A 72,089-nucleotide genomic window follows, 5' to 3' on the forward strand; every position below is an offset into this window, starting at 1 on the left:
AGGAAATCTGAGCAACAGACAAAACAAGAACAACCCTACGTCAAACCCTGAACCCCAGAGTCTGAGTCGACAAACACCCGCAGTATAGCAGCTGGGTTTGGACTCTTCCCTCCCACTTGTGCATAGATCATGATCCTTTAAAAACCAGCTTTATTCCTCCACTTCAACCTACCTCTGAAAACCTACTGTTACATGTTAAGAAATCTCTCAATTATTGAAAAACCTGTCACAGGAACATGTTAACAGACAGGAGAGATGATTAAAAACAAACAAATGAAAACTTCTTGCACAATGCTCCTGGACTACAGGATGGAAACTTTAAAGTCATAACATACAAATTGCATGTCTTTTTGACAATCAAACCATTGATCAGTTTAAATGTAAAGCAATTCTACTTAGATTTCACATGTAAAGCACTCCACTTTTTTCAAAGTTGATTCTCAGTCTTATTTGGTAAATACACAACTTGCTACAAACTTTTTGTTGCTTTAAAGAAATAATGGAACTCTCTATATTCTGTTAAACTCATGACCTTCAGTGCTTGCCTGGAGTTTAATTGTTTTCAGTTGCTTTTTTTTCCACACAAACACTAAACCTAGAAATTATGGAGTTGGTATCTGGAACCCTGGCCTTCCTGAGACAAAATCCACATCTTTTGAGTGTGCAAGTTAGTGAGCAAACTATGTCGCTTACAGGTAACATAAAATCACAACTCAATACATACAGAGATAGTCTTTCGACACTGAAAGAGAACTTAAAAATTGAAATATGACATAACACTGATCAATCCCAGAGTTCTTAAAGTAGCATAAATCTTCATTTTGCAAGATTTGCATGTCCATATTTGATGGAAGATGAAATTTGTCTCTTTTTTTGTTTTTATTTTACAACATTCCTGTTTCCTTGAACTTTAGACAAATGAAATGCTTGTAAACGACAGGTGGCTTTTGCAACAAAAAAAGAAAAGATAGGCACCTCTGAAATGAGTCTTGTAACAAACTCACCTCCCACACTTTATCCCTTTCTCCATGAAGTTAACATAGGGATTACTAGTCCTTCTACAGCTATCTATGGCCACAGTTCTTTGTTTTTTTACCCCTTTTTTTGTTTTGTAATTTTTTTGTATTTTTAATGTTTTGTTTGTTTTTTTGCATTTTTTTTTTTTGAATAATTGGAACAAAATGGTGCAATACTCAATGATAATCCTTGTACTGGATTATTCCACAATAAAAGCCACTATAAGGTAGATAAACCTTTTACAGATAGAATGAAAAAAATCCATTAAGTCCTTGAGTAAACATGTACACATGAATTGTCACCATCTCCCCTCCGTACTTTGACTCGTTTATCTACCATTAGCTGAGTGAGGGGTAGAAGACACTCAGTGCAACGTTAGAAGATAATAACAATGTCTATCAGAATATGTTTTGACAGAACAAAAAAGAAGAAGATAAAAACAGACAAAAAAACATAACATACTGAGTGGAACATAACAGGCCATGTGCCTGGTACACACAGTTTCTTGCACACACATTCATACAAACATCTGACTTTCAAGCACACGTCTAAGATGACTTTTGCTTTTTTTTCTCAAAGATTTTGTATTTGTAACTTAATGCAATACATTTTTTATATTTTCTAAAAGCCCCTACGTGTACCTGTCAGATGGAGAGAACAAGAAATTAATTACTGACTTCACATTACATTATTGGCGCTTCATGATTCAAGTATTTGCGTTCAATATTTTGTCTTGTTTTGATATGTTTGGGATTTTTTAATCGACTGGATGGGTTGGGCTTTTAGACAGGCTAATTAACAAACAAATACACATATATACAGTACAAGCACTTCAAAGTACTGCAATATGTCATCAAAACCAGAACGTGCATATCCAACTCCATATAAGAAAGGCGTAGCTTTCAATCAATCAAGTATCAGATTACACCCGACCCAAATCCTTTCCTTCTATCACTTATTTGCGGGGAAATACATATTGCTCATTTTTCAGTTGTATTAAACCAAGACCTTTCAAACAAAAATGAAGTGTCAGAGGTTACGATCCAAGAAGTCTGAAGAGGTGATACCACACACCAAACTCACAGTATATATATATATATATATATATATATATATATATATATATATATATATATATATATATATATGTGTGTGTAGTGTATACATATATACTGTTATCTAGAACAGAGCTGTAGAGAGGAGAACCTCTCGATGCTGGTGCAGCATGGGAAACCCCCTTCCCTGTCAGGGTTCTCCAGTTAGTACAGGATGCTGGGAGGTCCTCGGCTATTGGGTCTGTCTGAGCTTGGATGAAGGCAGTTACAGAAACAGGCAATAGTGATTTTTGCTTGTGTGCTGCAGGACTCCAAGTCCTGAAAGGTAGCCTTTTTCCGTTTTCTTGTTTATTTTTTTTAAGTTTTTTTTTTTTTTTTTTTTTTTTTAAATGTTTTTTAAGACTTTGTACCTCTTGAAATGTGCCCCTCCCCTCCTGCTGATGCAGAGTGAGGAGAGTGAGGCTGATACAGTGGGCCCAAGCCATCTGGGTCTGTGGAAATGTACAGTTCAGTGGGCCCGCTTTGAGCAGGACACAAACATAAAAACGAGATAAATACAGCATCCACAAAAAGGCACCCCGGCCACCACTCTACTCCTTTAGATAGGGGTAGTAGAGGCTGATGACCAGAGACGTTTCAGCTAGAAGTGCAGAGCTTTATCATATTATAGATAATTTTTTTTCACTTAGATTTTTTACCATTTTTTAGATTTTTATGTCAAACTTCATAAAAATGACGTTAAAATGCGATTTCATTTTTGGTTTTAAAAAAATATGTACCCGGGATTACCCATCATCAACTGTGCACTGTAGCAAACTGAAACCCCCAACTGAGTAAAGATTTTCTCATTAGCATGGGGCATTCTCCACAAAAGCATATATATATATATATATATATATATATATATATATATATATATATATATATATATATATATATATATATATATATATATAAAAATCATCTCAGTCATTTAAGGGTGTGATGCTGCCGCCATTTGTTTGATCCCTCCTGTCCCCCGCTGCACCCTCTGCAAAGGTTATCAAAGCTCCTCCAAACAGGGAACAGAAGTGCTCTTTATACAGATACAGTATGACACAGCAAATTTATATTGGCACATTACGTTGGCAACTTTTACACGCAATAATGGGCCCCGAAACATTAACAATAGACCATCTTTTGAGAAAAGAATTCAATACAAGGCTTTTCCCTTCCAATTAGGATTAAGTTCGAGGCATGAGGTCCGTACATATTGTTGCGCAGATGGCCTTTTAATTTAAGACTTTGCTCTCACAGTAGAAAGGACAGATACGGAGAGCTGCATCTTATACTTGGTATCATCTACTCCCCTACCCTGAGATCAAGCTGGACAGAAGTGCCTTCAGCGCAGAGAAAAAGGCCGACCTTTGGTAAAGTGTTCGGTCTTGAGTATATGACAGTGTTCTGGTGGCTTAGCCTGAACTTTACAGAAACGGCGGCCATTCTGAAGTGCTGACAGAAGCGCACAGGGGACAAGGTTAGGGTGTGCCAAGCTCTGGGAGGAGTGCTTATTCCCGAGTCAGGTTTGGCTGTAAAAGGGCCCCAGCCTCTAGTCTTTTGCATAGAAATAGATAGGAGGGACTGTTGGTGCCTGGTCAGGGGAGGGCTACTGGGTCTGGTTGAGGTGGAGAAGGAGAGGAGGTCATAGCGTAGCAGCTAGGCAAAGGGCAAGGGGGGACAGCCTGTGGGCACGCGGAGCAGTTTAGAGCAACAAACACCCACACCCCTGTCTGAGACACCCTATTTTTTACACAACCTAAAGATACTACCTGGAAGTACTACAGAATACTGTCAAACACAAAAGCATGATCAGTTATAAACAAATAGACAATCAATAACTCTGTAGTATTGATCCTCGTTTTGCATTCAATACACAGGATGAACATACAGAGGCACCTCTGACCAAAGTGTTTCTGCATATGAACAGTGAAGGGCTAGTTCAGCAGCCAGTATTTTGTAGACCACTGCATGTAGACAAAAATAACAATATAACACATTGAAAAAAATAAAGTCAAAATGATCTTTTCCAAAAAAATAAAAAGTACGCTGGCAAAAATTCCAGAAATATGACTATTACATCTTCCAGCTAAAGTGATCTTTGTGTCAAAGAACTGAGAGATGGGGGAGAGGGCAGGACGACAGCAGGGTCGAGCGGTGGCGGGTCCCTGTTGGAGATGCCTTGTGTGGCGGAGAACCGTGATTGGCCGGTCTTGGAGGAGCCCATTTCTTGCCAGACTGAGAGAGGGTCAAGTGGAGCCCAGGAGGAAGTGCTGCGCTGTGGGGCTGCCGCTTGACACCCAGAGGACCACAGCAGAGAGGCACTCAGTGGACACTCCCACTCCCCACCCCACTCCGACTCACCCATCGACTGGCTGACTGGCCAACGGGTGTCAGAGACAGCTGACGTTGCAAGTCTAGTGCCTCCAAACAGAACAAGGCTTAACATTTGGAGTAACAGTGATATTCACTTTGATATTGTTCAAAGAAGGAAAAAAAAAAATAATTGACTGCAGTTTTTTTCCCCCAATGTCCAATGGTACATTTCAGTTTTGTTTCCCTTCATCCTGCTACCAGAGGAACAACGCCAGACACATTTCCAAGGAATAGATATAGTACATAAAAGAACAGTATTTTTGTTTTTGTTTTCAATGTTTATGATGCTCCTTTTTTGATTTATTGGATTGCAGTTGAAGCGATTTGCTCTTCATAAGTGCTATGATAAAACCCTTTGAATTTATAAAAGTCTTAGTCTCTTCTGTTTGTACAGTACCAAACACAAGGAACACTCGTAGGTCTACTGCATTAGGAGAAACCTTATTTGGTATTGTGCCAGATACCCAGAACCATCCAATCCCACTGTAGTAGATTCAGTCTCTGTTGGGTGTGGCTGTGGCAGAGAGGAAGTGTGCATTATTGTGTACCCAATGTCACTCTTTAGTACACTTTGCTGCATGCACAGTTCAACAGCTGCTTCTTCCTCTTTGCAGAGTTTTCCCAACAGTTTCAGGGAGATTGGCGGCCTGGAGGGAATCCAAGTTTTGAAAGGGGGTAAGGTTTTTGAAGTTCCAGTCTTTTGCTGCAATCAGCAACAATCAAAAAAAGAAACCAGATCCGGTGGACATAGAGTATGGACGGAAGAAAAGTCTATGGTGTATATTGCACAATGTAACTAAAGGTGAAATTGTGTTCTTTTTTTCCTCCGAAAACTGGCAGACCATATGGACCGCTGGGCTTCATAACAAATCCGACAATAGAAAATTCAACAAAGCACCAGTAAGCGACTGGGTTTAAGGTGACCAGAAGGATCTGGGCTTGCTGACGTCAATGATTAGGTGCCACCGGACATACATAGAGATGTATGGAAACGGAGACACGCAGCAAGGTTGACAAATAATCTTCTCTCAGCTTATATGTGATAGATATCAAAAAATGCGCTTGGGTCTAGACCTACAAAAAAGAACATTTAACAGCTGTGTCAATCCCTTTGAAAATACAAAATCTAAATAATTAAGCTGATGATTGGTAGGGCCAGTCACGTGGCCAGGCCTTTTTACTGCCCAGTGACAGAGTTGGTCACCAGCCATGTCCTGTACCACTTGCTGGCTCAGAGGTGAAACTGTGCAAGATTTCAGCTATTTCTTCAGTTACAAAACAAACTAAAAAAGGCGGCTTGGGAAGGACCTGGGCCAGAGAGCACTTAAGGCTAATATTAGTGCTAAGAAACAAACGTTAACTAGTCTAAAGGTCTTTGAACCACATCATTGGCCATGGACATGCTGGGAATGGTCGTTTTAAGTCTTATTTTGGGATGATTTTTTTTTTTTTTGGAGGGAAAAGGAAAGTCTCAGATGGCAGCTTTGATTGCTTCTCCTAAAAAAAAAAAAAAAAACTTCACACAGAATGTCATGTATACTTATGGAAAAACTTAAAACACTTGAAAGGTTTCTTTGTGTTGTGTCTCATTTCAGTTTGTTTTATACGATGGTTTTCAAAAATACCAAAAGGAAAAAAACAACAAAAAGGACAAAAGCAAAACAGAAGGACTGGAGTCTGCAGTCTATGTGGTAGGGACCCCGGCCTTCTGATTCACAATTCACAGTTCAAATTGATACTGATTATCGCCACATGATTTGCTTGGGTTTTGCTCCTGTTCATATTTTTTTGTTGTATTTTTTTTCCACCCCACCCTCCACCGATGGCTTACATGACGTGGTGGTGGGTTGGTTGGTTAGTGTATCGTGGCATCATCCTACATGGACTCCCCACTCAGCAGATCTCCAGGCAGCAGGGTGTTAATGGAAGTTGGGCTCCCGATCACGCGGGCGTCCTCTCCGTTTGGCGGCCCCCACAGGCTGGAGTACTGGGGCACACCGCCCCACAGCAGGTCGCCTCCACTGGGCTTGCCTCCACCGCCACCGCTGCTCCACTGGCCAATAGAGTGGGACTGTGCTGCCCCGCCCATCCGGTTTTGATTGGTTCCTGGGTTGGCCTGCCAGCTAGTGGTGTTAGCCCCCAGCGACTGGCCTTGTGCAAAGAAGCGGTTCACCTCCTCCTCACCGGCAAACTCTGCCAGGATGGTGGTGTTTCCAAGCACACACCTTACAGAGGACAAAAGAGGAAGTCTTACAATGATAATTCAACCAGAAATAAGGAACTAATAGTTTTTTTATGTTATGAAAATGTGTTCTTTCATGAAAAAAAAAATGGCACAGCATACAGCTGACATACTTTTTAAGCAAACCGTACTGTTTTTTTAGGGCTTTGCCATGCTTTTTTTGTGCCCTGCCATAACCACATTTCGTGCTGCTGATAATGAAAAGTGGGTCATTTTGTTTCCATGACAACCAGCTGCAGTGGCTGCCACTATTAGCAAAGCAAAATTAAGGACAAACCTAAGATTAAACACAGCTAATGTTTCTCCAGGCCGTCTCTGCACTGGTCTTTCTTTCCATTTCACTTTGATTATTACAACAACCACAGTAATATTACAATACAGCGGACAACGGCATGACTCGCCACCTCCTCTTTCATGTGACTGCCCAGATACAAAAATAACATAACTATACTCATGCAAAAAGATTAACTGTTCTCATAATGGGAAAACACCTTTAAGAAAGCAGAACCATTAGGTTTTTTCCCTAGTGCTTCCCATTTTCTTTCTCTGTAATAGCTGCTTTAGCTATGTTAATATAAAAAAGGTCAAGAAAGAAATTCCTTAGTTTCTGTTTGCTATGGGATCCCACTTTGGCTGATATAAGAGACTTTGCTGAGGCTTACATGTGCAGAGACTTCTGGGCCTTTGCAGCCTCGTCCTTGGAGCTGTAGCGCACCACAGCGTTCCCCTGGGTCAGGTTGAGGTGGAATGTGATCAGGGGACCGTGCTGCATGCACAGGGTTCGCAGAGTGGAACCATCAATCTGGAGCACAATAGAAAACACAAGTGCATTACAAACAGCTAATATCTGAGTTTATTCAGCTGTATTACACTGTATTTTTAGTCACTATTTATTTCCCTTACTCACTGTATTTTTGTATTTTTTTAATGTTGTTTTTCTATTATAATTTTTTTCTGTCTCAAGTGTTTTGTATCACACTTGCTAGAAGGCAAACTAAAAGCGCAGAATCATATTTGTTACATTTTGAGTATCCTAGCCCCTAAGCCATCAGATGCATTGTTTGAGACATTGATCCTTGACCAGATCTATCTTTGAAATGCTCATATTTATATGCTGGCTTTACTCATAATACGCTGTGGCTTCAATCTAGCAAGTCCTAGCAGCACAGAGGACATACTTGTGGGGTGAGATTCCTCAGCACCAGCCAGCTGCTGGTCCTGTTGGAGCTATCAGTACTCCAGGTGGTTCCCTCTGTAACAGAAACGTCAAATATAATGGTAAGTATTAAGTGTAAGAAGAAAAAGTAAAGTTGCAGAGCTGCAGAGTTTGCCATGATGAAATGTCAGTGCATTTGTGATTTAAAAGCAATTATTTTCCCATTACACTCATGAGAACTTGGTTCAATACTGTAGGCAAATGTGAAGACAAATTGAGTATGGGACAAATAGATTTAAAGTGAAATGACAGTATCCTTATAATAGTAATTTCCTGTGAAATCATGTGTGTGAAGATTTTTTTTTTCTGCCACTGTAATGCTTTTAATCTCTATGGGGTCCCGGGAGCTCTGGGCTCGAGGTCAGAGAGTTTAACTTTTTAAACAACAGATGAACGCGCCTTCTGCCAACTGTTATCTATTTCCACACACATGATTTCTTGTCTACACAACTACAAGTACTCTTTCCTCTTTAATCTGCATGAACTCAGACGTGTTATGTCAAAACAAGGTCACATATATGTTGTTTAATGAAGCTTCTCGCAGAGCCGGTAAACCTCAAAATGTCAGTTTACCAGGGTGTGGTTCCCCCAGCCTTTATATAGCAAGTGCTGTCAGCACACAGCTGTGAACTTCGGCACACGTACACACCTTCAGTCACGCCTGTGTTTGCTGTGTGTGAAATATATCATATTTCCATAATATAATATCTGTTGCTTTGACTTTGGAGAAAGTTGTCTTCAGTTCAAGGCTATGTTGATACTTCTTCATTTAATTTCATTGTAAATAACAGATTTTTGCAAATGACTTACAATTCTGCAATCTAAGACAAAGTCTTTGCAGCAACACGTTTGTTTCTTCAAAAGTTAATGGACTGGAGACTGTAATGATGTTAATATATTTTTAAGAGATCTAGTCCTGAAACACCTTGAAGTGAAACCTCAGACTTAGAAGTGTGAAAAGACTTAGCAATGGTTAACATGTACAGAATTTATTTGGCCAACTAACTAATAAAAAGATGCAACATTTTTATGTGTTTTTTCTTTTTCTTTTTTTTTTTTTAAATGTTATGCTTTGAAATGCAGTCGGAAAGGCAGGTTGGTTGAAAAGTCTGGAGGAACGGTGTATGACTTTGTGACGGAGGTAGAATCAAGTCATCTCCTTTAGATGCTGCTAACAGAAATTAAACAAGTGGATTGTAGTTTAGAGGAGAGTGCTCACCAGAGGAGTAGGAGGCGCTCCAGCCTTGGGCCAGGCCCAGAGAGTTGCCACCCCAGGTGGAAGAGGGCTTGTTGTTGGTGAGTCCTGGCGGGGGCCGGGAAGGGGCTGCGTTGCTGCGCGGCCCCTGAGGGACTTTCCACAGCTCATGGGAAAGAGAGGCTTGGCTCTGGGAGATGGGCCCTGGGGACCAGGTGGACTTCATGTCAGACAGTTTACCTTTACATGGAGAGAGGGTGGGGAGATTGAGGACAGAAAATCAGTAACAGACAAAGATGTGGTGTTACAACTAAGTTGGTTACAGGCTACTATGTCGAATATTCATATTTTCAAATTTATGTTTCAGTTTCATGTACCGCTTTTCTGGACTTATGTGAAATCTGACTTCCTTCAAATTTTGTGTAAATGCAAAAACAAGAACAATAGTTAAATAGACTCTACCAGTATTAACAATAGTGTCTAAAAACTGTATATTTTAAGAAACACACACACACACACACACACACACACACACACACACACACACACACACACACACACACACACACAGTGTGTGTACTGATGTCATGACCGGCAGGGTCAGGCTTGTTTTATTTTGTGGGTTGGTTCAAAGAGGAACATTTAGGTGAGGTTGCTGTCAGGTGTTGTCTAAAGGCACTGAGGGCACAAGTTCAGGTGTCACTTAGAGTAAAAGAAAGGTCATAAACTTGGGTTAGGTAAGGTTTAGGATAAGTAGGGAGCCTAAGACCAAGACTAAGTGTTGCATCAGGGCTCCCATTTGGATGAGGAGAGGTTTGGCAGGTCAGCACATGGAGGGAAGACACTCTGGATGTGTACCTGAGCCGTCTCCATCAGAGGACGACAGACTGAAAGAGCTAGAGTAGCCACTGATAGGCCAGTCACTGCTGGTTGGAGGCAGAGAGCCATTCTGAAGTGGCAGAGCTGGGGAAGTGGCTATGTGGTCGTAGAAGTAACAGTGTTGTGACCGTAGACGGAGAGAAAGAAAAAACAAGTAACTTCACGTATGCAATAGTTCAACCACGTGTATTGTGGCTTGTGGCGTAGCCGAAATAGTAACATGGGTCAGCATGTGTAAGTGAAGTAATTATCAATTTACATCTGACACTTTACACAGCATGTGTTTGGTTTAGGACTATTGGTTGTCTTAAAATGAATATGTGTGGCCTTGCTTTAGTTCGTACCTCCATTCCTGTCCCGCAGCAGATATCGATTGACGTCATGGATGTTGGTGTTGATGGTGGGACCGCTGGGGACGCTGCCAGGGGTCATGTTGGGGTCATTCTCAGGGTCGATGTTCTGAAGGCCCTTCCATGGCACACCTGGGCAGAACTCTAATGGAGCAAAATAAAATGCTTAATAAAGTGCTTAATTAAGGATTTTAAAAAACGACAAGGTCAGATCTCGAAGAACTTTTTGCTATCTCATGACTTTCCCACAGTTCAAGCAAGTCACACAAGCCTGCAACTGGTGCAGAACATATTTAGCAGTAAAAGACATTTACATGTACCAATACAAACAGCACAGGTGTAAATAATAAAATGAATGATGTCTGAATTCCATTTAGCTGATTCAGTCTCAGGGTTCTGGTGTTGTGCACGCTGGCTCACTGTCACAGGTCATGAATTACTGGGACAGTTGAATAAATCGGAACCATTGTAAATGTTATCAGTAACACCTCTGCTGCCAGTATCGCTATTGAAAATGTAAAGTATTAAAAGGCTTTGCACAACCATACAGGTGATTTCAATTACTCTGGCTGATTAGACCTTCAGGCAGGTTGAAGCTATGGTGGGAAATCCATGATTATGGTTAGGGATATTTAAATGCATCTTGTCCTCACCTGGGGGCCAGTTAATGTTGGTCCCATTGGAGATCTTTTCATTGGGGTTCTTGCCCTGTCCCCAGCTGTCCGAGGGCACCAGGGGGCTGTTGGGGGACTCAGAGCTGGACATTAGATTGTAAGGGCTGTATGAGTCCTCTAGCTGGGGGGGCTTACCAGGGGGGCACAGGGTAGAGGCAGCAGATATGGCACCTAGTATGCAGACAAAGACAAATAAGAGAATACGACTTAACCCCAATGTTACTTCCTGGCTGGATTACTGTATTTCCTTATTATCAGCTTGCTCCAATAAGTCCTTAAGACTCTCCAGTTGATCCAGAATGCTGCGGCACGTGTACTTACAAGAACTATGAACCCCCCCACTCTCTCCTTCCCCAACTGGTAAGACAGAGGGCCGAACAACTTAGAGCCAGATTCTGTTAAAGGTTTCTGCCTGTTAAAAGAAGGTTTTTCCTCGCCGCTGTTGCACCAAATGCTTGCTCTTGGGGATTATTGTTGGGTCTCTGTAAATTATAGAGTGTGGTCTAGACCTATTCTATCTGTAAAGTGTCCTGAGATAACTTCTGTTATGATTTGACACTATTAATACAATTTAATTGAAATGAAATTTAACTGATACTCAGAGTTTCTTTTAAGGACGTCAATACATCTTTGGTCATTGAAGGCTAGAATGGATGTCATTTCAAGTGTTTGTGTCTGATATATTCTTATCATTGGGGTGAATGAATATGTACTTCAGTGGTACCACATTGGCTCAAATATAAGAAGAGCTTGAGCAGCTTCTGTTTTAGCTGAGAATGGGCTTGCAGTCAGAATGTGTGAAAACAACAAACACAAAGAGAAAAGACATTTGACACTTCAAGTGTTTCAATAAAGGATGCTGTTAAATTCCCCTTCTGCAAAGTGTGATAGGCTCAAATGTGTGAGGACAGGTGGCTGACATTAATGATTATGATTGATCATCATTGTCTTAGCTATGAACCATTTGCAAATATCCCTAACAATCCCAAAAGTCCATCCATCTCAAACAACAACATATACTAAAAGGAATTACTTTTTTTTTAATCTTCAAATCCCTGTTGAATTATAGTGGTCATTATACAACATATTAGCTGCCTTGTGGTACTTTACATCACATGTGCAGGGGGACTGTACAGAATCTGTATAATGTGTGCATTTATTTAAGATGGCATTTATTTATAAGATACCTTCATAGGACATGCTAAAGGTGGTTTCATTTGTATTTTTATACGAGTACTGCATGTATATGCATGTACGTGTGCATGCCTGTCTATGTTTTTCTTTGACATACCGTGTTTATTGAGGTTGTTCTCCATGTTTGAGGAGTTGCCAGAGAGGCTGTCCATGGAGTTGGAGTGTGTCCACTGGGACAGGCGGGATTGGGGCTGAGGGGGCTCCTTTAGGGACAAACCCCCAACCTCCATGCAGTTTACATTCATGTTTGGATTCAGTCCAGCTACACAAACACACACACACACACACACACACACACACACACACACACACACACACACACACACACACAAAAAAGAATACTTTAATAATGCATAATATGCAATTCAGTGGTGGAAGATTTTTATTTAAAAATCTATTAAAACCGCTCAAACCAAAATAGGAAAAGTCCACATTTTAATTGCATGACGATGTAGGTATTAATATGTTTTCCAATGTCAAGGTGGAAGACCCTAAATGTGAATCTGCATGTATTTCTCAAAGAAGAATGGCTATGGACTGATTGTGATTTTAGTTTAGTTGTGTTTCCATTGAATGAATTGTGGGTGGCCACACCTTATGGTATCTACTGTCAACAAGCAAGCTACATTTAGTCAGATTCAAATTGTTTAAGCAAAAGTGACTTTTTTCAACTTTGTGTTGTCCCAACCCCAGACTCACAGAGAGGGTAGGTGCTGTAGGCGTTGGACGAAGACGGCGGCTCTTTGGTGTGCAGTGTGTCGGCTAGGCCCGGAGCCTGGTGTGGGCCTGTGTAGGGGTCCAGGTTTGATTTTCCGGAACCATGGACTCCAGCGGGGCCACCGGAGGGATGCAGACCAGCGGAGGAGGAAGAGGAATGGGAGGGAAGTTGCTGCTGTTTCATCAGCAGCGCTTGGTACAGCTGACGCTGGTGCTGCTGGATCTGCTGCTGCATGTTGGTGATTGTACGTGCAACCTGGGAGAGAAGAGATGCAGTGTCAAAACAATGCATCATAAAAAGCAATTTGGGCAATGGTGGGGGAGGAAAACAAGAAGATTAATAAAAGTATAGGGCTGTAAAAGTAAGATGGATGGAAAAATAAGGACAAGATAGAGTTAGAAAGAGGGAGGAGGAAACAGTGGAGGTTAGAAGGTAAAGAATGAGAAAATGAGAGGATTAAAAGGTTATGGATAAAATGAAAGATGGTATGGAAAGTGAAAATAAATGGGGGGAAAAACAGAAAATTTTTCAGAAAAGCATCCCCTAACTTGCAGCGGGCCGCTGATATCTGTCTAACAAAAGAACCAAAATATTAAAAAAGGAGAACAAACTATTTCTCCTTTTCACAAAAGCAGAAGAGTGGTTAGCTCATGTCCAACGAGAGGTAACCTGTTCCCATACCATGCTGATATCTTCAAGTTTGAGCAACTGCAGTTTTAACAATTCATGATGCTTGTTCCTTTGCATCATGTGAGAATCAAAATATTGTCTGAGAAAAAGTGAAGTTGTCTCAGCGTCAAGTGGGGAGTCACACACACAAAACGAATTACGTTTATGATCATACTTTTTGTTGGTTTAATGATGCATTTGTTGACTCACTTGCTGCTCTTGCTGTCTAATGGGGCCGGAAACATTGCGTTGCGCCTGCATCATCTGCTGCTGGATTTGTAAACGCTGGTATGCCTGAATAAAGGGAACAAAAAGTACAATACAATGATTAAAATATACAATAATGAAGGGAAAAATACAACAGAGTAGGAGAGAAGGGTCAACTGTTTCCATCTGATGAATCTTTCTTTATTTTAACTCATTTTAGCTTTACTTTTCATCTCCTTTCCATTTAGATTAAAGTCCACAACACACATTATCTGCTTCAAACCTCTAAATACACGATATACTGCTAATACAGATGGAAAGACGGACTCTGACTCACCATTTGCAGTTGCTGAAGTTGGTACAAGAGGGTCATTTGTTGAGGGTTTATTGGTGAGGTTAAAAGTGCAGGGTTCAGACCAATATTTTTTGCTGCAAACTGCAAGAGCTGTGCTTGGACCTGGGGAGGAGGCGGGGGGGGGGGGGGGGGCATAAAGGAGAGATGACAAGTTAGTCACTGCAAATCACAACAACTGTACAAAAGCAGCTTCTGGCTGGTACAACTAGCCACTACCACATGCATGTAAGGAGGAAAAGAGAGGAGAGAGGGTCTGGTTTTGCCAATTGGCAAATTGGCCAATTGGCTATAACAGGCATAGTATGGTCCCCAGAAAATACATTGTGATGTCTTCACAATATATTTCTGCTGATTTACTTCTAAAATTTTGAATTTTGATAGGCAGAAATTATACTACCAGTTTTGGCTTCTTGTCAAACATATCAGTCAGAGAGTGCATACGTCAAATCCTGTTCCCTGGTTATGGGACAACCAGTACAATCTGCCAGCCAACTTTTACTTGTTCTTGTGTGTTATGAACCAATATAGCTCCTTGTTACACATGAAATATGTGTGTGTGTATGTGTGTGTATCTACCTGAGGGGAAAGAAACTGAGGCACTTGAGCACGTAGACTAGGCTGGGAGGAGCTGAGAGGTGGCACTGGTGGCTGAGGAGGCTGCTGCTGCATGGCCCGGGTTTGTGCTGCTCCACTACTGCCAAACATTCCACTGGGTATCTATAAGCAGGAGTCATAAAGGTGAAACCTCTATGTTTAGTCAAATGAATGAAGCTGTTTCTTAACTGAAGAGCCACTGAACTGGGAAGAAATGTGTGTATTCTCGACCGCTCCAGAGCAGCTAGTTGTTATTTTATCTATTTTGCCATTTACCAAATTGCACAGATCAATTATCCTGTTAAAAGTCAGTTTCATCCACATTTCCGATTCCATACTGTGAGCGAGGTCTTTCGATTCATTGCAAAAAAAGTCCAGCTACAGTGCCTTTGTTTTGGCTTCAAGGACATACTGTAGTTTTTTCTGGGCCATGACTGCCTCTAGGGGTGATATCTGATAGAGCGTAACTATCTGATGTCAATGGGTACTTCAGGCAAGGTCATACATGCATAAGTGAGCAATAGAAAGTGGAGATTTGGGAGAGCATGTGGGTAGAGAGGGGTGTGTAAAACAAATTAAATGTACCAGTTGTTGCCATTACTGCATCATATACACTTAAATCTTAAAATGATGGTTAATGTATTTGCAGTGTGATAAACACAGCCTGTTACTGGCCTTTACCTTCTAACTGTATCAAAATGTTTTGCACTGAATAACGTTTGCTAGCACAATCTGTCAGCATATTCTGGTGTTAGTCAAGTCAATTTCAATTATCTTTATCTTGTTAATAAAGCAGCTGCAAATGCATTAAGTCCTGAAATGCTTACATTTTTTGTCTTTAATTGTATCAATGTTGCTGGTGCAAATCGGAGCAATTTGAGCCTATATGCGATCAATTTCACTTCAGTTCTGCTACAGTGCTTGGTATAACTGCGCGTGCTCAATGCGTTACCTGTCTGTTGTTCAAGTTTTGCATGGCCAGCCCCGGGTTGCCCTGTCCCAGACCCTGCCCAGAAAGGCTACTGTTGGCCAGGGGGAGCTTCAGGTTGGGGGAAGGCAGAAACGGTGATGGGGGGGCATCATCTGACAGAACACCATCCTGTACCAGAGCAAAATAAATGGTTGACCGGGGATAAACAGATAAGAAAAAAAAGCATTAATCATTACAAACATGAATGAATGAGTGAAGATTTGTACTGACAATAAGAATGATCAGATAATGAATGTCATGATGACCCTTTAACCTATGTATCAAGTCAAAACAGTTACAATGTAAAAAATAAAAAAGGCAAATGCCCCAAAAGGTAAAAAATTGCAAAAACTAAGTACAGATCAAAGTCCAAGTAAAAGCAAACTATCAATGTTTTTTTTCTTTACTACACTCATTTCCAACATAGATTTGGTAAAAGCCTGATGACTGGTCAGTTGCTTAATGTCTGACCTTATCAAGAAAGGAGGTGCGTTCAGAGGGGTCTTTGGAGAGTGCAGAGGGCCGACACACCATGGGCTTGTTCATGCCATTGCTGTAATCAGACATGCCCATGCCCCGCTTGTCCAGGTCCGTCTTCTTCTCCAACAGAGCGCCTGGGAGGGGTGGGGAAGAAGGGGAGGGAGGTAGATTTATTACATTACAAGTCTAGACAAGGAAATAAACTATACTTTTTGTTAGTATTAGTAAGCCAAATCCAACATTCACTGAGATTAAATACTACACTAACACAGAAAAGTGTGGCTTGGTATTACTCCCTATTAAATTGAAGTGGAAATGAGGCAAATGTTTTTCCGCTAGTAGGTCAGTTGCGTATTTGTTTTGAGGCATTGAGAAAATCGCATATTAGCATTTGCAATACACACACAAGGACATGTTGTAAACCTACTCATGGCCTGGTCAAGGTTCATGTTGTTGCTCTTCAAAGCCTCCTCAGCAGGGTCTCTCTGTAACACATGGATAACATAAGCCTGTCACTGACCATGGTTAAGTTGGAGAAAAAAGTTTTGTTAACACAAGTTTAGGCTGCATGGCTGTATTTATCAATGGAGGGTTTATTTCCCCCCTTAATTGATTGTCTGCCCTCATGTGCTTCTACACTGTACAGCAGAGGATCCTGTATTTAATTAAGAACGTTAAAAGGTGGCACATTTTTGGCCTAGTTGGGTAAAATCTTGACATAAAGATCTGCCTAAAAGAAAGAGTGTCAGTGCTGTGTGTCAGTGTGAGAACTTACCGGAAAGCCCATGTCAGTGAGCTGTTTGATCAGACGGTTAATGATCCAAGCATCATCTGGCTTGCCCATCTTCCCCTGACAACACACAAGCAAAGTATAAAAATATTGAATTATCATTTAAATGACAATAATTCCCACCATTAAAGCTGCGGGAGGCAGCACTATTTTTAAAAACACTACAATTTGAAGTAGAGTGAGACCTCCTCCTGCAGCTCTACCCCCCCCGTCCAGCCCCTCCCATCAGGCGAGCAGGGGCATGCGGCAGCTTCATACAGTAACAATTACGGGTACTAACCATTCACTTCATCCATCCATTTTCTTTGTCCCTTTGAGATGGCATACTGTGATTCAAGGTCTTAGCTACATAAACATGAACTTGAATTAGCCGCAGCAGTGAGCTAGGGTGAGCAGAAGGCTAAAGTACCGGATCGACTGCTGCGTTTGCGTTTCCTCTGGTGTGTCTTTTTTGTCTGCCATCTGAACGAGGAGACACGGAGGCTGTGTGACAGGAAACATGAACACCACAAACGAGCTGGCGTTTACCATGCTAGGCTAGGCTCTCCTGACTGTTTTTACAGCAAATGTCTGCTCCCTGGACAATAAACTGGAATACATGTTTACAGTTTCATTCCTCTTTGTAGTTTATATAGATGGATGACAATAAAGTCTCTTATCTAATAGTTTAGCCTTGAATAAGCTGCAGCACTGAGCCTTTAGCTACGATAAACAGAACTTTCACCAAAAGGGATGTGCATGCACATCTGCATTTTCAGAGCAGCCAATAGGAACGCTCTCTCTCTCTCTGAAATGACCTGTGATTTTTATTATGATTATTTTATTATGATTTTCTTTTGCCAAATGCAACAAAAATAAACTACCTACTGCAGCTTTAACATCTGCCAGTGTACTTATGACGACTTAGTGACTTAGTGTGTTCTCTGACCTTGCTCGGGCCCTTCTTGGGTCCATTGCCCCAGGAGTTGCAAGAAGAGCTGCTCTCCTGGGAGGTGGGGCTGTTCCACATGTCCCCATCCTCAGTGTCCCATTGGCCGGTAGACATGCCCATCTCCTCTCCTCCATTTCCCCAGCCATCTTGCATAGGTTTGGGGCCTGAGAAGGCGATAAAATAACATAATAACAACAGTTATTAGTTTTAGTATTTGTGACACATCTTACATGCACATTGAGAATATACAAGCCATTTCAGAGGATGAGAGCAGGTCATTTTTAACCTGACCACTTGGTGCCACTGTTGCCATTTGACATGCTGCATTTTTACCCTACACCTCCCTCTACCATTTCAAACATTTCAAACCAACACCACAAATAACCAAGATCTACTGAGACATGGAATTGCTTTATCACAGCAAAACTCCAGTAGCACCAACAAAAACCTTCATTTGGCACAAATGATACAGGTCTGAAGAAATTTCCTGTTTTTGTTCACTTAACTGAAGTGTGGTAGTGCACACATTCTGGGCGATACCATCAATCAGTCTTTTACAAAAAGGTGTGGCATTGCTGCACACAACCCAAATCTCAAATGCCATAACTGTCAAGGTGGCAATGTGTGGCATTATCTAGATTGTGTGGACTTGTTTTGTACACCAGCACACCTGAAACTATGTAATATATATAATCTGTTCTTTGTCAGTTTGCTATGGTAATATAGCAGCCACAAGACAGACATGTTTTACTTGCCCGATAACTAAACTTACTTGTCCGAAATGTAAAATGTAAAGGCCTATTAGAAAATAAATAAAATTAACAGGGATTTAGATATATAATTATAATAATTTATTAACGGACAAAACATACAATTAACAGGTAACAATTAAATAGCTGGAACAATTCTAACTTATTTCTTCAATTATTGGAGGAACAGGGGCTTCCTCAATTCCTCCAGCTGCCTTTGGCTTTTCAGCTATTGTGCAGTGATGCCTTTTGCTGTTATCATGAGCCTGTAGAATGTTGTAGCTGAACGACGTCGTTAATGTAGCCTACAAGGAGGATGTGCTGAAATAAGATCATCAACATGGGTGTGAATGATAGAAGGACACAAGAAATTACAATTCTATGCATGCACTAATATTATGTGGCAAATGAGGGACTGTCTTTTTTTTAAAAACCCTTTCATGACTAATAAAATTAAATGAGTATCAACTTCTGAGGTTGCTGTACCTAGTACATTTTCCAACCAGCCACCCTTAACAACCACTGATTGCTGATATAAACTCACAAAATATCAAGAAAGGAAATTCTTACACCAATTGTCCTTATCAAAGGAACACGCCGACTTATTGGGACTTAAGCTTATTCACCGTATCCCCCAGAGTTAGATAAGTCCATACATACCCTTCTCATCTCCGTGTGTGTCGTAACTCTGTCTGTCTACTACTTGGGCGGAGTGATTTGCTCGCAGCACCTGAGAAGCTCCGTGGTGAGGAGCAGAGAGTTCGCATGGAGTTCGCTCAGCTGCTGCGAGCAAATCGTAGCAGAAGTAGCAGGGCTTTGCCTTCTGAGAATATAGTTCCCAGTATGTATACAGTTAGAAGATAGCTGTGTCTCATGTGACCTTGTTATTTGTACACGCTGTGACTATACAAATCACAACATGTAAATAGGAAAATGTTGGCGTTATTTTGTCACTTATTGGGAGCAGTAGGCTAGATGGAGCCGGTTACCTCCAGGATCTGTGCTAAGCGAGGCTAGCGGTGGGTGCGTCAGACAGAGTTATGACACGCACGGAGATGAGAAGGGTATGTATGGACTTATCTAACTCTGGGGGATACGGTGAATAAGCTAAAGTCCCAATAAGTCGGCATGTTCCTTTAAAGAAAAATACAACTGTACATCTTTTGAATTCAAGTTTTCTCTTTCGGCAAACTAAAGGCCTTTACACACTGGGGGCGTGACATATAAACGTCACGAATCAAAACTATTTATACCGGCAACAATGCAAATTTGAAACAAAGATTTGAATATTGCCGCAGCTCATCTACCACGGCTGGCTAGGATGTGGGTGGGACAGTTTGAGGTCTTCTGGGGATGCTGCATTCCACTTGCCCGAACACAGAGTTTATTTGCCCAGGGCAAACCCGTGCAGAAATGGTGTGCGAGTTCAATCAATAACAGGTGGTACCATAGTCCTGCATCTTGGTACATGTTGATTTCCCATGTTTGACATAATGCATCACTGTAAATATAATTCATCTGTGGGTGTTACCTGGCTTGCAGGGTGCAGAACCGGTGGGTCCGTTGGCCCTGCCATAGGGTCCAGAGGGCTCATGGCCACTATCTCCCCATCCTCCTACTCCCCCTGAGGGCTTGCCCCAGGCAGAGGTGCCATTGTCCACACTTGATATTGGAGCTGCTGGCTCTCCCCAAGCAGGCTCTGACTTGGGTTGAACACTCGGAAGCTCTCCCCAACCTGGAAGAAAGAGGTGAACTGATAAATGAAAAAAATGTGGTCACGATGCTTTTTGGTAGCTGCAGTGTAATTGGTAAACAGCAGGGGGCAATGGTCTCATTCACAATCAAAAGGAGATGAGACTGTTGGGCATTAAGGGGCACCATGTCTACAGTATATGCATAGCCTTTGTCTTTACAAAGACTTAATTTAACTGGCTGCAGAGGTAACTTAAACTTGCTGTACAGCTGTTGATTATGTATGCATGACCATTAAGATGCCCTCCATACCTCTGAGGCTATCTGCTTAATAATCACTGTGATATAAGTCTTACAAGAAAATCTTTAAATGGAATAACCATTGTTGCCAACAATGCCTTTTTTAGTAATTTTGTGAGCTTGTGAGTTTATGAGCAAAAACTAAACTAACTTAAGCTTTGTCACTTCCCATACTTAATTGAGCTGATTATCAAGACCGACTCTAAAGCCTAATACCATTCAGGAAAACATACTTAGCATTTTTTTTAAAGAAAATCTGCCTAATACGTAAATATTGCATTTTTAAACATTTTTGTATTTTGCATTGTTTTCAAGTAATATCCAATTAGGTTATATAAAGTATAAAGTTGTTTTTGCCTTTTTGTTCCTTCTGTATCTTAAATTGCACTGATCATTGCTCCTAATTTTGTTGTATTTAATACAATGACAATACAAGCTTTTAATTCTATGAACAAATTTGAAATTTGTAACAAAACAGCACAGCCATACGGTGTTACCTGGGTTGGCGAGGGGAGGTCTACACTGGGTCCCCACACTTGGATGTGGGGGGCCATTATTGGATGACCCATTGTTGTTTCCATGGTGTTGCAGGTGAGTTGGGGGCTGGCCATGATGGGGATGGTGGTGCATGTGGTGAGTGTGATGGTGATTGTTGTTGCCAGGGCCGACAGAGTGATTGTTGTTATTGTTGGGGATAATCCCTCCACCATTCTTACTGGGAGGTGGGCCGCTGTTGCCTGTGTTATTATTGGGATTTTTGCGATCCCACATATTGACAGTCTTGTTGTAGGTGCCGGGATCGCCCCAGGTGGACGTTCCATCGTCAATCTCCATCTTCCTGCGGATGGAGGGAGGGGAGGGCTCTTCCCAGCCGGTGGGATCCATGCCCTGGTCCTGTTTGCTGCCATTGCCCCAGCTTGATGTGTTCTGCTTCACAGTACCAGGACCACCCCATGAACCCATGCTTCCACCTCCTCCGCTACCAGTGCTGCTGCTGCTGCTTTCCTGGGGCTTGGAAGAGCCCCATGATCCTTGTATTGGGCCATTGGCACGTGGGGTCTCCCCCCAGCTGGTATTACTCACAGTAGGAGCAGGCTTATCCCAGCCTCCTCCTCTATTTCCTCCCCTGGGGCTTTCCTTCCATCCACCACTTCCTCCATTTCCTCCTTCTCCTTCCCACATGCTGCTGGAGGATCCGTTCTTCTTGACTTCTGCCTCTCCCCACTCCCCTGTGCTGGAGCCATTGGAGCCCCCATTACTGTTGCCCCATCCATGGGAGCTTTTGGGGCCATCTCCCCAGCTAGTAGGCTGACTTTTCTTCTGGCCATCATCCCAACTGGGTGACTTGTCCTCAGAACCCCAGGATGGTGTGCCTCCATTTCTAGGACCACTGGAAGGCAAAGGGTCACCCCAGCCACTGGTAGTGCCATTTGGTGCTTTGCTGAGTGACTGTGGGGGGTCCCCCCATCCTGATCCAGTCTGGATAGGCTGAGGTGGAGGGGCTCTCCAGCCTGAGGATGATGATGATCCTTCACTGTCAATTTTTTCTCCAGACCCAGGCCTCTGACTGGGGCAAATTTTCGGGTTGATGATACCTCCATTGACGGATGAGGGTCCACCATTAGAGCTGGAGCCTCCGATGGTGTCTGAGCTGCTTTTGCGCTTCCCATCATCAGAATTGGCTTCTTCCATCTCCCATACAGTGTGCTGCCGGATGGGGGTCTGTCCCCAACCTGTGTTACTCAGCACCCTAGGGTCCAGGTCCTGCCGGGGGAACAGAGGGGTACAATCCGTGCTGGAGGACCTGTCTCTGTCGCCAGATTTACTTTCGCTGCTGTCCCCACTACCGTCGCTTGCTGGGGCTGTTCTGGGCTGCTGGCCCCATGAGCTAAGTTGCTGCTCTTGGCCTGAACCAGAACTACCAGCGTCTACTGAGTCCCAGCCTTTAGATGCATCTCCGCCACCAGGGGATTTCCCCCAGTCACCCCAGCCACCACTTCCACTACTCCCACCACCACTGCCTTGGCGGCCCCAGGCAGAAAGACCTGAAGAGGGAGTTGAGTCCCAGCCTGAGTCCTTGGGAGAGTCAGCTGCCTTGGTTTCTACACTACCCCATACAGAGCTGCCTGTTGTGTCCCCATTGAGCTGGGATGATTCAGTGGGTGACTGGCCTCCCCAGCCAGTTAACCCATGGATAGGGCTCATAGGCTCATGATCTTGCTGCTGCTTAGTGTGGTTTGGTCTGTCAGTGTTAAGGTTAGAAGGTTCCATTTTGAAGGACAAGCTTGTGTTGGCTGAAGGGTGCTGTTGATCATTTTCGTTAGCACTTATGCCAATCCAACCTCCCCCGCCATTATCTGCACCTCCCAGGCTTCCATTTCCCATGTTTCCATTGCCATTAATACCTGGTGGGAGGGATTGGGAGTTTGACACAGCGTTGGGGCCAATACCACAACCCCCACCACCCTCATGTCCCAGAACAGGCCAGGCTGATGGGTTGGCATTGGGATTGAGGTTCAAGTTAAAATTGGGAGAGCCCCAGTTATTGGGCGCTCCTACTCTGCCACCATTCATACCATCTTGTTTCCCATCTGAGCCCCAGCCTCTATTACCACATGTGTTGGCTGATCCTGGTCCCGTCATCATGTTATTGTTAGCTTTAAGAGAAGGGTAGTGGGCCTGCTGGCCTGCGGCACCTGTGGCCATACTCAGAAAACTACTACTGGTAGTGGTAGTGACAGCACTGGTGTCTGCGTTAGAGCTAGCTGAGCCCAAGGGGCATTCTGGTGCTGCGGGGTGGCTGGGGTCACTACTGTGGCTGATGGAGGGCCAAGCTTCTGTGTCACTTTCGTCAATAATCACTTTGTCCCAGCTATTGGCACTGGAGGAGCTGTCAACTGGCAAAGAGGCTCCCCAATGAGAGGTCTCATACTGGGGAACTGAGCCACTCTGAAGGGATATGTCTAAAGAGAAAAGAGGGAGAGAGAAAAGAGAGGTTGAGACAAAGTCGAACAGAACACAGGAAGTAGGTGAAGATGATGAGTCAGCCAGAGAGAAAAACAAAGGAATATTTGAGTGACAGAAGATACAGAAATGCAAGAAATAAAGAAGAGATGAAGCAACAGGAATAGAGACAAAGAGTAAAAAAGACAAAACAAAAGGAGGAGGAAAAAGGGGGGATGGTGTGGGGAAAGAAGAAAAATACATCAGGTTAGACTAAGGAACATCATGCAATACAGCCCCCTAAGTCCCCTGGACCAATTGTATCTGACTGGCTGGTTATTGCTAGCTATCAGACTCCTTGGCAGGAGATGGTGGTCACACTTGCGCGTTCCACAATCTAACACATACAGTATTTAGAATGCACAGCCAAGCATGCTACATATCAACTATGGCATATCCATATATCCTGGTGCAGTTGGCCAAACAGACACAGGGACATAGAACCTTCACTTTCTTGCCTTTATCCATCTTTATTTCCTTCTCTCTCTCCTCACTTTTCACTTAACTTTCTTTTCCACTTCCCTTTCCGACCCGTTTCCTCCCCCCTAGCTATCTTGTTTTGCCCCTTACATTTCTTCCTTCTTACTATCTAGCTGCCTTTATCTATTACCCCTCCTCCTCCTCCCCCCTTTTCTCTCTCTGTCCATGTCTCCTCTCTCATTTTCTGCCCCCATCTCTTTCCTCACCCTTTAATTTCTCCCTCTCTCCCCTCTGCTCTCCTCTAAACCCAGCAGTGAGAGGCCCATCCGTCTCCATCGTGGCTTCACTGGCTGGGGCTGTGAAGGGAAGCCCAAGTGGAACGCCGCTCATTTATTGGAATGAAACCAGGACAGCTTTTCATCCATCACTCCCTACACTCCACCGGGCCTACTCCTCCTCCAACTGCACTACACTAAGAAACCACAAACACTTCCTCCAAGCTTGTGTGAATATGTGTGTGTGTCTCTGTTGGCTTCTCACTACCTGTATATCCATAGTACTGAAAAGGTATGCGTGTACATCAATTTTGTTATCACAATCTGGGAACTGAGGACGGCATGTAAATCTTGTCCTACTACTTACAGGTTTTAAGCATGATTTACAAATTAAGTACCACACCACCAAAAGAGCATTTCCAACGATTCTCTAACCAACATGGTATCGCACACAAGAAATTTCATTAGGCAGAAAAGCATCCCATCAGAGGGGGAATTAATAATAGACTGATTCGATGCTGTAAAGGGGTAATCAATCAATGGGAGGCAGCTAATCAATGATCTTATTAATGCTAGTGGATGAGAGCAGGCAGGCTATTGATCCAGCATGCAAACATCCTAACCACTAGGCCAGCCTCATGCAATAAGCTTAAAACCAAGGGGAATATCACCAGCACACGGGCCAACCAATAATAATGAGAAATTCATCCAGTAACTCTTGGAGGAGAAAGGAAAATTCATGTGTATTATGAAACAGCCAAATCGTGTACAAGCTAGATATTTATCTGCGTTTGTGTTTTCCAACATATAGCAACTGGACTTTTCAGGGGTAAAAGACCAGATATATTACTGCATGTAAATACTATGTATTCTTATGCAAACATAATATTCCTTATAAACATAAACAAAGTGTGATGCCAAACCATATGCAACATAAGCAGTTCTGTTCAACAAGTATTAGAAGCCTACTAGACAATAATACATTTCTGGCTACCCTCTTGAGCAGCTGCAGTAAGCGTGGCTCACTAACCTTTAATTATAAGACCCAGACTGTGTCTGTAAAATATTTGCCTTGTTTGGTAATTAAGCTGTTTTACCTTCCATTACTCTGCCATTAGTTTCCATCAGATTGTTGCAGTGATTTCCATAATAGCTATAAGTTATCCATCATGAGATAAAGACCCAGTGGTCAAAACAATTCAGTCAGATGAGAGAAAAGTCCATTTGTTTAAGGTGTGTGGAAACACAAACGCTGGCAGATATGTGGCTTTAAGATGCTGCGCAACATGCCACAGAATGGCTGTGAATGCAATTCTCGCCTCAACACACTTATCTCCACTCCCCAGGCAGCTTTATCGCACAGGGTCGTCAGACTGATGGCGCACACACACACACACGAAAGTCTGCAATAACTATGAAATCAGCAGAACACAAACTACTGAAACATCACAGCAAATGTAATCCCTCACAACTGCTGTGACAGTGCCAATTGTTTTGGAGTAAAGTAAGAAGTTGCTCAAATTATAAAACAAGCCAGATGTGAGCCTTCAATTGGAAAGCCTTTAATAGGACTTGAGTTTTCTTTGCCATTTGACAATAAGTTGGTTTCATCGCCTGGACTAATTTCGGTTTGCATGACAAATATCCAAGGTAAAACTAATGCCTGCACACATACCTGTCCAACCAAACTTTCATTCCTAAAAAGTGGACAGTGTGCCAGGTGCCCAAAAGACAGCAAGCTAATATAGCATTAAGGAATCATTTTGGAAGATATTCAAGGGACTTGGAATTTAACACCAATATATCCATGTGTCAGATATACTAGACATATTGAAGGATGAGATACGTTAAAGGTGCAGTAGGTAAGACTTATAAAACTAACTTTCTGTCATATTTGCTGAAACTGACCCTATGTTCGAGTATAACTACATGAAGCAGGTAAATTAAAAAAACAATCCGGCTCCTCTGGCACCATCTACAGCCTCTAGTGCAATTTGCAAAAATCCACAGCTCCCTGTTCAGGGGTGTCTAACTGCGTGTCAATCACTGCTCATGCACACGCATTCATTCTCCCTTGTGGGGGGAGGGCCTTAGGAGACCGTTTTGGGCTTTAGCAGAAAGGGGGGAGGGACTGAGAAGTTGTTGATCCTACCTACAGCACCTTTAATTATATCTACAGTTATCTTAGTTACAAAAGCATTTTACATGCATCTAAATGTAGGTGTTTTTGATGTTTGAGTTCCACAGCAATTTTGCGTGTAGAGTAGCTCTGTTTAAAAAAAGGCTGGTTTGGCACTATTTCAGATCTATTGATATGGCTCATTACAGCTTGCCACATAGTCAATTTGTAAAGAAATTAAAAAATTAAAAAACCCAAACAGCTGGTCTTTTCAGTTACCACTGCAAACTCTGTTGCTTGTAGGCGTTTTGTTTTCTAAATGCTAAGAAATATGACAGCACCATTAAAAGCTACTAATGTTACTCCCTTTCTGTTTTGTCCTAGCTCTGTCAATGCTAGCTTTGAAAGAGAAGACAAGCACCATTTTATCAGACCTGAAACATAGCAAAGAAGTGCAGAGGCTGCAGCATCGAGGAATTTCTTTTCAGTTGACCCCTCACCCACCTGGTCTCTCTCTCTCTCTCTTTGTCACCCATTCTGTTTCCCAAAGAGTGTAAAAATATAGGTTACATGATAAGTTCATCAAAGCCTGGAAAGCAGTCTTTTTTAAATCACTCCTGCACAGATAGTGTAAACAAACCAAATTCTTAAAAAAAAAACCTAAAAACAAAAAAGGAAAAAACAGGAGTGTGCATTGCCTTTGTGGAAAAAAAGGGGTCAGTCAGAGAGAGAGCGAGAGTGGAAAAATACCTGAGGAGAGGTGAGCACTCTCAGAGTGCTTACACAGATCAATGCAAGGAGGGGAAACAGTAGACATCCTCTTAGTATGTCTGCGGCAAGCTACCCAGTCAAACACAAAATCCTCACACAACCAAATCACTGCTGCTACATCTTGGACCAATAGAATGTGCAGTTACTGAGTGTGCAAAGCAAATAGCAAATGTGGGTAACAAAATGGAACATTATAAGCTCTACAAAAGGAGTATTTATTGCGGGACTATTGTATTTGGATTGCATTATACTGAAAGGGTGCAAATGCTATTGTGTCTACTTCTGTAGATATGTACATGTGTGGACTAATGCAAAACAGCCTCTTTTTCCTTTCACCTCAACATGCCCCGATTGTTCCACTTTAACTCCCTCCCCAGACACTCCAATAGAAAGGTCTTGCTGATTCTTGGCAAAGCAGTGATTTGGCAGAGAAGAGACAAAAGCAAGCTTAGCATGAAAAACAAAGAAAAGGGGACAATTATTTCCATCCACCATTTGCAATCATGTGTCAGTAATGCGGTGATGCTTTCATTCTGGTTTCAGGAGGGCAGTCTCTTATTACACTTTGTGAATGAAAAAGGTTCAAAAATAGAAACTAAGGGACCCTAAGATGCTTCCAACAGGGACCAAGGCTGCTTTTTTGTCAATGTGCAAGTCCATGCGTGCAGATACAGGCTTGTTCTCTTTAGAGGAACCTATAACCTGGACTACAGCTAAATAATAACAACAAATCCCTAATGATGTGCACACCAGCAGAGCTTGTGTGCATTAAACAACAGCAACAACATAAGCAGAAATAAGCAAGAGATGAGCTTATGATGAGACTAGCTGCCATCATAAAAATGGGCAGATAGCCAAGAATTAAGTGCCTCCCCTCCACTTTGAATAAAATGAAAGGCAGGGTGACAGAAAGAGAGAGAATGGTAGGGAGAGATGGAGGAACGTCTGGGGGGAGGGGTTGGCATTTGCAGTGGCAAGGGAAAACAAGGGAGATGGTAAGAGAGAAGAGACTAAGAGAGATGGTGTGGAAATAAATGGACTCCTTAGTTTGACTGTGAGCTGAAGACTACGCATGGTTTTCTCAGAGCAAACCGTGGGGTGACATAACACCAGAACCAGGACAGGTTTAGTAGTCTTTTGCACCCAAATAGACCCCTTCTATCTCTCTTTGAGGGGTGCTTCACGCCCACTCGGATCAACGGTACGGTACAACGTTATGTACTTGTTTTTCCGGAAAGCAGGGTGAAGAAGAAAGACTGAGGGAATGGTCACATGAGGGTTTAAAAAGCTCATTATTCATGTCTGTTTACCTCTGCTGAGAGAAGAGAAAAAATAGGAGAGCGAGACCATGGTGACTTCTCTGGTTTCCCTCACATAGCCTGGATTAATGAAGCCACTAGGGGGTTCTCTCACTTGTGTGTGCATATGTGTGTCACAGCCTGAGCACATGGGGCAATCTATACCTCCCCGACTTCATTAGGGCCAAGTAGTCTTGTGATTATGATTTTAAAACATAATCTAAGTTGTAGATACTTTTACATCTTAATGGTACCATGTTTGAAGAAGCAGACCTGCATTTCCACGAGAAGGTACTTGAAGAACTGTTTTGTGAAATGTTTTAAAATTAAAGGTCCAATATGTAATATCTTTACTGTTATAAATACAAAAATGACCACAATGCGTCATCAGATATTAAGGAAATATGCTAAGTTGAAATACTATCTTTTCTGACAACAATGCTAATGCTAGTATTTTCTCCTTGAAATTTTTTCGTTCCGTGATGGAATGTCTGTGTTTTGGCCTGTTATTGTTATCAACTGCCCAGTTTGACAGCCAGGCCGGGTTGCCAGACATACCTGTAAAAACGTAAACCCAGCACGCCAGCACAGGCTTTTATGTCAATATAGCCAGCTTCTAACGTTAGCTACTCCGCTGTGCTGTGAAGTAATGTCTGACTATGTGAGACAAGCGTCTAGCAACATTGTTGTGAATGCTGCAGTCTCAGCCTGGCAACCTCCGTGAACTTTGAGTCTGGGGAGGGGGAGACAACTTTCTCCAGTATTTTGAATTTGTACTGCAGTAAACTATTTTAAACACTAGCTGTCAGTATTACATATTGCACCTTCAAGAAATTGTTAAGCGATGAAAAAAACACAACCCCATACACCATTATAGTTTATGCCTTACTCAGCCCATCAATTTATTTTTCTTTCTGTTCCACCTTCACACTAAGCATTTAACTTAAATAAGATAAGCTCAAAAACCCAACTGCTTTACCTGTGAATCAAAAGGGCCCAAATGACAGGGCCAAGTGTTTTAAAAGCACCCAGCAGAGTGCCTTCCGGCTACATGCTCTGTCTGGGTGACCAGCAAACAGCTGTTGGGCTGCAGTTCCCACAGTCTGAGACCCCCACTCCAGCACCTGCTACTGGGGAGCCTGTCTGGACGGCTGCTGGCTACTCCAGACTACTTAATGGTCCCCAGTCAGCTGGAGAGATGGGGATGGTGGGTGTTTCGAGGGAGGGAGAAGGGACAGGGGGTTTCTGTCTGGTGTTTGGGACAATTAAATGGGGTTCAGAGAGCGGAGGTCACTTGGGAGTGGTGTCAATGCCCTTGAATTTGGATGGGATTGCCTTTCAGAATTTGTGGATGTTGCAGTGTGTGTGGATAGCCCCTAGTGGATAGTGTGTGGTTAATGTTACTGTTGTGTTGCCTGGGCGTTCCTCCTTTTGTAGATTGTAACATAGTGGGCTTGCTGGATTTGTCTTGAAATATTGTGAAATGGGATTTAGGAAGGAAGACCAGCACTTCTCCCTGTCGGTAACAGGTTGTATGTTTCCATTTCATTAGCATGGAATCAGCTGCTTAGCATTTACATTTTAAGGAAAATAACATAACGTTAATATTACTAAATGTTACATTTGTGCTAAGTTAGCATAGCTAACAAAACAATGTTTGCTGGTCACAAATGATCTGTTTAGCTAACAGATCAATGCTGTTGCGAGCTAGCAATCAGCAATAACTTTGACTTACTGTACAACTCAGCTGGTCGTTGGTAGCTAATGGTAAGGTTTTGTAGTTCATTGAACCTTTTGAAGTTTGCCTCACTGGTCTCTTTGGTCCTTTGGGTCAAGCAATTAGGTAAGACGGTTATCCCATTACACATGACGCATCTATTGTTTTATGTCTATGGCTGGAATGTTATTAGTCACGCACACTTAAATTTAATATGGCTTCTAAATTAAATCAGTTTGATTTCTCTGAACCAAATGTGAAGAAAATAACCCAAAAATGGGTCAAAAGAAATGTTTTAACCACATTTAACCACCTTAGGATATCTACCCAATAATACTGCAGTGCGGCTGGCTCACAAACTAACATGCGTGTGTGTGTGTGTGTGTGTGTGTGTGTGTGTGTGTGTGTGTGTGTGTGTGTGTGTGTGTGTGTCTCCTTTAAACTCTGAGCCAGCTGGCCTGCAAGGCAGACCTGATCTGACAGGACACAACTAGGTCAGACTAGTGTGTTCTTATTGCTGCACAGCCACTACATCTATGCACGTGTTTGTGTTTACATGTGCACAAGTGAAAAAATGTGTACATCATCACATGCATTTGGGCCACAGTAACCTCACCAGAGAGGTCAGAAACACGTCCTCAAAACTGAATTCATTCCATGCTTACGTATAATATTAAAAATGTATCTGTACTTGCAGGCAGGGATTTTAAGTTAATTCTCAAGGTCTTCTACTACAAAAGCAGTGATGATTTATGCAAATAAAGAGGTTTGGGCTTAAAATTTCAAGTGCAGGGTAATAAGTTTAACTACAATGTCCACTCACAATGATGTATGCTTGAATCTTTGCAATAGCAGGGCCACTAGCTTGAGGCTATTTGCTGAGCAGACAGGAAAGAACAGAATGTGAAGTGGAAGCCCTCAGGACAAGAACCAGAGGGGAAGGGGGTGAAAATCCAGCCAATGGCTACTACGCCACAGGCTGCGTTGTACTGGGAGGCCCCTGGGAAAACCGGGGCGAAGTAAAGGCCAAACAGGACAACAACCAGTGGATAAGGACAATATTTAGGATATTATAGGTTACTACACAAACCTAGGGAGCGTGACTTGTCTGAAGCAAAAAAGATAAATATATTCTTTTAAATCTAAAAGCTTAGAGGTATTGCTTCTCTTGAGTGAGTTAAGCCTGCAGCCAAATTTAGATCCTGGCCCACAGCAAAGGAAACCCTGCAATAAACAGCTAAACCCAGACATTAGGTAGTTAAATACACTGGTTGACTGACATGACACCATTGTATTCATATAAACTAACAATCCAGGCTAAAGTCAATTATATTGATAATGCATGCATGTTGCTTCCTCTAAATTTCAGGTTGTAGTCGACTAGCGAGGCCTGCTTCGTTTGTTTGATAAATTGATTGAGAGCCTGCATGTCACGCACTAGCAACAAACTGTGTATCCAAGAACACTTAAATCAGTGTAGACTTCTGTTGTAGATTAGTGTTACGTTTCCAGCTTCGCGGGTGTGAACCGTAACGTTAGTTGGGACAGACCCCTTGTTCATTTAGGCCAACTATATCAGCTTTAGCCTGGCTGGTAGTAGCTTTCTGGCAACTCTGCGGTGAAAAATGGCCGGGAGATGTTGTGATAATGTTGCATTAATCAGGTGATTTATTTCGTCTTTGCGGCGAACATAGAACACTGACTACTGTAGGTTCACTACCCATAGAAAAGCATGTGCATCACTGTGTCCGCGGCAGCTGCCGCTTACGGTACTTTTCTACACACGGGAGAGCCTCACTTCCCATAACAAACCCCACCGTTGGACTAACGTTACGTCACAAAAACACATTGCCCACATGGCTACCTGTCTTAAAGGAGAAGGGTCGGCCGGTAACAATCATGTAAAAGGAGAACGGTAAGAGTTTACTTTTCTATATCAAGCAGCAAAAAAGTTGTAGCATTAACATTGCACGTCCTGCGCTGCTACTATCGCATTTATGCACACTGCGATGTAGACGATGAAACAAAATATCATGCAGCCCTAGTCTCAATTATTTAATGTTTAATTGTTTGTGAAATGCTGAAAGAAAAACAGACTGATTTACAACACTTTTCATTAAATGGACTAGTAAATACGACAACTTGTAAAAAAAAAAAAAAAAAAAAAGGCATCCACTCACAGGCTACACAGACTAAGCGTTTGTTTGATGCTGTGATTGGTAGCAAAGGCCCAAGTATAAGAACAACCGCGACTAGACAGAACATAGACGGACCAGTTGCCTCTGTGCTACAGAGGGCTGTAGTTTGCTGACTAACAAGCCTTGCACCACAGCTGCTGCAGATATGTTTACTGAGTGTCTGGTGTTGTCCCAGCAAATGTTGAGTCAGTAATGGAAAGCAGAACACAGCGGCAAAGGAGCATTGATGAAAAGAAAGAGAAAAAAAAGAATCTGAGAAGAGAAACACAACCAAGATGCGAGCAGATACTCATGTGAGCGTCTGCTAACCTGAACATGAAAACATTGCGTGGTGGGCTAAAGAGATATCCTTGCATCTATGTCTTCAAAGTTAGTGTTTTGTGTTAGAGGATGTGAGCTGCATTTTGTGTCTGTGTACACTATTAAGCAGATGGTTGTGATTTCTTTACAAAAATCCCTTCAGACGAATGCACACAAAAAAAAGCAAAAATAATGATAAAAATCTAAAATTCTAGAGTGTGCGTGCGAAAAGAAATGCAGTAATATCCATAAACTGAGGAAAAAACTGGAGTAATGACATAAATAAATCATGGTCATCCATTATCAACACGTTACTTGCATAGAAATACACACAAGCTGCTGCACAATGAGCAGCTAAAGGCAGGTTCAGTATTAGTGATCTTAGGGGCCACCGGTGAGTTCATTAAAAGATTACCGCTGGCTACAGAGGACTGAGAGTGAGTGTGTGTGTGTGTGTGTGTGTTCGTTCCTGTGAGTCGAGCAAAAGAGCATGCAGAGGCTTCAACAACAAAACCATGTTCTTCTGACTTAAACTAAAACATCTAAACAAAATTTTCCAAGGCTTTGAAAAACATTTGCCATTATTATTGCCAGTGTTATAAGCACGTGGATCCAGACTTGCACACTAATAGAAACAAGCATAAAGCTATCAGAATCATTTCAGAAGGCCAAAAGAAAGGAAAAATGGAAAAGTGGGGGGAGCAGCCAATTGAAAACAGCTGAGACTTGAGTCTTAAATATAAATTTGGCTTTAAATTGGTCAGCCAACCCACATTATTTAGGAGCTGTATCTCGTCATTATTATACACTGACAGGAAGCGAAAGTGTGCCGTTACAACTACTACAACTAAAATTATAATCACCATTATTTATTATCCATATAGTGCAGTAAATCTGTCAAAGCTGCATTGCATACCACTGTATCTGTGCCAAATAAACTAAATACAAACTCTGAAATGAAGCTTAATGTAGGGTCCTAAAAAAAATATTCTGTTATAATTTCTATATATAAATGTCTAAAATTTCCCAACATGTTATATAGCCAAAATACAGCTGACATGCACAAAAATGAAAACGATAGACTAAATGAAGTTTATAAGGTGAGACAATTTGCACACAGCCATCACGATAGCGTTAAAATGAAAAAATAAAATCAAGAATCTATTCCAGGGCAATTTTTACTGTATTGACACAAACCTGGGTGGTGTTTGCTCGCAGTGGACGTGGTAGAGTTCGGGGATGTGCTGCTGGTAATCGTAGAAGAAGTAGAATAAGATGAAGGCGAAGAGGAGGAGGAAGAAGAGGAACAGGAGAGGGTGAGAGAGCTGAGGGCTCCTGCAGGCAGTGGCTGGCCTCTCTTCAGTAGCTGCTTGTGCTCCTGCTGGCGGAAGCGCGGGGGCACCTCTCTGGGCGGGTAACGAGCACTGGCAGAGGACAACTGGCACTGCGGCTGAGGGGGAGTCTGAGTCGGGAGTTGGCTACTGGAGGAGGCGCGTTTGCCATTGCCAGAAGAAGAAGAGGAGGAGAAGAGGGGCAGCGTAGGGCTGGCGGGGTGGAGGTGGTGGGGTGGGCCGGGACTGGGCTTAGTGGGAGCAGGCTCTGGCACTGGATGGATACAATACACAGGCACACATACGCACGTACGCACGCACACACACACGCACACGCACACACACACACACACACACACACACACACACACACACACACACACACACACACACACACACACACATGCAGGTAGTAAGGTATTAATGTCTGGGTTAACCCACTATTAGTCGTTTATATAAGAAATTATATATGACTGGGTAGTGCCGACATTTGACACACGGTAACGAATAAATAGCAGCTGAAATTTTTGGAAGTACATCCTGCAGTTGTCTCTGAACAGCGAGGTTTTTCTTATATGTTAGTCCAGTTTAATCAATTCCTTGGTAACCCAAATTGTTTTTGTTTTTTTCAATTTTACTATATGACCTGCACATGTGGTGATAGCACAAAAAATAGCCATCTTATCAAGTTATATTCTAGCAGTACGTGATGAAACTAGGGCTGCAACTAACGATTATTTTCATTGTCGATTAATCTGTTGATTATGTATTCAATCATTTGATTAGTTGTTTGGTCTATAAAATGTCTGTGTAAAATGTCTTGTTTTGTCCACAACTCAAAAATATTCAGTTTACTGTCATAGGACAGTAGGAGTGAAGAGAGAGGAGTGAAACTAGAAAATATTCACACCCAAGAAGCTGGAATCAGAGAATTTTTACTTAACTTTTAATGCAAAAAATTACTCAAACTGACTATCAAAATAGTTGGCGATTGATCAATTAATCTTTGCAGCTCTAGATGAACGGTCCTATTTATGGGGAAGATCTTCAAAGAATGTGCTGCAGACATGTTTTTCTTTCAACACGTGTTGAAAGTCTCTGGAAATTGAATTTTGTGTGTTGTATTTTATGTATAGTACTCAGCAGGTGTTAGTAATTTAATCTGTTGGTCTGCACTGTATGCTGTTGCGTAGAGGTGCAACGATGAATCGATGAATCGATTAGTTGTCAACTATTAAACTGAGTCATTTTTTTATTAAAAAAAATAAGATTTCTCTGATTCCAGCTTGTTAAATGTGAATATCTTATAGTTTCTTCTCTCCTTTGTGACAGTAAACTGAATATCTTTGAGGTTTGGACAAAACAAGACATTTGAGGACGTCCTCTTAGGCTTTGGGAAACAATGATCCACATTTTTCACCATGTTTTGACATTTTTATAGATCAAACAACTAATCGATTAATCGAGAAAATAATCGACAGATTAATCGACTATGAAAATAATTGTTAGTTGCAGCCCTACTGGTGTGCACTGTCCCTTTAAATTAACTGCCTCATGCAGCCTTTTGTCGAACATATGTTACTTGCCCAGACGCGCTCTATGAAAAGGTCATATTTTTTCTGCTGACTGAACACAGACACACACAAACACATCGAAACAACTCCTTTCCTCTTCATTAGACTCTCTTCTCTTCCACATGCACACCTTTCCCTGCTGGACTGGCCTCAGCCTAACCCTTTCCCTGTGGTTGCAGTGACTAGCCAGCCATCTAATTGAGCGTTAGCCTGAAAGGTGTTATTATTAGCAGGCCCTGGACAGCAAGCAACCAAAGAGATTGGCTTGGCTAAACTTCTCTCTCCGGGCTGCTGCAAGACTGAGAAAAATGTACTGTCTGACCTAAACACTGAATAATTCCTACTGAGAAAATCAAAGACGATGTTGGTATGAGTCTGTTGCTGTATGCACTACTCTACCTGAGCATTCCATTCCACACAGAAACAGCTGCTTTCATTATGGCTTCTAAATGCTAGTGACCTAAGAGCTTCTGTGAATTACAGTTCCTTGGTCCATGGGTAAATGCATGATGATTAGAGTTGATTATGTTGTTTTGTATAGTCCCTAGATAGATATGGCTGTTCTACACAACAGCTTAGACTGCCTTCACTCAAGGGAGAGACGAAAAAGACACAGGTTGTGTGAGCATGTGTGGAGGGAAGGGGATTTTTTTAAACCATGAAATAGTGATAAACTGATGGCATAAATAAAGCTTCACTCATTTACTGTCCAGTGTAAGAACTATTCCTACAGCAGTCCTGTACTGCAGTGCTGGGAAATAACCACAAAGTGACACGCACACACAGGCCAAAGCTGCCACATCGAAGGTTAAAGTAAATTCAGAGCGCAGAGGTATTTACTGTGCCTGCCAAGAGCTTGTCTAAAAGCTAAAAACAGAGGCCCTCTCAGTGAGCACAACACTAATCCAGATGGCCGCCTACCTGCGGAAACACACAAACAGCAGTAATATTAAGAAAACTTGAATTGGCAGTGACACAGACCTATCCAAAATACAACACCTTTACATGGAGAGAACTACATATGTAGTAAAGTATTTGAAGACAAAACATTGTTTTTTTCTTTCTTATACTGATGCTCTTCACAGACACACACTTCCACCAAGGTTATAATCGTTAACGAAAACGAACGAAATAACAAAAACTAGGTGGGGAAAAAACATTGTCGTTAACTGAAATAAAAATAAAAACGAGGCATTGCAAAAAAAAACGATAACTAAACTAAAACTGTAATGTCTGTTTGCAAAACTAACTAAAATAAAATAATCGAGTAAATGTCCTTAGTTTTCGTCTTTGTCAATGTCTTTCATAGAGCAAATAACGTTATATCTTTCCGACCATGACATTTCCCGTAGACATGTATAGTTTCCGACTGGGAACCCAGAAATTCCAACATTCCACGTCAAATTGAACACAACATGTCCGTGCCCCTCGCCTGGCATCATGGCAGTACCGAAAGTCGGAAGAAAGCAGCAGAGTCGATTTGATTATGACAGATGTCAGATAAAAGCAAGAGCCTTGCAGTGGAAGGTGGTAAAATATGTGGACAATTTATTACAGGGAAAAATCCCACGAATTTGAAAGTACATTTGAGAAGCGCACACGAGCTAGGAGGCTAACCTAGCTTACCTTAACAAGGTAAAGGAGAACGCAAAGCCCCCTTTCCCCGAAACAGAAACTAACCTCGGTACAGGGCATGGATGTATGGATACAGGGCCAGGCAGCATGACAGAGACAACCGCAGGACAGAGAACACTATAGGAGGGCTTTCACCGGCGACCCGATAGCTGCTGCTTAGTAAATACGCAGGAACACCAAAAGCGGGAGGAAGCGTGGGTTAATATGTGGATTGATACTGGGATGTCTACACAACTGTGTGAGTCAATTGACTTCAAAAAGTTCGCCACTTTACTCAAACCAAAGTTCAAAACACCTGTTCATGCATGTCTTCTTTAGTCTATTGGCTGTTTAGGTTTTTTCCTGGCACACGTTACTTACACATTTTGCACTTACTGCGGCGTCTTGTGTAGACTGTTTATATATTTATGACCACATGTAGGCTACATTTTATGTACTGGTGTTATTGTTGAATACATTGTGAATACATATTTCTAGAATTGTATGATGTTTTTGTTGAGTTATTATTACACAATACTTTTTGACATTTTTGAATCCCTCGACAAATAATCCATATTACAAAAAAAGACTAAAACTAATAAAAACTAAACTAATACTAAGCATTTTCAAAAAATAAAAACTAAACTAGCAAACCCGCTTTAAAAACTAAACTGAACTGAATTTGAAAACAAAAAGTCAAAATGAAATAAAAATAAAAACTAATGAAAAATGCAAAACTATAATAACCTTGACTTCCACACAGGCACAAACACGTTTCTTGAAAACATAAAAATACAATACACTCAAAAGACACTTTCACAGCACCCCCTTTCACCAATGAGATTTTAGTCAGTAACACACATGCAGAGAGGGGGAGGAAGAAAGAGAGAGACTGCCCCCCCTGGCTAGCTGTTGTCTTGGAACTGCAACTGGTGACGCACATCTCTGATTAAATTCATCTCGGCCCGCCTGACGCCATCTCGACCAATCAGACAGCAGGACGGTGAATACACGCTGCCCTGCCTCCTTTCCTCACCGTCTTCCACACACCGCCTTTCCATTAGCGGGTTGCTCCATAATACCACTGCTCTCTGTCTTTCTTTTTTCTGTGTCTACCCGTCTCTCAGCCTGGTGTTCTCTGCTCACTGTGTTATCCTCCCTCTGGGCCTTTATTCGTCTCTTGTGTTTCTGTCTCTTTTCTACCCTGTCTTGTTACTGTCTCCTTAACTTGCCATTTCCCCGTTTCCAGTCCTCCATCTCCCCACTCCAAATGTCTCCTCTCCACCAAACCTCTCTCTCTGCTTTCTTTTCTACTTCTTTCATCTCTTCCAACTCCAAACTTCCAAATTTTTCTACTTAGTGCACATTTTGTTGCCCCCCTATCTCTTCTTTCCCCTGCTGTTAGGTGTTAATAAAGAAGGCAGTGACAGAACTTTTTAAGAAACCCAGTGACGCCTAAAGAAATTAGAAAGTTGAAACGTAGTTCTTGTTTTGGTTCTTGGACTCTAGCTTCTGCCACCAAAAAGAGCCTGTACTCAAGCGGTGTTTTTCCATTGGCACTTTTGGCTGTGCTGAGCCGAACCATGGCGTGCTGATTTGCGTTTCCATTACTAGTTTTAGGGCGGCCGTGGTGGACCTTCTCGGAGTAGGTCCAAAACTTGCCGACCCACCTCCAAGCGCACTGCGTTGAAGTCTCGCCAACCCCCTTTCTCCCCCTCAAATGTTAGTAAAACAGATTTAGCTACTTTGTCCACGAACTTTACATGTAGGGTATTTTTATGAAATCACTGTGTCATCGACTCACTGGCACTCGAAAGACACAGCCTTAAGCTGGTGGCCGTTTTTGTAATGAAAATTCAAATACAAGCTGGGCTGTCGCACCGGGCCATGCCAGCATATGTGTATGCAAAAAAAAACCACTAAAGATATTACTTTTATTTAGATTGTAAGCACATAACAGTTGTTGCTAGAATCAATTTCAGACCTAGGGAAGGAACATTCATTAAATGTATTTGAAATTAAAAATTTAAATTACAGCTTATGTACCCAAGTCCTGACTAGTTGAGAAGCAAGAAACAAAACTGAAAGTTGACTATGTTTACAACTTGTTTTGGTGTGGTTATTACATGAGCAGAAAATGAACCACAAAAAAACATTGACCTACTTCAAATATGGGCGTTCTGGCTTTCTGCCTCTTTTGATTTCCTTCCTGACAACATCACAATCACATACCAGTTTCCCGTCTCAAAACAATTCATTCATACGCACACAAACGTGCTAAAGTAATTTCCAGAGCTCCTAACATTTAGTCTTCCTCTACACATAAGGATGTTACTCAGTCAGCTCACTGTTTATTTCATCTAGTCTGGTACAAGAAGCAGATAAACCCAGAAGACAGACACACAAGTCCCTTAGCTCAGGCATGCCTCATACAGACCCTGCTTCATACAGCATGTGTTTGTGTTGCTGTAGTAACAAGGGTGTATCCATGCTGCAACTCCCTTATGTTGCAGATGACCAAATCTAATTTCTCCTGCACAAGCAATGAAATATTTCTTGAATATAATCATGATAAATTTAAAACCACATTGTCACAAACCTGTTCAATTACATTATTCTCGCAAAAAAGCTAAAATATTCATTTTCAAGTAAGGTGCTGCTATTAGACTATCCAGCTGGGTAATGTGCAACCACCGATGGTGAAATCTGTATTTTTAACAAGTGTATCAGTGAGAATTATTGTTCTCCTGAGAATAAGCAGTGTGTGTATGCAGACATACACACACAAATGAGAGGGCAAAAATGTCATGTCATGTCAATATCAAACTTATTTTATAAATGTCTATTCACAGGAAGCTTTTCAGGAAATCTACAAACTGACATTTTTACTGAGTGTTCCAAAATGAACTGACACACCGGACATTTTGACTTGATGGTCAGTGGCTGACTTAAATAATTAATAATAATCATCCTCTATTACAAAAGTGATGAAGAGACAGAAAACAATACCCTTTGACTGCAAGCTATCTGTCCAAGTACTTTATAAATTGGTAACTTTAAGATAATAAGCACGGAAACACGGAAATATTTAAGTTACAGCGGTGCAAGTGCGATTTGTGAAAACTAAATGTAGACTTTAATGTGGTGGTGGCCTTAGTACCTCTAATTGAAGCTGAAAAGGATAGCCAATTAAATTAGCATTTGTATCAAGTGCACTGTAAATTCCATTAAACCCTCCAGCTGAGGCGCTCTCTGCAACCTTGCACCAAACTTTTAATTACAGCTCTTCTTCACACTAAATGGTTAATTACACACGAGAGAGAGAGAGAGAGAGAGAGAGAGAGAGAGAGAGAGAGAGAGAGAGAGAAAGATCACTGCAAAAGAACAGAGAACAAGTGAGCAGGAATCAGAGAGTATACAATCTATAAACCAGGCAAAATGGGCAAGAAGGTAGGCCTATTTGTTATTGTACAGAACAACTGTGATTGGTTCCCTGAGCCTAGTGCTAGGCAGTGCAGGTTCCTACATCTCTTCTGTCTATTGTCTGCAGAGCCACTTTATTATGCAGTCATGTTTATAGAAGGGGGGATGGACACAACACAGGCCTGTATGCCCTGCACAATGGTGTGTTTCTTAATCCAATAAGAGCTACGAGGTAGGGGAGGTAAAGGAAAATACAGCTTATAAAGTGGGTTTACATCTGTGTACAACAATTGTACACATACTGCTTTTTTAAGTGGTTTTATATACAGTACTAGTCAAAGGTTTGGACACACTTTCTCATTCAATTTAATGGGAAAGTGTGTCCAAAGTTGTGACTAGTACTGTAGGTGTAAAATTGTGTGAATCAATCAAAACAAGCTAAAAAAAAAAGAAGCATGCCCTTGCCTTAATAAAAGTAGTGTGACATGGTCCACTCAGTTTTGTCCAAAAAAAACAGATCAAAACCATATAGAGGCAGAGGCACAAATAGATGGGTCTGTCTAGTACATGAAGGGCACACGCTGAAAACAAAATTAGTTTGGAGTTTATGACCTTCTTAATATCACACCTCTCATTTCCCGCAAATTCTGTCAGCGCAGATTTAGGTTCCTTTTTTCCTCATTTCACCAGCAATATGACCATTTCCCCTTCTATGGAAGTAGTTAATCATTACACTATTCAATAGTTTTGGTCTACAACCCACAAAATTGTTGACTACATTCTCCTTTACAATGACACTTGGTTGTTTCAAAAACGGTAACCAAGAGGACCTTTTTTTGTCACGGAAGGCAGATGTATGTCCGTGACGTGTTTATGAACACAAGGGAGGGTCAAGTGGGTGTGTCTCCATGAGGTCCCATCTGTCAGTATTAGTAGAGCAAAACAGAAACAGCCTCACTCACACACAAAATAAAAGGCAAGATTTACCACCCCTCAGCCTTCCTATAACGGGCCGTTACTATAGAGACTGACATTTGCCTAACGCATCTCCATTTGCCTCGTGACCCCCAGTGCCTCCTGTGACCTCTTCCCATACTACACATCTTCCACCCTCTCTCTCTAGTAGTAGTAGTTGTTTCGATTGTTCGTCTCAGCTGTCCCTCGCTGGCCTGCTAAGATTATGAAAGAGTTGCCCCAAGAAACCCCCTTTTGCTTTTTAGCACCAATAGTCTCTCTCTGGGTAACGAGCTTCAACAGGATCACACTACACCTCCATTCGAGGTCAGTGCCTGAGGGCAACAACTGCCTAAGGATAAGTGTCTTTTGAATTTGATAGATACGTAGCATGATGATTGGTATCTTAAACATTTTAATGCTGACACCCAAATCAAAGATGTGGTCTCCCACAGTCATAGCCCCAGGGTCATTAGAGCATAGGGAACACAGCAGGTAAATGGAGTACCACTTATTTACAGTCCCAATGTGTATATAGTATGACTAATATTCCAGGGCATTATAACCATTCTCTATATACAATTAATAGAAACAATCGTATCAAGTCAAATTCAATTAGCAGAATAATATTGTGTCTCAACTATGGTCTCAACATTCTTTTTCTTCTAAGTGCTATTTGACAATGGCCTGAGGGAAGAGCGAGAGGCGCTCTATATGCAGGCATACCGGCAGTCTTTGAACCTTACAGACACATATATATGCGAACACCATGGCGTCATATCACAGGCTAAACTGTCATTCATATCGGTTGAGCTACATCCTATTAATCTGCCTGATATTTGACATGAAGCAGCTCACTGTTGGGGGAGGAGGTGGTGACGGGGGAGGGGCAAGGGGCACACAATTGGGCTCTCTTGTCAGCAGCTTGTGAGCGATCATACAACATGAATACACAGAGAGGAAAGCATTGTTCGAGTTTGTGCGCCCCTCTTGTTTCCTTTCTCTCTGCCCCGTCTCTCCCTCCATCCCTCACTCTCCTCTCGCACTTGACATGCATGTGGGGTGAGCACACGGGGGTAGAGGAAAAACAATTATGCTTGGCAGTCATAAATCCAAAGGATATAATTCACAAGCTATTCACTATTAATTCACTGAGTGTTTATAAATGTGTTTAACAGAAGAGAACAACAGCCCAAATGCTAAAGTAAATTAGCCTCTAATTAGATTGCGATTCATGAAATTCGTTTATTGACGCAGGGTTAGTATTGACGCAATTAATAGCATGTGAAATCGCAAATTAATCCAATACAGAATTATATGACACACTTGTGTTTATGTGCGTCTCTTGCCACTTTGAAAAACATAATGCCGTTATCATTGTGGTGACACCGTGAAAATATGTTTCTCCTTAGATGTGGTCGCCGGGGATGAGCATATCGTGGGTGAACTGAAACAGGCGGAAGAAACAGCGTGGGTAGGGAGGAAAGGGAGGGGACGAGGCAGTGACAGGCATTACATTTGTTCTCTAACCTTTCAGCAGTGGAAAAGTGCACGAGCAGCAAAAATGGAGATTGCAGATTTTCTGATTATCGGGGTGTGTGAATGCGACGGCTGCACTGTGGTATTACTGTGGCTTTCTGTGCCTGTGTGTATCCACCTGTTTCATGAATTGCATTTGTGTAACTTCCTGTTTACTTCAATAATATGTGTGTGTGTGTGCATGCTTAGAGCCACTATGGCTAGGAAATGACTGCCCTTGCTGCTTTGCAGTTTCACAATGTAAGCATTTGCTTCAGTCACAGAGTAGATTGAAAGGCTCTAAGTCGCTGTAGGGAGGAGGGTGCATGTCTTTTAATATGACTGTGGGCATCTAGGAACACACATCTGCAGCTTGACAGATACTGCAGTCTGTGTGTGTGCGTTGAATGTCTTGGCATGTGCATGTTTTTGTCAAGTATGTGTAGCAGTCAAACTGACTGATTGTGATTGCAGTGGTGGCAGAGATTGTGATGAAGCTGCGTGTGTGCTGGGGGTGAATAATCAGCATCCCTCTGAGGTAATGGAAACTGGGAGGGAGGGCCCTGCATCAGAGGTCCAGCCTGTTTGTGTGGGGGAGGTGAGTTAGGGCAGTGGGACACTGCCTCCTGGAACCCTGCGTTCGGTGTAGCTCCATGCTTAATGGGGGGCAGAGAAGTTAATTCCACTGCACCAAAGCTTTATCTCATTTTCATACATATCAACGCGCCAGGCCGAGATCGATTACCGCAAACAAATTGAAATGCCTGGGACCAAGGAGGCCTGCAGAGAGGAAAGCAGAAAAAGGCATTGAGGATGGGGGAGGTGGTGTGCATGTGTATGTCTATGAATTTCTGAGAGTGTATAAGGAAGGCAAAATTCACTGATATGGATGGAAAGACACAAATCACTACCGCATACTGATTTTCTCTCTGCCTGCATACACATACACCTCTATTATTTAGAGTCACACATGAAAACTCAACTCATTCCAGTTGATGCCACCTTCCTTTTAAGAGATATTGCAGATGGGAGGTTATGAGCAAACTTAGAGATCCTGATGGTTCACTGAACGATTAGTCTTCAAACAGGCCCTCTTTCCCCATTTATCTTTCTGTCTGCATGAGCACCCACTACATACACACAATCAGTTTCTCATTCTATGTCCCTTTCTCTCTCCATCTCTCATTAAACATACCATAAAACAAATGTCCACGTCATTAGTTCTCTTCCATATTAGCACCGTCATTGACTCCCGATGGTCATTTTTGGCACTCGTCTAAAGTGCTCACTGCTTCATTACTTTCTTTCCTCCCTTCATCTTTTGCTTTTATCTGACCCCAGAACGCCCTGTTACACTTCCTCTTTCTTTTTCTCCTTCCCTCCTCCCTTCTTCTTATTCTTAGCTGTGCCCCTGTTCATGGGCCTCTCAAACATTTTTGCATTAATTACATCATATCCAGTTGTAAATGCCGGAATTACACCAGAGCGGTGTTTCGTAAAAAGACAACAAAGCAGGATGCTATGTGTGACAATTAGCACTGGCCAAGACACGTAAAAATGCTGGTCTAAAAGCAGACATAATACAAGACAGTAGGCAGAGGAAAGGGCCAAAGATGGAGGAGATAGGGACTCGTACATTCGCTCAGTCATTCGTTTATTTAAATGTATTATTATACATTTCTTAAAATGTTAAGAAATATAGGTACAACATTTCCCTTATTTTGAAGCAAGCTCAGTAGAGGCAACTCTTGCAAGTTTGTAAACATTTCAAAAGAAACTAAAGCTAATTTCATAGCGATGTTCTCTGAAGATCTATTTTAGCATCTTAAAAGAACACGGAGGGCATGTGAGGACACTGTTCTTTCAGTCCCCCTCTCTCTGCATTTCAGCTGAACTTCATGCCCTTTTTTTATTCCTCTCTTTCTCTGTCTTCCTCCTTTACCCCATCCCCCCATCCCTCTACGCACACTGTCTGGGTGCCCTCACGCTTCATTGCCTGGTGCTGTGGGCGCACTGGGTGTCACTCTGCATCACTCTGCATTAGACTCCACTGTATTTGCTCTGCTGTGTGTGTGTGTGTGTGTGTGTGTGTGTGTGTGTGTGCGCATGAGAGTCAAATGGCCCAATTGTGCATGCATGTGCAAAATGTGTGTGTCCATCTGTATACAAGAATGCTAAATGCTGTGTGTGTAATGAGTGAGTAATATGTGGTGTGCCTTTACGGGCCAGTGTGTGTTAATCAGAGCTGATTAATGTATTGTCAGTGGTTGGAATGTAGTTTTAGAAAACGAGGTAGATGAGAGGGTGCAGTTTACTTGATCATGATGCTCACCTTTGGGTTTCAGATCAGAAGCCTGCAAGGAAAGAGAGAAATGAAGTTAGGAACTTATTACAGTGGGGGTAATGTTTAACAATCATTCAAAACTGTAAATAAATCAAGAGCCTTATGACAAAACCTAGACTTTATTCAACAGGAAAGGGGCTAGCATTACTGAGTAAAATTGATCCAATCTTGTTTCAGTTGTTGAAGTTGTTGTTGGTTTAAAAAAAAAAAAAAAAAAAAAAAAACACTAACTGTATAACCCACACACAGTCCCAACTTTAAGTTCCTGCTGATAGACTAAAAATATATATGCATAGCTTCTTTAATGCTGTGTTGTGTGAACATGCATCATTTTAACCTTCACCTTTTTCTGAGCGATGTCCGTCTTGGTCTTTTCTTCTTGTTTTTTCTTTTTCTTTTCTTCCATCAAATGGTTCTCTTTCTTCTGTCGCTAGCTTCTCTCAGCTGCCCAACAAGAAAAGAAAAAAAAGGAGAAGGGCTAGGTTTCAGCTCAAATATGTCCATTTCTTTTTCCTTATTATAACTACAATATTACAATTATGACATTCAGGCACATTCACATTGTCTATGCAAAACAATATTCCACACAAAAATGCATAAATACGCATAAACACACACACACACACACACACACACACACACACACACACACACACACACACACACACACACACACACACACACAGTCACAGTCACAGTCACAGTCACACAGTGCATATAAACTTTCAACCCCTTTGATCCATGTTTAGCCCAGAGCCAAAGAGCACTCTGTCTGGAAAAACCTTTCCATCCACAATCATCAACCTCATACAAAAATCATGTCAGGCACTTCTGAGAAACACTTTCTCTCATGGTCAAAAACTGTAAAAGGAGATGGTGGAATGGATGGGTTATGAAATAGGAAAAAAGGCATGCATGTGAGTTAAAGAGAGAGATAAATACACAGAGAGAGTGAGTGAACAGTAAGCGTGAAGGCCTGTGTAAAAGGGCTGGTTTAAAGACAGCAGAAAATGGCAAGAAGATAAAAAAGGCAAGGGATGAAAAAGAACTGAAAGAAAGACAACATAAAGGCCAACGGACTGAAAAAAATAGGACACAAGGCCATTTTTCCCCTTTTTTCACAAAGTAAGCGGGCGTGAGTCAAACTAGTGAGATAGCTAACCCAAGGCCCAGGGAAACTAAGTGCTTCTTTCAGCCTGTATTTCCTTTGGCTCAGCTTTAGTGACAGCTCCTGGAAACGATTAGAGATGAGCTGGGCCATAGGGACTGAATGTGTATGTTCAGTCTTTACTAAGTGCAATGGACACTAATCTATAACACAGCACTATGTCATATCAAATCAATGATACCGCTCTCTAAAATGTGCAAATACAATCGATCATCTTCATGCCAGTCTAACAGAATGGTCTATTCCTATTTGCAGGCTATCCTGCAAAGAGTGCATGTACGCACACGCAAAACCTTCTTTTTATGTGTTGGAGTCTGTTATAACGGACAAATTCTTTGGATTGCATGTAATGTATACCAGCTTCTAACGTGTGTGTGTGATGACAATGGAATCTGTCTCCGCGAATCCTTTTTTTTTAACAGTTGTTAGTTAATCATTTTGCATAATAATGTTGGACTGTGTTTAGAGTAATAGCTAAATGATGATATCCAAATCTGGTCTGACAAGTCATCGTTAAAAGTAATTCATCAAGCAAAAATGTCAAACATTTGCTGGTTCAAGCTTTATATTATTGTGATTTTAAACTGTTAATCACACTGGCCAATTTTTCACTATTTTCTGACATTTTAAAGAACAAACTTTTATTTCCCTAACTGAGGGGGAAAAAAGGCAGATTAATCGATAATTAAAATCATTAATTGAAGCCCTATGTTGATTAATGTGTACTGTCCCTGACAAGCAAAATAAACACAACATACAAAATGTGTCAACACAGGGCCTGGAAATTAATCAAAATCTGAATGTATGAATGAATCATAACGCTCATAACAGAAGATTAATGAAAGGCCTGCCTCCCACTGTGAAGCCCACTGGCAGGGGGAGGGAGCTGTCAATCAAACAGACAGGAGAGGCCTCACAGAGACTCTGTGATGGTGGGGTAAGGGAGAGAAAAAAAGAGAGAAAGTAGACAAGGGTTAAACAGACATACAGATGGGTAGAGGGAGAGATGGAGGAAGAGAGACATTGAACACTCAACAGTAAAGCTGGGTGATATGAAGAAGATCAAATATCACAATATTTTTGACCAAATACAATGACATCGATATTGAGGGGATACTGTGGGGTTGACTGTTGGTGCTTTCACAAAATATTTACACAATGAGATTTTTGATAAATAATCATCAGAAATTGTGGATGTAATAAATAAGTGGGTAAAGGCAAATAATAGAACAGCTAGAACAGTCTGGTAAGTTCAGAAAATGACATCACTTTACTGTAAAACCAGGAAGTCAACACTTATGTCATATTACGATATCCAAAATGTAAAGCTATCTAGCCATATATATCAATGTCCATACAATATTGATATATTGCCCAGCCCTACTACTCAACAGTGAGTTTAGAGCCAAACCCTGTGGAAGACTGCCAGACTAGTGGCCATGGCAGCAGGGTAAAATGAAAGAAAGAAGATATCCTTAAATTTTTCGGCTCCATCTGGATTTTCTCTTTATTCCCTGTTCCCCCCTTTTCATTGCTCTCTCCTACATTCACAGTCCTATTTTTCATACTGAGGAGTCTGTGAGTCATTGTGCTATCTCAGCAGCTAGGGTAAGGCAGCCCTCAGGTAATAAATAGAAGCTCAAATTATTATGTGTGGGTGTTTGTGTGCATTCAGATAATTATATGCAGTATCTACAGTATATGTGCAGTAGTGATTCTCTGAGCGGAGACACAGTGACAGCATGCAAGCAGAGAAAGGGATGGGAGATATAAGTGGGAAGTGGCTTTTTCCATTAACGCTGTGTGCTAGATTTTTCTTTCACGATCAGTTGCTACAAGTGACCGAACCTCTCTGCTACAGCTGACTATATCATCCTGGTAGTCTCACCTTTTACCCCCCAGATAATAAGGGATCTACCCTATCTGGTTACTACGGCTGCTGTCACAGAGGACAAGGGGTACAAATACTACAACATTACCATCACATCCGCACAACAATATATTTATTAACCATCTAATTTCATAGGTGTCAATACACTATGGAAGGCTTAAAGTTAAATTGTTGTTTTTCATATTTACTGTCATGTTGGAGGCAGCCTAGTAAAAAAAACAGTTATGTGAAATGTGAGAGAGCGGACAGTTGTCTTTTGAGCTGACATAGTCATGCCAAAGTTAGCTTCCCTCCTGACATCCTTTGCCCCACATATATCCTTACCTACTTCCCCCCCCCCCCCCTCACCCAGTACTGCTGACACCAGCACTGACCCTGGGGTGTCTCTGTGCTGCATTCCAGCATCGGGTTTACCCTCGCTGGTAGTATGACACTGAATTAGGCAAAATATGTGCTGTTTTGAAGTTACTGACCTACACGGCCACGGTGTGTCATTCAGTCTACTCTTACATTAAAGGGGCTTAGATCATTCAGCTAACATAACGTAACCAGTAACTAATATGCAAAAAAATTATATGCTTTCCAGCAAATATTGTATCATCTTAGCTAGCAAGCTGTTCACCAATATGTCCAAAGAGGCAGCTGTGTATCGTCCAAAGTTGCAAATGTATGCAAAGCTGGCAGATGCGTTCAATCTGTTGGTCAAAAATATGCTTCAATGCACAAGCTAACAGCTTGTTAAACCACAATATCTCTTTTTCTATTTCTACATGTAATACAACATAACATTTAAACAGCTTTTGAGTTGTTGGAACGGACGTCTGCCAGGGTTAGGCTAGCTGTTCAAGCTAACCTAGGCATAGCATAAAGCTACCATGGCATTGGATGCATAGAAAAAAGCAATGTAAAACTCTCAGTAATACAATATACATGTATGCAAATCTCTAGAACAGGCACACAGACAAGCCAGGGTCTTTAGAGCCAAAATTACCATCCCCTCACATTTATAAAGCAAAGCTATAGGAAATACAACATATGAGGGCCCCACTTTTTCCTCCCCCTCTATCTTAAACCCTAACCCTAACCAGTGATCCTACATTGACATAGTGGCTTTTCTTAAGAATACAGAGTTGAGTAGGAAAACATCCCAAGTCTAAGCAAACTGGGCCGCCGGGAAATTGTGAAGAAATTGCATAATGAAGCAGTATCCTCTCTTCCTGTGCTGCACAAAACAGTTCCATATCCTGGGACTATGGGGCTAAGCTATAGAGGAGGCATGACAACAGGAACACACGGTACAGGAATGAAGGGGCTAGAAACTCACAACACACACAAACCCAGTCACATAAAAACACACAGGCTCACACACGGGAAAGCTTGATGTACACAGGCAGGAGGCAGTCTGTCTGATGCCTGTCTTTTTCCGCCAGCGATGCAGAGGAGAGGGAGGTGGAGAAGGAGAGATGAGGATGGGGAAAATGAGAGGAAGGGAAAAAAAACAGGCGGAGGATGAAAGCAGACGCAGAGCAACACCAATTAAGAACGACAGCCGCCGGAGAACCAGACGGGGCACAGGGAGAAAGAAGAGTCTACGCTGGAAGAGGGAAAAGACAGAAAGAATTCTCAATAGAGAAATGGAGGAGTGGAGCACTATTGAGGCTGGCAGACAGGAAGACACGGGGGGGATGAGGAGGGGGGAGAAAGAGGAACCGAAATATCCATGCACCTTGATCGCTAGTATCTAGAGATGCACGGAGAAAAGAGAGGGGTTAGGGGGAAAACCATGCAAGGGTGATAGAAAAAGAGAATAAAGGGGGAGTAAAAAAGAGCTACACTGAGGACTGAAGACTGAGCGAGACAAAGGAAGAGAGACAGAGAGAAATTTAAAAAAGGGGAAGGAAAAGGAAAATATGCAGCTTCACGTGTTCTAAAAAAGGCTGTCAGATCAACCACAGACACAACACCAATCACAAGAAGGAAGAAGAGGAGAGGCTTTCCTCTCTCAGGCCGTGGCTACAGAATGTGGTAAATCCACACTCCACCAACATTACCATTCAGCCAGACACCCATTCCTGTGGCATCAGAGAAGCCGTATTACATGGAACATTATCACAGACAGCCCTTTTCCTGGGGAATAATTCCTCAAAACTTGCTAGAGACCTCAACTTCTCTCCACAAATGTGTGTGGGTGTGCATTTGTGTTCACTCAACCTGAATGGCTTGGGGAAAACAAGCCTGTAAATTCCACAGTTGATAAGCAGCAATAACAATGTTGTTGTGTGTTTTCATCCCTCAGCCACACTGACAGTCTCACTGGCTGCTAGGTTTCTAAGCATTCAGGGCATACCAGCTTTGCTTTCAGCAGGTGGAGAGAGTGGCCTGTAAAGATACACAGCACACTTTATTGCTACTAGACTGCACTTGCTCAATGAACTGTCTTGAAATAGTCTTGGTTGTTTGGAGTCTGTAGAGGAGGGACTGATTGAGGGCAAACGGGTGGGTGGAGAGCGGCGATGAAGGACGACGCAGATGGAGAAAGAAAGTCAAAGAATCACTTATAAATAACAGCTTTGAGGTTTGCCTCCAGAAAATTAGCTCTCAGTGTCTTGGCTGCTTCCTCTGCCAAGTCGATATGAAACTTTAACACAATGGCAGCTCATTAAATAGGAAAACAGCACAATGCACAAGACCAAGCGGGCCTGCTCCCTGCCAGCACCACAGCTAAAGCGTATTGAATTCAAGAAGAAGCTGTCAGGCCGAGTGGGTTGGTGTATGCGTTTGTCTTTACTTATGACTGCTTTGTGTTTATGAGAATAAGTGGTTGTGCCTGCTCTGCATAGTTTGCGTATTTGTTTTAATCTGTGTGCCTGCCTGGCAGCTTAGAGGCTGTGAGGTGACTCCCTGTCTAAAAGGTCTGGATAGTTATGAGGTGCTATTAGCATTAATACGACGCCTGACCTCACACAATTAACCTTAAGCAGGAGTTCCTCAAAGTTTTTACCAAAAACTGAGTACCTCTAAATATACACTGGCATTTATTAATTAGCCTAAGTTTTATACGACGACCACAGAAAGCACTGGTTGGCTGTTAGCGATTCAAACTGTATTTTAGATCGATCAAATAATAGATGCTATGTATCCCATTTCTTACATTGACTTATATTCACTATACTACATTTAAAAAAAAAAAGCACCAATGGCTTTCTGTTGATGTAAACATGTTATTAAAGCAATGTAGTGTAGGAAACAGGTATATCCGGGTTTACAACAGAGTGTGACTGCTGTCTTTTATGCATCCCTTAATTGATGTTTGGGACATGAGTAGGGACAGAGAATATCTTAAACTTGTTTCAAATGCTTCACTGAAACTATCTAACTGTCAAAATCAGAAGAGCCAAACTAAATCAAAGAACAACTACACTCACGATGCATGCTAAGACAAATGAGCTAATCGGCTGGGCTATACACCCCTCAAGGTTACTTTGACTTAGCGTACACATACAAAATGTCAGTAGACAATTCCCTGGCAGTCAACAGTGTAAGCAATAACATAGACTCTGAAAGAGAGACAGAAAATAAATGATGTGCTTAGTTGTGGGAACAGAGCCCCTTTCATGTTAGGAGGACAGAGATGAGGACAAGAAAAAGCAGGGAGAGAGATGTAAAGGTCGTGACACACCAACCAGACGGCTGACCCTCGGCAGAAAAGGCAGTTGGACTGATCAGTGTCCCCGAGTTGGTCAAAAAAGTGCCTCGGAAAACACCAACGCGATGAGACGCAATACGTCCCTATAACGGCAGGCGGCGCCCAAACATGAAAACCGGCAGCTGATTGGATGAACGTGTCACGTGGGTCTGGTTTCTCCAGAAATTCAAAGCCAGGCTGTCATGGCAGCTTGTTCAGAATACGATCTCATATTTTACTAAAATAGTTCACCGAAACGTGTTTCTGAAAACATTTTAAGCGAGAAATAGGCCATGCAGTTGCTGAATCTGTCTTCATTTCAGAATGAAGACAGCGGCCGATTATCGGCTTGGTCACAGGGACAGGGTCACAACTACATTACAAGAAATGTTTTGTTGATAATTTTTCAGCAGTTAAAGCCCTTACAAATGTGCTTTAACAATCCGAATACACAAAATGAAAGTAAACACTTGAACTTCATTGACTGCACTTAAGTTGATTAAGGTGATAAAACATTCTAGACAGCAAACAAATGACCTGAGCTTACTAGCCTAGGCCATGGCCTCAGCACAGAGGAAAGCGGAGCATGCTAGTGCCATTTACACAGACATAACTGAAGACTTTAGAAGTGCTCTAGGGCCTAAGTCCTTCTGCATAAGGAGTAAGGCTGTCTAATGTCGGTTTGGAGCATGAAAAAGGGAACACTGTAGGTTGGATGTCCTGCATATTCTCTGTCATCTTTCATGTGTTGGCCCTCTCCTTCTCTCCACGTCTCTCCAATTAGCCGACATGGAGCAGAGGGAGGGAAGATAGCCCCCACCAAACCTCGGCACATTGAACATTCCCCTGGACCACTGCCAAGACTCACAGGCAGCAGCTCGCAGGTTTCAGCTCTGCTTCCCCCATCCCCCTGCTTCCATCACAGGCTGGCTTACCCCTGCTGGGCCCCCCAAGCTCTGCCCCCTCCATTGGCACACAAGTTGGACAAAAAGGTGGGGGTTACACAGACCCCCCCAAACACCCATAGAACTCTTTGGTTGCTACTCTCCCATACTTATTTAATGCAAAAGCCCTGTGTATGATATATAAATGTACAGGAGGTTAACCTGTGTTTGTAGATAGACAGAAGCAGACAAGATTATGACTATCATAACATGAGATCACTGTCTCATACCAAATCAGATTAGTGTCACATCTGAAGTTAACCCTGGCTGAGACCATGCAGACCCAGGTTGCATAAACTGTGAAGACCCAGACACCATTCAAGTACACCACAAACAAAAGACATAGAAAAACAAATCACATCCCTCACAGAAAATGTCAGTCTGGGCACTTGGAAGTTTTAATGACAGACTGATACTGTTTGATTTCAGGGTGATGTCTATCCAACTAAGGGTACTACCTATAGTTATTACTGCCAACACCACAGTCAACATACACTCCCCCCTCACTGGCTCTCACACACGTACACAAACACTCCTCATGTAGTACAATGGCCACACCAAACACACTTGCCTGGCAAGTCTTAATACCCCCCCCTCGACTTCAAGATAGCCGTCCATACAGCAGAGGAAGAGGGTAATGGATTTTGGCAGCCTCCCATTGAATCCAGCTGATTCTACTGTCAACGCCTCCCTACTGCAGCAGCACCCTGCGGCAATGTTAAGCACGCTATCTATCAGGATTGTGCCAGTTGTTTGAAAAGCCTCATAATCACAGGCTCAGTAACTACCACAGATGGACAGACCTGGGCTAAGGTCAATGACAGGGAAAAGGGATAGACAACACAAGCCACTTTTCCAAAGCACGACTAAGTGGGATTTACTAGAGCAAACACAAAATGTCTGACGAGGGATAGAAATAACTTTTTGTTTAGCCTATTTTAATTGCAGTCTCCAGGGAAAATAGACTAACTACTGTACAGAAATAAAATCAAAAATCAAAACAGAAGAAAATGTGTATGGGGGATACAGTGACATACAACCAGCAGGCCCATTCCCATTACATTTGGCCCTGTAGTGGAAACCAGGCTAATGATGGCAACTAGTGTTCAGGTTTAGTCTGTAAAGGGTCTGACAAGGGAAAGCAAGCTTACATTTTCCTTTCAAACAAATGATCCGGCCTCCTCTGTGATAAGGAGCTGCAGATTGAATTACTGCCAGAGTTTGTCCTCATGGCTTTGTTATAATACACTCTAATCAAAACGATGTCTTAATGCCAACAGCCTACAGCCTGGTTGGATCCAGAGCCAACATTGGTTATGGGTTTCCTGCAAGTGCGCAGCCAAAATGGCAAAAGTATAGCAATATAACCAATTGAGTCTGGGACCCAGTCAGAGACTGCATTTCTCATTTTGGGTCTTGATGCACGGGGAAAGAACCAATTATACACCTCAAGATTGAGATAATTTAGAGTTCTGCAATTTCTGTGTCTAGATTTGCAGATGTTGGCATTCATTGATAGACTATCCATGCTCTCTATCAGTGCTATCTATATTCTCCTACTGGAGAATGTATGCATTCCCTTAGAACCAAAAGTAACAAAACCTTGTATACCTCTCCGTAGACTAAACATTTGTGAGCACATCTGACATCTTTATTGCAACAAAACATGTCTTGGGTTGGAGATAACCTCAGTGCTGGTGACCTAACACCTATACACCCCACCCTATTTGCCCTAGTGCCCTCCAGATGAGCCACCTGCTGTGGCTGTAGTGGTAACTATGGTGCTAAAGCAGTTATGTCTGGGACAGGTAAGCCTAACTGTATGGTATTTAAGAAAACTAGCTCAGATTAGGAGTCCCTCATTCTCTTTCCAGGCTTTAGGTCTTTCTTTTCTCCCTATTCACTTGTTTTACATACACACCGGAGGGGCCCCTGGAACATCTTTTCACAGCCAACCCCTTACTGCGTGCTCTTTAGCTTTTTGGAAAGATGGGCGTGCACACTGAAGGGAGGAGGACCCTTGACCCTGGGTAAGAACAGGGCTCTGTGTGTGTTTGTCTGTTACTCAGCTGGGTGTCTAGGGTATGCAGGAGGCAGCTCACGACCTGAACAACTGCAAAGCATTTACCAACTGCCGGAGCTTTGAGCTTGACACAAATGGTCACACACTCCCATGGCAAAAAAGACAGGTATTCCACGTGTGTATTCACTGGCTGATTCAGACACAAACACACAACACTTATGACAACACACTGACATTCCAACACATGGCACAGACATACACACAAACAGGCACAAATGCATACACACAATGTGAATGTACCGTACACACTAATAAATGCCTGAACATTCTCCCTATCCGATTACAAATGTATGTGTGCCACTGCTGCTCGCTCGCAGTTTTTTCAAAATTCACGTGTGACGATATAAGACAGTGGTGACAGAGATGTCGGGGGGGGGAAATTATGTACTTCAATTAAGACATGCGGAGGAGATATTAAAAGCTATACTCCAGTGCCTGGGGACAGGATGCAGGAAGGGGGGATGCAATGGAAGGCGACAGTTCAATCAGTATCTCGGGCTTTCTTACCGAGCCGGGGGGGTGCGGGAAAGGAGGGAAGAGAGACAGGACAGCTATGTTTAATAATGTACTTGGAATTATTACAGTGGAATGTACAATAGTGTGCAAGATACAGGATGTGATACAGCTACAGAATGAACCAAAGACTAAAGAGTGACAACAGAACAATCTGGATAAAATGTAAGAATGTGTCACACACACAAGAAAACACTGCAGCTTCAATGTGCAAGCACAAAACAATACAGTGCTGTCATAATAGGTTCTACTCTGTCAATGATCTACCTTTAAATAGTACTGTGTGATCAAAAAAAGGCAAAGCAATTCTCTTAGTCAGTTTAAGAAACCATCAAATTGCACACTCCCATGTACTGAGTGTGTTCCAGTCCACTTAGCCAATCATTAAAGCGCTATGATATAACACAAAAGTTCCCAACATTTTCTGCCATTTTCAAGCCCCTACAAAATAAGCACATACTAAATTTAGTAATCAACTTCATTATTAATATCCGAAAGCAGCCCATGGGAGAATACCTCTGGTCAGTTAGTCATTCTTGTATGGTTTTTTCTCATCTATCCAACATAACATAAAAGCACTATTCCTAATTTTGCAGGGGACCCCCTTCAAAAACCCTTTGGATTTGGCTGCTCGCCAGGAAGAAATCCATATAATAACCCAGTCTTATTTCTGAGGACATACAAGATTGATATTGGGAAGAAATCGTTTACTGTGACACCACAAATAACCACAGATACTTGTTAATGGGTGTTTTAATGATGTGGAACTTGACATTGCTTGCTGTGACGTCGTAGTTGTAACTGGGCTGAATAGAGCAATGAAAAATTATGTTGCGATAAACAGTAGTTATTTTGCTTATTTATTTGACATTGCAGCTAGCTTCTCTCCACTTTCCTCTAGCTCCTACGATTTCAATTTTTAAACACTGATCAGCAATAACATTCATCGATTCATCACATAAGAAAAACGTTATTCATATGAAACTTACCTTGCGTTAACCACAGCTTTGGCAGCTTTCAGTGAAGAGTCGGTGCATGTCAGAAAAAATATGCAGAAAAGCATTCTCCGATGTCTTTTCTAAAGTTACCCGTAAAGAGATGGAGCAGAGATTCAGTCGCAATTAAAGTCAGATTTGGCAGATAAGCCGACTACTGCTGCTGAAGCAGCTTGGTGATACCGAGGTAAACAACGGCTACTCAGCCAGATATACACACAGCAAGTACGGTAATTTATACTTTGAGCAAAGAAAACAATATTACACGGTACAATATTCCGTGAAATTACACTAGCCGAAAAACAGTTTGTTAAAACGTCACGATATACTGGGGGGCGGGGAGGGGAACGAAGCACCAACAACAACAAAAACAAAAAAAAAAATAACACGAATAAAATGACTTTTAAAAGCAGCTAAATAATGCAAGCTGACGTTAGCTGGTTAACGTTGTAAGTCGTCGATCGTTGCGAGGTTTTGCAAAAGGGGGGAATCAGGCAGTTTTCGTTAAAAATCGCCGATGAGTTCTCGCGCATAAGAACAAGCCGACGGCCGTCAGCCAGCCAGCCAACTTGTTTTAAAGTGCAAAATAAATATTTTTGTTTAGGTCGCCAGCTGGACGACTAGCAACGGGCTGGCTACCGCGAATGCAAAGTGAGAAACGACTCCTGGGAAATACATTCTTTGTGGATACAGACAGCGGAGCGGACAGTCATGGTAGGCGTTCAGTGAGCTCTCGTTGACAGTGGTCTCGCAGCCATTTTGTTCAAACTAACAACACTGCAGTCGCTCTCCTCCTCCCAGAGAACAGACAGACCAGGAAGTGGCTCCAGATACGTCACTCCCGACCAACCAAAACACCAGACGCCAACTCCGCCTGCCGCTCTCCGGCCCGCCCTCCCCCGTTTGCCAAACCTCCAAGCGGCTACACGGAGGATGGACAGGCAATTTCCAAAGTAATTGCTGATGCATGCAGCCAATACTGTGAGCTTAAAAAAGAAACACATGTGACTCTGTTATGGATTTTGGGAGGATGCTATTGTAAAGATAGAAAGTACCACCCCTGGCTCCAAGTAACACTTATATAGGCTATACTTTATATAATGTAAATAAGATACCATACTTCCTGTGACTCGTGACCAAAATAGTGCAAAAGAGACACAAATAGATGAGTCGTAAAAGTCTACAAGCAATTTGGAACTTAATTTAGCAGACGTAAATGTCTCATAAAGGGCCCACCCCCAGTTTCTCTACCCAAGATGACCTTTGTCAAGAATCTCTTGATCACATTGATGTCCAGAAACATAGGGCGATAATTCCAGGCTATTCCCAACATGATGGATGAGGTCGCCCTCGTGCTCCCTGAACCACATCTGCAGCCGTCTCAGAGAAAGAAAATGCGGCCCCTGTCCATTCTCTGCACTCCTTTCTCATGGAAATGACTGCTCCATGCACAGACAAGCACACACACACACACACACACACACACAGTGAGGTGGGAATAGGTCAAGGCTGCAGTCCACAAAGGGGAAGGCTGACCAGTGAGAACTCTCTCAGCAAAGCTCTGAGCTCCTATACATCACTGGGAGAGACTGCTAATAATGAAAAAGCCAGGGGCCCTGGCCAAAACTTTTTTTTTCTCCTTTTCAAGGCAAGATGCCCAGAGCTATTAAAATAGCGAGCTCCATCTGAATAGAGAAAGCAGATGTTCCATACTCTGGGTTAAGAGAGGTGAGAGCAGAAGGCAATGCCTTCAGAAATGCCTGAAGGCATAGTTCACTGCCGATCACAGACTATTAAACCGCAGATATTTGCTGTTTGTTCATGCCACCTAATTAAACTGTGTTCCGTGTAAGCATTTTGAATGTGCCAACTTAAAGCATCAATGACTGAATGTTGATGAACAGTGATTTACAAACTAAAGTGCCTACATTACTTAGCACATAAGTTATTAAAGACGGAGATGGAATCTATCCACCACAAAGGACAACTGAGACTTGAAACATTATGGTTTGACATGATCTTAGCTATCAAAGGCGAGCTACTCAGGAGTATGTGTTAATGTTGGTGAGAAATAAAAGACAGGGAGAGCGTGTGTGTTTCTGTGTGCAGACATGTGCATGTATTTATGTATATAAGTGTGAGCACATCCTTACTTCTGCACATCCCCTCTCCAGCTCATCACAGCTTTGAGATGTTTCTTTGACTCCACCAATTTCCACAATTGCTTTCACCTTTAAGCAGACTGCTGACAGAAGCGAGTCAATGGGAAATGTCTGCCTGGCATTCTGGAAACAGGAATACATAATAGGAAACATTCCAGACACAAGCTGTAGGACTGCAGCAAAGGCAATCACTCACTCCTTTCACCATTCTCTTTTTCTCTTCTCATCATTTTTTTTCAGTGCGCTCTTCTGCCTTTAGTTTTAATCCTACTCCAATCATGAGCCGCGTTCCGCATAAGGTTTTAATTTCAAGCTTGCCACCGGAGTCTGGATATGCATACACCAAACCACAGATACTTATGCATACCATACACACACTCACTTTACTCTCACATCACAAGTACACACACTTGTATGTTATGTGGCTACATGCATATTTAATGCATGTGCTCTGAGGCTACATTTTATCATTTAAAAATGTTTCCCATGAGAAAAAGTAACTCCATCCAGAAACAATAATAATCACACAATAGTCACATAAGGCAGACACATGACCAGACAAATTACATAAAAAGAATCCCAACAGGCTATATCTTTTGCTTTAGAAGTCAAAATATATTTCATAGTTTATGATAGACCAGCTGCATTTATAGGATCATCAAATGAATTTTCAGTGCTCAAAATCTATTTATTTATTTAAAATACAAATACAAAGGCTCTATTCAAATGCTTAACATTTCATCTCGTGGAATTAACCAGACAAACATGATCTGAGGGGTAGCCAAACATTTCATGACAGCACTGAATCCAAAAGCAGATCTTAGTTTAAATCCTAATTCCCCAGACACTGAATTCTAGAAGAAGACATTCATAGTTTGCTGTGTGATGCAGAATGACTGATGAGTTGGGGGTGTCAGTATTGTGGTATTGATTATGAATACTAAATCCTCCTCCACAGTCTGGACTTTATGCATGTGAGTAATCAAAATGCAGACAGCAAGCTACTGCTGCTTCGCTCAAAGTGACATTTCCAAAGGCATGACTTGACATATGCAAAAGGACCGTCATGATAATAATTCTGACAGAGGAAGGAGCCAAATGAAACCATCTCCTAACTGCACATAAAAAAAGAATGTTGCACGGTGAGTCTCCCAGTTCTGCTACTTCAAGGCAAAGATTTGCAAGTAGTAGCTGTGCGATTGGGCTGAAACATTCATTGTGAGTTTTTCTTACTCGGATTAGCAATGTGATAGAACTGCTTATCCATTAAATAATAGTTAAGAATGAAATCCTGCTGAGTTGCTCATTGCTCATCTCCAAGGTCTACAGAGTTGCATTGAGAGATAAGACAGACTGCAAGTAGCTGGTAGTCCATTAGAGGAGGAGGGATCCTTTTCATTAACTTTCATTAAGACTAAAGGGTGAATTACCCTGAACAGAAGAGGTTCAACACATAAAAGCCATTAGGTAGGGGAATATATACACACACTCCCCTACACTAAAACACACATGCATACATGTACATACAAACATGGGGGCAGTTACTGTTCCATGTTTGTAAAAGCACACAGATACACTATTAGACTCTTACATACAAATATAGGGCAGACCTTGGCAACAAAATGTTTCTAATCCTCCATATACTGCTGTGCCTATGTATAGTACATAATATATTATGGGGGGAGGACAATAGTAAGAAGAAACCGTCTATATAGCAGCTGGTAAATGGGTTATGCAGCCTCTGTTTGTAGGTGGGGGTGCTGCTTTTGTGTGCAAAGGATGTGCATGCATGCTTGTGTGAGCGCATGTCCACAGTATACGTATGCTTGTGTATTTGCGCGTGTCCATATGTGTGTGCTGTATGGGTGGAGGGAGGGAGGCAGGGCAGAGCATTGCAGTGCAGTAGGACAGCGTTTCTGAGCTGTGGTAATTTCCCCTGAGGCGAGTGAGCAGGTAAAGGCCAGCGAGAGAGGGGAGGGAGGGATGGAAAGAGGGATAGAAGGAGGCTAGAATAGAGGGAGGAAGGCAGAGAGCGAGTGTGTCAGAGAATAATGAGGAATGATACAGCGGTGACGGAAAAGAGGCCGGCAGATTCGTCCAATCAAACGCACAGCCACACTGCATTAACAGCATCTCAAGGTTGAATACAGTCACTCTCGTTGTCAACACATTAGCGTTTCTATTTTCATTTCAAATGCCTTATCTTGTTAATGAGTGTTTTTGAACTGAGTCATTGTTTTTGTAATGAATTTATCTATTAATTACAAGAGTGCCTTTTCCTGATGACCTTGCTTTATTTAGTTACAAGCTGCAGACCTTAATATTAGCATACATTAAGTCCTGCTTATCTTTCATCCCAAATTGTTAATACGTCAAATTATCACCCGAAAAAAACGCATCACCACAGAAGAGGTTTGTATACTGGGGTTTGTGTGTATGTGTTTGTGGGTGAGCACCCTCACTTATTAGCCCCTTCCCCCTCCCTACTTGCAAACTCATTACCAGGGTATAAGACCTGCATGGATTTTATGGTGTTTTGGGAACTGACTGATTAATCAGATTTATTGCACACTTAAGCTTAATTGATTGTCTTTATGGATTCAAATGAATAATTACGTGCTAACAAGCCTAGTTTCTGCTTCATCCTTCTGAAATGATGATAATGACCCACAGAGAGGGAAGGAAGTAGAAGTGTCAATCAAAAAATGCTAACATCACAGCACAGGATCCAGTATTCTTCCTTAGTGCTGTTAACGATAGAAACTGATTATAATAATGTCATGCATGAATTGTTCTACTTGCCTATCACTCAAAACACAGACGCAAACACATTGTCCACTTTATCTTTAAACTCATAATTGTAAAACCTAAAGGCAGAGATTTCTTTTACTGCTTTGGTCTTTATGGGCCCTCTGCTGTTATATTTAATGTTTCTATTAGAAATGAAGTAGTATATGCTCTTATATACCGGCAGTAAAGGGACAGACAGTGTATTAAGATCAAGGCGGTCCAAACAGAGACAACATATCCTGACCTTCAGATGATCTTCACCAGATCAATACTATCATCAGCGCAGACGAGCGGTCAAAGATTAACCCAGCTTCCTGTACACGCACGCACACGCACGCGCACACGCACACACACACACACACACACACACACACACACACACACACACACACACACACACACACACACACACACCTGATTCAATAAGGGCCCTGTGTGTATTGATTGGTTTGTATTGACTGACACACAGAACTACCACATTTACACACTTGCTTGTTGACTTTATTTTTCACTGGCTGGCTTGCTGGCATTACATAGTTTGGGTAGTATAGGGTCAAAGCTGTATATTTGGGTCAGGGAAGTTATATTGTAGCTGTATGGATCCCTAACTGTAGAAAAAGGAGAGATGGATGCATTGGTCTTCACCTTGTTATGAGGCAAAATTAATTAGTAATTGTATTTAAAAAAAAAACGATTAAAATTAATTATACCTAACCGTAGGTTAAAAACTCTGCAGTGTTGTACTAATAACAATAATTATTAATTATTTATTCTGTATTTACATGTGTGTTTGACATAAGAGAAAAGGGCATGATAAAGGCTGCAAGAATAGGCCAATATTGGAGGTCTGGTACTGCATTTTGCACATTCATTACATGCACACATCCATTCAAACAAACCCAATCTGACTCCCCACAAGCTGTTTCCACAAAATATGCACCAAAGCAGAGAGCAAAACAAGCAAATCGATATCTACACGTCTGCGAGTGTCCAGAAGGCAACTAACTCAATCCCACATCCAGTGTAAATGTTGGTGGCATATCCACAGGCAAGGGCTGATATTTAGAAGTCCATTAACACAGGGTGGAGATGGGTTAATTTACTTTTTGTAGCCGGAGATCCAGAGAGGGTTTAGGGCATGCAAAGAAGGAGGAGATGGATGATGGGAAAAAAAAGAGGAGAGAGACAGAAAGAAAAAGAAAAAAAGAGGGTCATGTGTGAAAAGCTATACAACAGAAAGAAAGACAGAAAAGATATAAAGTCAGATGAAGAATGCATATAAATGTGGTAGAGGGGGTTCTGGTGTTGTCGGGGGCGGTGAGTGTTTGGGGGGGGGGGGGGATTGTGAGTATTGCTGCCTGCTATCATCCGCCACAGCCTGGGCGTCAGTTTGATTAATGCTGCTTTCCTCCATCTGACCTCCTAGGTCACTGGAATAGTGGGTACTCAGCCTCTCCCATTCGCCGTCGCACCGGAGGGGGGTAACGGCCATATAATACGCTCCCCCAGAGGCTCTTCCTCACTGTTTTTTCTGTTTCCCCTTTTCTCTGTCTGTCTCTCATTTAAACACTCTCTCTCATCCTCCCTGTCTGTCTGTCTGTCCATGTCTCCCCTTGATCTGACCTTCCTCTCTTCCTATGTTCTATATCTCTCATCCTCGTCCATCTCTTTCTCTTGGCCATCATTTCTCTTTCTCTCGGTCTGACTCTTTTGCTCTCTTTCCACCATCACTCTCTAATCTGAAATGCAATCAAAAGGGCCAATAATGTAATGTGTTTGAAGATGCTGGAGAGAGAAAGGGGGAACAGGCCTGCAAGGGTCTATTAGAGCACCCAATGAGGTTTAGATAAACACATACACACACACACGCAACCACAACCACCACCACTCTTCCTCCCCTCCCTCTGTTCACAGACAGACTGCCAAGGTGAAGGCACATGAATAGAGTTGTCCTACACCAATAGATATTTGGCAATGACACACTTCCTCTGGCTGAGAAGCTCGTAATTCTACTTCTTGTGCAAGCCAAACTTTCCTAGCATGGACCTGGCAACAAGGGACTTACATACAGAGAGAGAGCGAGAGAGAGAGAGAGAGAGCGAGAGAGAAGTGAGAAGTGTGCCAACCTTCCTAAATCATTAGAAGTGTGTATTGGTGATCTACAACCTTTCCTGACTACAAACCATTTTCATAACTGTTAAGAAATTATTATTTTTGCTGTATCATCATACTGACTGCTTTTGTCTTGACATTTAACTTGGCCATCTCCTGCACATAGCCAATCATTAAATGTTTGCTTCTGTCTGTGGCAAGCTGCACTACAAACAGTACAGGAACAGGTTGTGAACAGTAATTGGCTGCACAAGATATTTACAGGGAGACACAGAGCATTGTGTATTTGTGTGGGTATCTCTACTTGTTAAGCTGTGTCCAGACCGACATTACTTCATTAAAAAGCACAGCCTCCCTATTTATGCCAGTGAGATGGCACAGTGGGGGTGCTGGTGCACAGGGCTCTGGCAGGTGTTACCTAGTAGTTACTTCTTGTTTCATAGTATTATAAACCGCTTTGTAGTGATCCGCGTTAAAACTCATGGACATATCACTAAAACTGAACTTCTGAATTGTATCTCATCTCATCAGTACCTGTGGCATTACGCCCACAACAACACAGCCTCTTGCAGTTTTTATCCCAGTGCTATGTTCGGTCTGAACGCCCACTTAGTTCTATGAAAAGGTCACAGTTCACAATTTACACAGATCGGTTTATTCATATTTGCACTGCATAGCAGCCGCATTGTTGCTGGCTTGTAAAAAACATGTAGAGGTTTTCACGGAACTGAGTTCTGACCTGGGTCCCCAGTTGGACTCAGTCTAATCTGGTGTAAATATGTCTAATACCTGAATGGATCCGAATGGATGTACTCAGTATCAGCTTTGATCCTGTCATAATAACCGTGGGAAAAAATATTTTTTGGAAATCATTAGGCTATGTAAAATAGTTATGCTATTGAATAACATGTTTTTGATTCACAATTATTAAATTGGTTAGAAAAGTATTATATTCCCTCTATCTATAGCACACATGGCAACAGAATGATTTGGTCCAAAAGACCTCAACCATTTATCTCCAAAACACCAACGCATCAGTTAATTTGAGTTTATTTAGTCTGAAAGATTGAGACATTTGTGTTCCAAACTTTTGCAATTGGTCATTTCTATAAGGGCAGTCTAGCTAAAATGGTGTCTGAAAGTGTGTGCAAAAAAGACAGTAGTATAATCCCAGCCTGGAGAGTTAGCCCGGCTGTGCACTGTCAATTTGTCTCACACTCCGTACCTTCCACCCCCACCCCCCTCTTTCCTTTTCTCTGTCTCTCCCTGTTCCCTTTTTGCAGTCTGTGCCTGAGCATGAGGGACACACATACACACTCCTGAGCATCATGAATCTTTCATGCAAGCGGCCTGTATAATCCCTGAGGCGTACTCTCCGAGATCCACACACCAGCCTCCATCACCTTGCACCAGGAGAGGGAGAGAGAGAGAGAGAGAGAGAGAGAGAGAGAGAGAGAGAAATGGAAAGAGGGAGACATGCAAAGGGAAGGAGGGGGGCAGGCAGTCGAGAAGGGAAAGGAGAAGACGAGGAAGGGCGGGGTGAGAGCAGCAAAAGACAAATTGAATGTGTGAAGTACAACCTGGCTGGAATTACCTTCCTTTTTTGACCATTGAGGGAGGGATGAAAGAGGAGGAAGAAGAAATAACAATGGAGAGGTTTGTTCTTTTTCTTCTTGGCCGCTGAAGGCTGCAGTGGAAAGTGAATTGGCTTCTCGTTACTAGACCTTGTCTGATGGAAGCACACTAAACACTTTGTCCAACCCAAAACATGTTTTAATAAACAGACTTTCACCCGGAAATGATGCAGACTACCATAATTTACAGTAAATGGTGTCCTCTTGTAACAAGCTCTGCTTGGAAAATCTTCCAGTGGTAAAAAATGAGAAGAAAAACAAGGGAGAAAACAAATACACAACCGTGACATATTATCGTCTTATTAAGTCATTATAGCTATCATGTTAGCGACAATCACCCACTGACAAAAAAACTATTTAATCAGTGGGACCTTGTTTCTGGGCCAATCCACTATTACCTGCACTTTAGCTCGGGTCTCCTGAGAAATATCACACCAGGTTTATGAGAATGGTGACAATAAATGTGGGAGACATCACACCGAAAGAATGAGCAAACAGAGGCTAAAAAGCGCCATATGATTGTAGAGTTGTGATAATTGATTGCTCATCACTTTAAGTGACATCTTGTTCCTCACAGTGTATATTGATTCATTAGTCAACGTGATATCATGACTTCGCGTAAACATACACGCCACTTTCCTAAAGCCAAGTGGCGTGTTATCTGTACGCATTTTGAGCTATCCGTGTGTATGTTTACGCTGTATACAGCGGACGGCAGTCTGCAACGTCACAGCGTAAACATACACGCCACGTGGCACTTTCTAAAACCACGTGGCGTGTTATTGCGAGGCTACGGTTGGGTTTAGAAACGTCACACGCGGGTTGGGTTTAGGAAAAGAAGAACGAGGTTGGGTTTAGGAAAACAACAAACGTGGAAAGGAAACATCACATGCGGGACACAAAGTCACACGCGGGACGCAATCCCCGCTCTCCTGGGTGAAAATCCTGTGTTTTACCCATCCTCCACCCCGACCATCCTCCCTATGCGGATTTTCACCCTTTCATACTACTCGCTACGGCGTCAATTCACACGCAATCGCAAGGTAATGTACGTCAATGGAGGCCAAACGGCGTTGATAAACACGCTAAAAAACGAGTATGCGTCTTGATAACACGCCAATAATGGCATACGAATTGGCGTCTCATACATACGCCACTTCATGAGATCAGTCTGCAATAGTAATATATAAACATTTGATTAATGCAGCTTTAATGTTAACCAATAAATTCCCTTAATGAAAGCATAAGAAAACAATATGCATGTACAATTTGTTTACCTCAACAAATGGGATAATGGACAGTCAAGTATTGCATCCTTTGCATTAATCTACTCTTATCAAGGTGATTCATGAAGGGACTTTAGTTGTATGCCATCCCTTTTCATCCTCCTCCCTTGGACGTGTTCAGTTAAATACCACATAATAGTTCCTCCAATAGACTCCCAGCACAGTTGATTAGCGTCATACTGGTTGTCTTTGGTGCGTGTCAATCCGAATGCAGGTTGTCCAGGTTAGTTGCTAATGGAGTGACAATGGAGGACTCAGAGGGGACTGGACAGCACAGTTGTGGCTGCTGCTTTAATTACCTGAGACCAGTCAACACAGCAGCAGGGAAAACCTTCACACTGGCCAGATGAGCTTATTATGCCACCCAACCTCATACCCCAGGCCTCTGATTTACTATGACACTGATTAACAAGGCTGTCTGAGAGGAAAAGGTGCAAGTGTGTGCGTGTGTGCGCGTGTGCAGACTATGTTTTAAGGTGTGACTGTTACTGTGGATATGTCTGAAATCATACAGGCAGCATAAATGCATTTAAGGAGCAAAAATGTTATTAGCATTTTCATTGTGCACATAGAGCTCTTTAAAGTCCAGACTTGGACGTCTAAAAGCTCCCCAGCATACACAAATAGCTCAGGAAAAGGTTGAATAAAGGAGAAAGGGTGCAATAACTCCTTAATGCACATGTGCATTCATGAACAACAACTTTTTGTAGAAGAGCAGGTGCTCTACTTATGTGTTTGACTTATTGAGCATATGTGTTTCCATACAGGGTTTTTGTATGTGTGCCACCTTAAATGTCCACATATCTGCATTAGTGTATATTCAAGTGTGTTTTCATGCTTGCTGAGGGTGAGCATGTTTTTTCGAGTGTGTGTGTGTGTGTGTTTGTGTGTGAATGTGTGTGTGTCCTAAATGCATAATGTGTGTTTTCAGGGGTCAATAGGTCAGTCGTTTCCCTCCTTCCAGTACCTTGCCCTTACTCCTATTACTGCTCTCTCACAGTCTCAGCTACATTTCACCATGCACTCTACGTCTGAGCACCACCTACGAAATACAATTAAGGTGAGTTATGACCACTCCATAGGAGTGGCAGGGAGGGTGGGGTGAAGTGTGTATGTGCGTGTGCGTGTGTGCATTAACGAAGAGATATATATAAGGGGAGGGAGTGAGAGAATGCATCACTTGTGCATAGCAGTGTCAAATGTAGCTTACTGGAGTATGGACGGACACACACACACACACACACACACACACAGCTATAGTCGGTGCAGACATGGTCCCTTCGTCGATGGAACGGAGCGGAGGGGGCAAGCAGGCGGTACGTTAAGATTGGGGATGGGGGGGCAGGGGGAGCTGTGGGTGGTGGACGGTGCAGTGCCAATTTCACGCCTCTGCTCATCTCTGCCTCTTCCAGCTGCACGCTGCATGCTTTTCTCTTCTCTCTGGCTATCCTCCCCCAACTAAGCTTTACCCTCCTACACACACACTCACACAAACACAACCCTTTCTCCAATGACTGTACCCCCCCACCCAATCCATCCCTCCTTGCCCCTCCCAGCCTCCATCCATAGGTTGGAGTGTGACAGCACAGTGGCATGGGGGATCCATCTCCAAATAACAACCCAGAGCACATAATAAAACACATCGGAGCTGCCTTGGAAAGAAAAAAGAGAGACAAAGAGACAGAATAAGCAACTCAGCAGCAGTGCGAACTAAGCAGCACGCGGGAAGCCTTGTCCGCGTTCAATCCTTTAGCACCCACATCCAGCTCAAGATGGATGCCTTGGTACGCTCCCTCCTCATGCTCGGCGGCGCAAGGACAAAAAGAGGGCACGGGAAAAAAATAGCAGCCGATTTGCATTCGTAAAGGTAACATTTGTTTAAAGCGGGTGCAACACCTCTCTTAACGACCCTACCGCTGATTGAAGCAGGCTTCCTAATTAGCCATTAATTACTCAACAATAGAAGTGGCAATTTGGCGATGCAGACGCAACGTTGACATATTCCCACCTGGACTAATGTCAACACAGCATTATTACGATCACCGCCTGCTGTGGTTATTGCTATCTAAACAGTCATAAACGTCATATTGTACCCCAGTTGCTATACGACCAAGCAATATGTTTTCCCTCTCTCTCCCTCTCTCTGACAGTTTCTCTCTACTAGTAAACACCAGGCACACAAGCAGAGAGTTTCTTCCCTGGTGTTAATTGGTGAAAGCAGTGGGATTTACACAGGCAGGCAGGCAGTGAGGGTTTTTCCCTTTGTAGTGGCACCGTGTTTATAGTCTGCTGCAGCGCAGGCTGGGGCCGCGTGGACGCTGCCTTTGTTTGCGCCACATCACACAGAGACGGAAGATAAACCCTGCTGCTTTTCATATCACACACAGATACATGTGTATACACAAAATCACACAGACAGATGCACAGAGACACACAAACTCGAACACACCTGACAGAGAGAGAAGGGGGATTAAAGAGCTACTGGTGGACAGATGGGAACGCAAGTGTGTATGTGTGTGTGTGTGTGTGTGTTTGTGTCGATCCTAGGGAAAAGGATCAATTTAAAAAAATCATTGCAAAAACAAATCACGATACATACGATTTACGATTCCCCAAGTCATTAATAGCATAAAAGCCCTCATTTAGAAAAATAAACAGTATGGAAATGGGATACCAGCAGTAATCTATAAATATACGTATAGTGTAATCTCTCAAAAATCTGATGAGACTGTATCCTTTAAACCTTAAGGGGAACTGAACTCTGTCTATCTTGTTCCTAGAAAAAGCCCAGTATGGGGATTTCACACATGAACAAACTTTGCTTTTTTCCTCCATCCCCAAAGGCATCCACTTGTGCCTGTGGGCTAAGTAAGCGATGGGAAAACTATCCCACTCCTGATCTGCTGTTCCCTTTGGCCCATTTCCCCCACCTCTAAATTAGTGAAATTTTCTCAAAGTGAGAATAAATTAGGGAGGGATCAGGGCAAATGGCACACATTATGAATACTGTCAGAAGTGGCCTATTAAAGAGGAATCAGACATTATCAACGCCTACGTATCTGGAGAACAATCTCAGTTAAGTTAATAATGTGCAATTAATCATAGGTCACTTAGCGCAGTATGGGGTATAACATACCGCAGTGGAAGCAGGCCTAATCTGCTGTCCATCCATCCTGAGGAACAAAAAGAGATGGATAGAGGCAGGCTGGCAAAAAGATGGGGAGCTGGCTTTGGTTTTTGACAGCTAGCTAGAAATGGAATGGCTGAAGCTAACCACTTGCTTACAGCGTTACTCAGCAGGCCCTTCGGGTCCTCCCATTACATTTATTTTATCAAGTACATTTTTCAGATAATTTTAAGCAACATATTTTTTTATGTCATTACCTATATATACAGTCCTAATGGCCTACTGGGTGGCATAGTGTTGGGAAACAGCAATGTCACCTCACAGCAAGAAGGTCCTCGGATCAAATGTGAATTGGGCCTTTCCATGTGGAGTTTCCATCCATGGTCAGTACATTTCCTCTTGGTTTCCAAACATGTTGGTTATTAGCAATGCTCCTGCCATTGCCTTTAAGTGTTAGGGTTAAAGGCAGTGACCTTACATTCCTTAGTGCTGAGCTATGGCCTATTTGTGTCAAAGGCAGAAAAGTACTTTCCCAAAAGGTACAGCATAACCTGCAGGGATTTACTGACAATTCTTTGTACAGGCTTCAACATTCAGAGAGAGACCTGGTTATTGTCATTCTTTACTGAAGCACAGAGAAAAAGAGTTTAGGAGGGATTTTTATTACCCAGGCTGCACCCTATAATGGAGCTTAGCTGATGGATTTCACACAGAATAGTACGCCGTTCAATAAGGATGCAAAAACATGCACAAGTACAAGTACATACCGCTGAGAGGCCCTTGTCCCAGACACATAGATAATCCATATTTCAAATGCATACATGTGTTGTGAGAACGTTATCACTATATCATCCTAAATTAGAGTTATATGTATGGCATGTACGCCAGACTCATTCAATTATTCAGAAATAACAAATTGATGATACATGCTATTACGCTATTACATTTTCAGCATTATGGAGTTTGCCTTGTTATATTTCCAGTATCTTACAAAGAACTTGCATATCACAAATTGTCTGTCTAATGAAAGAAAAACACATTAAGACACACATGTACTTACAAATCAAACAAAGCAAAAATGTCATAAATGTGTGGCTGTATTTGCCAAAGAAATAAACTTATATACCAACCTAACTGGATATAACCAAAGTGATTTTCCTACATACCATATCCAGTTGTGTCCCAATGTGTTGGATGGGCACTAACCGCTGAACTGACCATCCAACGTACACCTAGGGATGGTCGCTGGGCCCCATCTCAAAACCAAAGAGCAAAAAGTTGGCTGAAAGCAATCAAGGCTTTCCCCTTGTTTTTACATGTAGTGATCACAGAGGTCATACAGTACAACATAGCTGGATGTAATTTAGTCCTTTACGCATCTGTCCATGTTTTGATTTCCAAAAGGTATTTAACTATAAAAACAGGGAATACCGGAGAGTTATGTAGAAATAAGAAGACCGACAGCTACCACAGACAGAGGATAAGAGAGTATTATCTGACATTACAACAGCATTGGAAAGGAAATAGGAATATAATCCATTGCTCAGTGACAGGGAGGGGACATGAGGGACAGAGAAGATGAGGGAGAAAGAGAAAGTGCATGAGAGAGGTTGAGGAAGAGAGAGAGTGAGAGGAGAAGTAGAGGAAAAATTCACTTCCACAGTTGGCTGATGTAGGAAATCCTGCAATCTCACAGCAGCCAGAAAGCAGCAGCAGATGAGCCATGTCTATCCATCATCCTCCCTTTTTTCATCTCTGCCTCATTCCAGATGAGTTGGCTTCTCTTTTTTTCTTCTTTCTTCCTCACTCCTTTGTTCTCTCTTCTCTCACTCACAACCTTTTATATCGTCCGTTTCTTTCTTCCGCCTCTACCTCACTGCACTCACTCTGCCCCCCACCCCGTCTCTCTCCCTCTCTCATGATGTCCGGAGCTGTTTGACTAGTGCTCAAGCCAGACTATAGCCCCCAGTGGGCTCATTTCACACCTCCAGGGCTGATGCCAGCCAGTCGGGCAGCGTGTGGTGTTACAATTGACAAGACATACAGCACTCGGCTTTCTACTGGCCCTGATTAGGATGCATACAGTGGACTGGAAGGAAGAATTAAAAAAAAAACTATTTAGATGAGCTGGGTGAGAGGAGTTTAGGTAGA

The 72,089-nt window shown here is 42.3% G+C and overlaps 1 protein-coding gene across 4 annotated transcripts; it reads right to left on the reverse strand.

Annotated features, from left to right (window-relative positions):
* Positions 1-3,854: 3,854 nt before the first annotated feature.
* Positions 3,855-57,637, reverse strand: LOC116042560 (trinucleotide repeat-containing gene 6C protein-like). Of its 4 annotated transcripts, XM_031288779.2 has the most exons (23): positions 56,822-57,637; positions 45,892-45,992; positions 45,537-45,558; positions 33,988-34,395; positions 21,187-23,652; positions 20,229-20,432; positions 17,946-18,112; positions 17,003-17,077; positions 16,655-16,712; positions 16,219-16,361; positions 15,730-15,876; positions 14,760-14,900; positions 14,166-14,285; positions 13,832-13,915; positions 12,934-13,207; positions 12,332-12,496; positions 11,020-11,211; positions 10,361-10,510; positions 9,996-10,112; positions 9,162-9,377; positions 7,905-7,978; positions 7,389-7,528; positions 3,855-6,709 (listed from the first exon to the last, which is right to left on the reverse strand). In XM_031288779.2, exons 2-23 carry the CDS (start codon positions 45,952-45,954, stop codon positions 6,361-6,363), a joined length of 5,775 nt encoding a protein of 1,924 aa, XP_031144639.1. In that variant the 5' UTR covers positions 45,955-45,992; positions 56,822-57,637; the 3' UTR covers positions 3,855-6,360. The 4 variants fall into 4 exon arrangements, with proteins under 4 accessions (XP_031144639.1, XP_031144640.1, XP_031144641.1 ...); XM_031288780.2 differs by lacking the exon at positions 9,996-10,112 and having other exon boundaries at positions 6,361-6,709; XM_031288781.2 differs by lacking the exon at positions 33,988-34,395 and having other exon boundaries at positions 6,361-6,709; positions 56,822-57,636.
* Between the last annotated feature and the right edge of the window lie 14,452 nt (positions 57,638-72,089).

This window comes from Sander lucioperca, chromosome 4 (genome assembly GCF_008315115.2).
Source record: "Sander lucioperca isolate FBNREF2018 chromosome 4, SLUC_FBN_1.2, whole genome shotgun sequence".
Taxonomy (NCBI): Eukaryota; Metazoa; Chordata; class Actinopteri; order Perciformes; family Percidae; genus Sander; species Sander lucioperca.

What these genes read in the sequence shown, in the direction of transcription:
- LOC116042560 (XM_031288779.2), bottom strand. Translation starts at nt 45,954, where the DNA reads ATGGAAGAAAAGAAAAAGAAAAAACAAGAAGAAAAGACCAAGACGGAC. An exon ending in AAAACTTGAACAACAGACAG is followed by an intron (nt 14,901 to 15,729) that starts GTAACGCATTGA and finishes TCCTGCTTATAG; the next exon opens with ATACCCAGTGGAATGTTTGG. An exon ending in TGAGGAATCTCACCCCACAA is followed by an intron (nt 7,529 to 7,904) that starts GTATGTCCTCTG and finishes ATTGTGCTCCAG; the next exon opens with ATTGATGGTTCCACTCTGCG.